Source organism: Triticum dicoccoides, chromosome 6A, assembly GCF_002162155.2.
Source record: "Triticum dicoccoides isolate Atlit2015 ecotype Zavitan chromosome 6A, WEW_v2.0, whole genome shotgun sequence".
Classification (NCBI taxonomy): Eukaryota; Viridiplantae; Streptophyta; class Magnoliopsida; order Poales; family Poaceae; genus Triticum; species Triticum dicoccoides.
Genome location: NC_041390.1, coordinates 429,959,013 through 430,031,101, shown reverse-complemented (window position 1 = coordinate 430,031,101; position 72,089 = coordinate 429,959,013). Strand labels below are relative to the sequence as shown.

Genomic DNA, 72,089 nt, shown 5'->3' with positions numbered 1-72,089 from the left:
TGTCTGTTGGGTTGGCACGAATCAAGACTGGGATTTGTCACTCCGTGTAAACGGAGAGGTATCTCTGGGCCCACTCAGTAGGACATCATCATAATGTGCACAATGTGATCAAGGATTTGATCACGGGATGATGTGTTACGAAACGAGTAAAGAGACTTGCTGGTAACAAGATTGAACAAGGTATCGAAATACCCACGATCGAATCTCGGGCAAGTATCGTACCGCTAGACAAAGGGAATTGTATACGGGATTGATTAAGTCCTTGACATCGTGGTTCATCCGATGTGATCATCGTGGAACATGTGGGAGCCAACATGGGTATCCAGATCCCGCTGTTGGTTATTGACTGGAGAACGTCTCGGTCATGTCTGCATGTCTCCCGAACCCGTAGGGTCTACACACTTAAGGTTCGATGACGCTAGGGTTATAAAGGAAGTTTGCATGTGGTTACCGAATGTTGTTAGGAGTCCCAGATGAGATCCCGGACATCACGAAGAGTTTCGGAATGGTCCGGAGGTAAAGATTTATATATGGGAAGTCTTGTTTCGGCCATCGGGACAAGTTTCGGGGTCATCGGTATTGTACCGGGACCACCGAAAGGGTCCCGGGGGCCCACCGGGTGGGGCCACCTATCCCAGAGGGTCCCATGGGCTGAATTGGGAAGGGATCCAGCCCAAAGTGGGCTGGGGCGCCACTTCCCCCCAGGGCCCATGCGCCTAGGGTGGGGGGGAACCCTAAGGAAGAGTCCCAAGGGGGTAAGGCACCTCCTTGGTGCCTTGGGGGGAGGGAAACCTCCCTTGGCCGCCACCCCCCTAGGAGATTGGATCTCCTAGGGCTGGCGCCCCCCCCTTGGCCCTCCTATATATAGTGGGGGAAGGAGGGCCCTTTCATCCATGCTTTTGGTTGCCTCCTTCTCCCTTCTCCAACACCTCCTCCTCTCCCGTGGTGCTTGGCGAAGCCCTGCAGGATTGCCACGCTCCTCCATCACCACCACGCCGTTGTGCTGCTGCTGGATGGAGTCTTCCTGAACCTCTCCCTCTCTCCTTGCTGGATCAAGGCATGGGAGACGTCGTCGGGCTGTACGTGTGTTGAACGCGGAGGTGCCGTCCGTTCGGCACTAGGATCATCAGTGATTTGAATCACGACGAGCACGACTCCATCAACCGCGTTCTCTTGAACGCTTCCGCTTAGCGATCTACAAGGGTATGTAGATGCACTCTCCTTCCCCTCGTTGCTGGTCTCTCCATAGATAGATCTTGGTGACACGTAGGAAATTTTTGAATTTCTGCTACGTTCCCCAACAGTGGCATCATGAGCTAGGTCTATGCGTAGTTTCTATGCACAAGTAGAACACAAAGTAGTTGTGGGCGTTGATTTTGTTCAATATGCTTGCCGTTACTAGTCTTATCTTGATTCGGCGGCATCGTGGGATGAAGCGGCCCGGACCGACCTTACACGTACTCTTACGTGAGACAGGTTCCACCGACTGACATGCACTAGTTGCATAAGGTGGCTAGCGGGTGTCTGTCTCTCCTACTTTAGTCGGATCGGATTCGATGAAAAGGGTCCTTATGAAGGGTAAATAGCAATTGGCATATCACGTTGTGGTCTTTGCGTAGGTAAGAAACGTTCTTGCTAGAAACCCATAGCAGCCACGTAAAACATGCAAACAACAATTAGAGGACGTCTAACTTGTTTTTGCAGGGTATGCTATGTGATGTGATATGGCCAAAAGGATGTGATGAATGATATATGTGATGTATGAGATTGATCATGTTCTTGTAATAGGAATCACGACTTGCATGTCGATGAGTATGACAACCGGCAGGAGCCATAGGAGTTGTCTTAATTTATTTATGACCTGCGCGTCAACATAAACGTCATGTAATTACTTTACTTTATTGCTAAAGCGTTAGCCATAGTAGTAGAAGTAATAGATGACGTGAAAACTTCATGAAGACACGATGATGGAGATCATGATGATGGAGATCATGGTGTCATGCCGGTGACAAGATGATCATGGAGCCCCAAGATGGAGATCAAAGGAGCTATATGATATTGGCCATATCATGTCACTATTATTTGATTGCATGTGATGTTTATCATGTTTTTGCATCTTGTTTACTTAGAACGACGGTAGTAAATAAGATGATCCCTCACTAAAATTTCAAGAAGTGTTCTCCCCTAACTGTGCACCGTTGCTAAAGTTCGTCATTTCGAAGCACCACGTGATGATTGGGTGTGATAGATCCTTACGTTCACATACAACGGGTGTAAGACAGTTTTACACATGCAAAACACTTAGGGTTAACTTGACGAGCCTAGCATGTGTATAGACATGGCCTCGGAACACAGAAGACCGAAAGGTCGAGCATGAGTCGTATAGAAGATACGATCAACATGAAGATGTTCACCGACGTTGGCTAGTCCGTCTCACGTGATGATCGGACACGGCCTAGTTGACTCGGATCATGTAATCACTTAGATGACTAAAGGGATGTCTATCTGAGTGGGAGTTCATAAGATGAACTTAATTATCCTGAACATAGTCAAAAGGTCTTCGCAATTATGTCGTAGCTCGCGCTTCAGTTCTACTGTTTAGATATGTTCCTAGAGAAAATTTAGTTGAAAGTTGATAGTAGCAATTATGCGGACTAGGTCCGTAAACTGAGGATTGTCCTCATTGCTTCATAGAAGGCTTATGTCCTTAATGCACCGCTCAGTGTGCTGAACCTCGAACGTTGTCTGTGGATGTTGCGAACATCTGACATACACGTTTTAATAACTACATGATAGTTCAGTTAAACGGTTTAGAGTTGAGGCATCGAAGACGGTTTTTGAAACTTCGCGAAACATATGAGATGTTTCGAGGACTGAAATTGGGATTTCAGGCTCGTGCCCACGTCAAGAGGTATAAGACCTCCGACGATTTTCTTAGCCTGCAAACTAAGGGAGAAAAGCTCAATTGTTGAGCTTGTGCTCAGATTGTCTGAGTACAACAATCATTTGAATCAAGTGGGAGTTGATCTTCCAGATGAGATAGTGATGTTTCTCCGAAGTCATTACCACCAAGCTGCTAGAGCTTCGTGTTGAACTATAATATATCAGGGATATATATGATGATCCTTGAGATATTCGCAATGTTTGACACCGCGAAAGTAGAAATCAAGAAGGAGCATCAATTGTTGATGGTTGGTGAAACCACTAGTTTCAAGAAGGGCAAGGGAACAAAGGGATACTTCATGAAACGGCAATTCAGCTGCTGCTCTAGTGAAGAAACCCAAGGTTGAACCCAAACCCGAGACAAAGTGCTTCTGTAATAAGGGGAATAACCACTGGAGCAGAATTACCCTAGATACTTGGTAGATGAGAAGGCTGGCAAGGTCGATAGAAGTATATTGGATATACATTGTGTTGATGTGTACTTTACTAGTACTCCTAGTAGCACCAGGGTATTAGATACCGGTTCGGTTGCTAAGGGTTAGTAACGCGAAATAAAAGCTATGGAATAAACGGAGACTAGCTAAAGGTGAGCTGACGATATGTGTTGGAAGTGTTTCCAATGTTGATATGATCAAGCATCGCACGCTCCCTCTACCATCGAGATTGGTGTTAAACCTAAATAATTGTTATTTGGTGTTTGCGTTGAGCGTAGACATGATTGGATTATGACTATCGCAATATGGTTATTCATTTAAAGAGAATAATAGTTACTCTGTTTATTTGAATAATACCTTCAATGGTCTTGCACCTAAAATGAATGGTTTATTGAATTCCGATCATAGTGATACACATTTTCATGCCAAAGGTATAAGATAGTAATGATAGTACCACACAAATGTGGCACTGCCACATAAGTCATATCGGTATAAAACGCATGAAGAAGCTCCATGTTGATGGATCTTTGGGCTCACTCGTTTTTGAAAAGTTTGAGACATGCGAACTATGTCTATTGGTATATATGCATGAAGAAACTCCATGCAAATGGACCGTTTGGACTCGCTTGATTTTGAATCACTTGAGACATGCAAATCATACCACATGGGCAAGATGACTGAAAGCCTCGTTTTTCAATAAAATGGAACTAGAAAGCAACTTGTTGGAAGTAATACATTTTGATGTGTGCAGTCCAATGAGTGCTGAGGCGTGTAGTGGACATCGTTATGTTCTTACTTCACAGATGGTTTGAGTAGATGTTGAGTACATTTACTTGATGAATCACGAGTCTGAATTATTGAAAGGTTCAAGTAATTTCAGGGTGAAGTTGAAAGATCGTCGTGACAAGAGGATAAAAGATCTATGATATGATCATAGAGATGAATATCTGAATTACGAGTTTGGCATAGAATTAAGACATTGTGGAAATTGTTTCACAATTAATACTGCCTGGAACACCATAGTGTGATGGTGTGTCCGAACATCATAACTGCACCCTATTGGATATGATGCATACCATGATGTCTCTCATCGAATTACCACAATAGTTTATGGGTTAGGCATTAGAGACAACCACATTCACTTTAAAAGGGGCACCACGTAATTCTGATGAGATGACACCGTATGAACTATGGTTTAGAGAAACCTAAGCTGTCATTTCTTAAAAGTTTGGGGCTGCGACGCTTATGTGAAAAAGTTTCAGGCTGATAAGCTCGAACCCAAAGCGGATAAATGCATCTTCATAGGACACCCAAAACAGTTGGGGTATACCTCCTATCTCAGATCCGAAAGCAATAAGGGATTGTTTCTAGAATCGGGTCCTTTCTCGAGGAAAAGTTTCTCTCGAAAGAATTGAGTGGGAGGATGGTGGAGACTTGATGAGGTTATTGAACCGTCACTACAACTAGTGTATAGCAGGGCACAAAGAGTTGTTCCTGTGGCACCTACACCAATTGAAGTGGAAGCTTATGATATTGATCATGAAACTTCAGATCAAGTCACTACCAAACCTCGTAGGATGACAAGGATGCGTACTACTTCAGAGTGGTACATAATCCTGTCTTGGAAGTCATGTTGCTAGACAACAATGAACCTACGAGCTATGGAGAAGCGATGGTGGGCCTGGATTCCGATAAATGGCTCGAGGCCATAAAATCCGAGAGAGGATCCATGTATGAAAACAAAGTGTAGACTTTGGCAGAACGACTCGGTCGTAATGCTATTGAGTACAGATGGATTTTAAAAGGAAGACGGTCAATAGATGGTAAGTATTACCATTAAGAAAGCTCGAGTTGTCGTTAAGATGTTTTCCGACAAGTTCAAGGAGTTGACTACGATGAGACTTTCTCACTCGTAGCGATGCTAAGAGTCTGTTGGAATTATGTTAGCGATTACTGCATTATTTATGAAATCTTGCAGATAGGATGCCAAAACATTGTTTCCTCGACGATTTTTGAGGAAAGGTTGTATGTGATACAACCGGAAGGTTTTGTCAATCCTGAAAGATGCTAATAAGTATGCAAAGCTCCAGCAATCCTTCTAAGGACCGGAGTAAGCATCTCGGAGTTGGAATGTATGCTTTGATGAGATGATCAAAGATTTTGGGTTTATACAAAGTTTATGAGAAACTTGTATTTCCAAAGAAGTGAGTGGGAGCACTATAGAATTTCTGATGAGTATATGTTATGGATCAGAAATGATGTAGAATTTCTGGAAAGCATATAGGGTTATTTGGAAAGTGTTTTTCAATGGAAAGCCTGGATTAAGCTATTTGAGTATTGAGCATCAAGATCTATAAGGATAGATCAAAACGCTTAATGGTACTTTCAAATGAGCACATACCTTGACATGATCTTGAAGGTGTTCAAGTTGGATCAGTCAAAGAAGGAGTTCTTGCCTGAGTTGTAAGGTATGAAGTTAAGACTTAAAGCTTGACCACGGCAGAATAGAGAGAAAGGACGAAGGTCGTCCCCTATGCTTAAGACGTAGGCTCTATAGTATGCTATGCTGTGTACCGCACCTGAAGTGTGCCTTGCCATGAATCAGTCAAGGGGTACAAGAGTGATCCAAGAATGGATCACAGGACAGCGGTCAAAGTTATCCTTAGTAACTAGTGGACTAAGGAAGTTTCTCGGTTATGAAGGTGGTAAAAGAGTTCGTCGTAAAGGGTTACGTCGATGCAAGCTTAACACCTATCCAGATAGCTTTGAGTAGAGATACCAGATACGTATAATGGAGCAGCAATTTAGAATAGCTCCAAGTAGAACAGTTATTTGGAATAGCTCCAAATAGAACGTGGTAGCTACATCTAGGAGATGACATAGAGATTTGCGAAGTACATATGGATCTGAATGTTGCAGACCCGTTGACTAAAACCTCTCTCACAAGCAACATGATCAAACCTAGAACACATTGAGTGTTAATCACATAGTGTTGTGAACTAGATTATTGACTCTAGTAAACTCTTTGGATGTTGGTTACATGGCGATGTGACCTGTGAGTGTTAATCACATGGCGATGTGAACTGGATTATTGACTCTAGTGCAAGTGGGAGACTGTTGGAAATATGCCCTAGAGGCAATAATAAATTGATTATTATTATATTTCCTTGTTCATGATAATCGTTTATTATCCATGCTATAATTGTATTGATAGGAAACTCAGATACATGTGTGGATACATAGACAACACCATGTCCCTAGTAAGCCTCTAGTTGACTAGCTCGTTGATCAATAGATGGTTACGGTTTCCTGACCATGGACATTGGATGTCATTGATAACGGGATCACATCATTAGGAGAATGATGTGATGGACAAGACCCAATCCTAAGCCTAGCACAAAGATCGTGTAGTTCGTTTGCTAAAGCTTTTCTAATGTCAAGTATCATTTCCTTAGACCATGAGATTGTGCAACTCCCGGATACCGTAGGAGTGCTTTGGGTGTGCCAAACGTCACAACGTAACTGGGTGGCTATAAAGGTACATTACAGGTATCTCCGAAAGTGTCTGTTGGGTTGGCACGAATCGAGACTGGGATTTGTCACTCCGTGTAAACGGAGAGGTATCTCTTGGCCCACTCGGTAGGACATCATCATAATGTGCACAATGTGATCAAGGAGTTGATCACGAGATGATGTGTTACGAAACAAGTAAAGATACTTGCCGGTAACGAGATTGAACAAGGTATCGGGATACCGACGATCGAATCTCGGGCAAGTATCGTACCGCTAGACAAAGGGAATTGTATACGGGATTGATTAAGTCCTTGACATCGTGGTTCATTCGATGTGTGGAACATGTGGGAGCCAACATGGGTATCCAGATCCCGCTATTGGTTATTGACCGGAGAACGTCTCGGTCATGTCTGCATGTCTCCCGAACCCGTAGGGTCTACACACTTAAGGTTCGATGACGCTAGGGTTATAAAGGAAGTTTGTATGTGGTTACCGAATGTTGTTCGGAGTCCCAGATGAGATCCCGGACGTCACGAGGAGTTTCGGAATGGTCCAGCGGTAAAGATTTATATATGGGAAGTCCTGTTTCGGCCATCGGGACAAGTTTTGGGGTCATCGGTATTGTATCGGGACCACCGGAAGGGTCCCGGGGGCCCACCGGGTGGGGCCACCTATCCCGAAGGGTCCCATGGGCTGAATTGGGAAGGGATCCAGCCCAAAGTGGGCTGGGGCGCCACTTCCCCCTAGGGCCCATGCGCCTAGGGTGGGGGGAACCCTAAGGAAGAGTCCCAAGGGGGTAAGGCACCTCCTAGGTGCCTTGGGGGGGAGGGAAACCTCCCTTGGCCGCCACCCCCCTAGGAGATTGGATCTCCTAGGGCCGGCGCCCCCCCCCCTTGGCCTCCTATATATAGTGGGGGAAGGAGGGCTCTTTCATCCATGCTTTTGGTGGCCTCCTTCTCCCTTCTCCAACACCTCCTCCTCTCCCGTGGTGCTTGGCGAAGCCCTGCAGGATTGCCACGCTCCTCCATCACCACCACGCCGTTGTACTGCTGCTGGATGGAGTCTTCCTCAACCTCTCCCTCTCTCCTTGCTGGATCAAGGCATGGGAGACGTCGTCGGGCTGTACGTGTGTTGAACGCGGAGGTGCCGTCCGTTCGGCACTAGGATCATCGGTGATTTGAATCACGACGAGCACGACTCCATCAACCCCGTTCTCTTGAACGCTTCCGCTTAGCGATCTACAAGGGTATGTAGATGCACTCTCCTTCCCCTCGTTGCTGGTCTCTCCATAAATAGATCTTGGTGACATGTAGGAAAATTTTGAATTTCTGCTACGTTCCTCAACAGTTTTAGGTCGTGGTTCTATACTCAGTGGTGCCGTTGGAGTTGATGGACTCACTTATCTTCCAAGCCTTCCGCTGTTATCGTTATTAGATGGCCTTAAGCCATATTTATTGTAATAAGTTCTCTTTTGAGACACTCGATGTAATAAGTGTGTGATTGCTACTCTGCTATAAATCCTCCGAGTACTGTGTGGTGTTAGCATTACTGACCCAGGGATGACACCGGGGCACAGAGATCAGACTGTTTGAGGTCTGGTCGCTACAGAGATGGTATCAGAGCACACGCTGACTGTAGGACACGACCACTAAGCTAAAGACCTAGATCACTCTCTTCTCTTCTGACTTCTCATCTTTTCTACTCTTTAGGATGGCGGATGCAATGAACAAGTTCACACAACCGGATGAAGATACACCCTTTGGACGCCACTTGAAGGAAGTCACTAGATACCTGAACATAGGAATACCAAGCTTCACGGGAACCTACAACGCCACTTTACCTGAAGAAGAGCGCTGGATGATTCAAGTTCAAGTTCCAGGAAGGACGTTCATGCCAGTCACTGAGCCCATAGAGTTTTCTTTTGATGCACCCACTTGGAGTCTAGGAAAGAGTATGGCAGCTCACATCATCATGGGACGCATCGGAGAAGTCTACCGCAAGGATCTTAAGGATACTATCTACCAGATTTGTGGACACCGAGATGAACACTGGGAGATGATCAGCACCAGGAAAGATAGATCAATTGCAGCTTTTATCCAGGAGTTAAACCAGCACATTCGACGACAGGAGAATTAGATGTGCGCCGACATGATAGATCTGAAGAAGGCTAAGACTAGAATCAAGGAACTGGAGGAAGAACTCAAGGCTACACGCGAAGGTTATGAAGAAGAAATTGAAGTATTGGTGGATAAGAATGCCGACCTAACTATGAAGCTAGCAGTATTTATTGGAGGCCCGACACTAGTAGATGAAGACGAAGAACCCAAGGAGATTAGCCCGGAAGACTACATCATCATTGACGGCACCGACTCGGAACAAGATAGTAGTGATGATGACTATGTTGATGAAGCAGGAGCAGATATCATGGAGTCTACAACCGTAGAATATTTCTAGTAGACCACCTTATCAGTAGTAGTAGTCCACCATGTAAATATAGTAGTCCGAACACTTTTGCGATAGTTAGATCGATTGTATGCCTTGTTTGATTGATTGAAGTGAATTGTGTACTTTTGCCTCATGTGCATATGGGTAGTGTTTTCCCTTTAGACCCCCTCTATTCTTATATCTCATCTTTTCTAAACCCTCAGATGCCTCCGAGACGTGACCCCGGATTTGCCTTTCCGCCGGAGCTCACCCAGTTGATCCAGCAGCAGAACACCTTGATGCAGTTGCTACTTCAGAATCAGAATCAGGGGAACAACAACAACAACCCACCACCACCACCACCACCCGTTGACCACTTAGCCCGTTTTCTTAGGCTAAATCCGCCAATGTTTTCCAGTAGCACCGAGCCGATTGTAGCAGATGATTGGCTCCGCAAGATAGCTAGGGAGTTGACCACAGCAGGATGCACAGATGCGGAGAAGGTGAAGTTTGCCGCACATCAGTTAGAAGGACCCGCAGCAACTTGGTGGGAGAATTTCACAGCCACCTTCCCAGTCGACACTGTCACATGGGACCAGTTTCAGCAAGCTTTTCGTACCGCCCATGTTTCAGCAGGAGCAATGGCCATGAAGAAGCGTGAGTTTCGTAACTTGCGCCAAGGAGGACGGACAGTTGGCCAGTATGTGGAGGAGTTTAGTAAGCTAGCACGTTATGCACCAGATGACGTTGCTACAGATGCAGCTAAGCAGGAGAAATTCCTGGAAGGATTGAATGATGAATTGAGCATGCAGTTGATGGTAGCCACCTTCAACAACTACCAGGAGTTGGTAGATCGTGCTCTCATGATTGAAGGGAAGCAACAGCAAATTGAGAACCGCAAGAGGAAGTATGGACAAGGAAAGTATAATTCAGGAGCTCAGCAGAAGCCTCGCTTTACCCCTAGACCAGGAGGACATTTTCAGCATACCCATGGAGTAGGTAGCTCGCACAATCACAATGGCACCAAGAATGGTAATGGGAATGGAGGAAGTAATGGACAGAACCGCAGCACCCCATCAACCCCAGCCAAGAAGGACTTGAGCCATGTCACTTGCTATAAGTGTTCAAAGCCAGGACATTTTGCAAATGAATGTCCTGAAGGCCAAAATGGCAATGGAAGTTCTGGAAAGAAGCCGAACCCTTTCAACAGGGGAAAGGTGAACCACGTTAGCGTGGAGGAGGTTGAAGCTCAGCCCGATGCAGTAATAGGTAAGTTTTTGGTTAAGTCATTTACTGCACTCGTTCTTTTTGATACTGGTGCATCGCATTCATACATCTCAAGGGGATTTGTGGATAAGTATAACCTATCAACCCAAGCCCTTAGGTCACCCATGTTAGTAACCTCGCCAGGAGCAGAGTATGTGGCAAGTTTATGGTGTGATCGGTTACCATTAAGGATTGGTAACTATGTTTTTCCCTCAGACCTAATATTATTGGAATCTCAAGGATTGGATGTGATATTAGGCATGGATTGGTTATCAAAGTATAAAGGGAATATTGAGTGTGCTAGTAAGTCAATCTTGCTTACCACACCAGAAGGGAGAAGGATCAAGTATGTATCCCGGCATGTACCAAAAAGGACACAAGTGAATTGCCTAACAGGAGTTGTGCAAGAGGAAGTACCAGTGGTAAAGGATTTTCCTGATGTATTTTCCGAAGAGTTGCCAGGCATGCCACCGGATAGAGACAATGAGTTTTCGATTAAGCTATTGCCAGGCACTGGGCCAATATCAAAGAGACCATATAGGATGCCCGCAAAAGATTTGGTGGAAATTAAGAAGCAGATTAAGGAGTTACTGGTTAAGGGATATATTCGCCCAAGTTCTTCGCCTTGGGGATCACCAGTACTTCTAGTGGAGAAGAAGGATGGATCATTAAGGATGGTTGTTGACTATCGAGGATTGAATGAAGTAACGATCAAGAACAAGTACCCACTACCAATGATCAACGATCTGTTTGATCGATTGCAAGGAGCTAAAGTGTTTTCCAAGATCGATTTGCGATCAGGATACCACCAGTTGAAGATTCGAGAACAGGATATTCCTAAGACAGCTTTCACCACCAGGTATGGGCTGTATGAGTATACCGTTATGTCATTTGGACTGACTAACGCGCCTGCCTATTTTATGAACATGATGAACAAAGTGTTTATGGAGTTTTTGGATAAGTTCGTCGTAGTGTTCATTGATGATATCCTGGTTTATTCGAAGAATGAAGAGGAACATAAGGAGCATTTGCGTTTGGTACTTGGAAAGCTCAGAGAACATCAGTTATATGCCAAATTTAGCAAATGTGAGTTTTGGTTGAAGGAAGTAGGATTCCTCGGACACGTTATATCCGGAGAAGGTATAGCAGTAGATCCCGCTAAAGTTGAAACCGTGACCAAGTGGGAAGCACCAACAACAGTTGGAGAGATTCGAGTTTTCTTGGACTCGCAGGATACTACCGGAGATTTATTGAGAATTTCTCAAAGATTGCAAAGCCTATGACGGAGTTGCTGAAGAAGGATACTAAGTTCAAATGGACTGAGGAGTGTGAGGCAAGTTTCCAGGAGTTGAAGAAACGTTTGGTTACCTCACCAGTGTTGATTTTGCCTGATCAAACCAAGGATTATGAGGTGTATTGCGACGCTTCACGTCGAGGACTTGGAGCACTGCTTATGCAGGAAGGGAGAGTTGTTTTGTATGCTTCACGACAACTGAAGCCCCACGAATTGAATTATGCTACGCATGATTTGGAGTTAGCAGCCGTAGTGCATGAATTGAAGACATGGAGACATTTCCTCATTGGAAATCATTATGAGGTGTACACGGATCATAAGAGTTTGAAGTACATTTTCACGCAGAAGGAGTTGAATCTCAGACAAAGGAGATGGTTGGAGCTTATCAAGGATTATGATATGAGATTGTATTATCATCCCGGGAAGGCTAATGTAATAGCTGATGCATTAAGCCGCAAGAGCCATGTCAATACACCGATGACGGGAGAAATACCCAAGGAGTTAGCAGAAAACCTTCGTGAATTATGTGTGGAAATAGTTCCGAGAGGCTATGTAGCAGCATTGGAAATTCAGTCAACTTTGATGGATAGAATCAGAGAAGCTCATAAATCTGACAAAGGGATTGCCGCTATAAAGGAGAAACTAAGCAAAGGAAAAGCTAAAGGATTTCGTAAGGATGAGCACGACACCCTATGGTTTGAAGATCGTGTTTACGTGCCCAATGACCCGGAGATCAGGAAGTTGATTCTGCAAGAGGCACATGACCCACCGTATTCGATTCACCCAGGAAATACCAAGATGTATTTGGATTTGAAGGATATTTTCTGGTGGACTGGAATGAAGAAGGATATTGCGGAGTATGTAGCAGTTTGTGACGTATGTCAGAGAGTAAAGGCAGAACATCAGAAGCCAGCAGGATTGTTGCAACCATTGCCGATACCCGAATGGAAGTGGGATAAGCTAGGCATGGATTTTATCACGGGATTACCAAGGACTCGTTCAGGCTATGACTCGATTTGGGTTGTAGTTGACCGATTGACGAAAGTAGCACATTTCATCCCAGTAAAGACCACTTACACCAGTGCTAAGTTGGCAAAGATATACATGACCAGGATCGTTTGTCTACATGGAGTTCCGAGGAGTATTGTATCAGATAGAGGAACCCAGTTTACCTCAAAGTTCTGGAAGCAGTTGCATGAGACTTTGGATACTAGGCTAGAGTTTAGTACAGCTTTTCACCCGCAGACAGATGGACAGACTGAGAGAGTCAATCAGATTTTGGAAGATATGCTGAGAGCTTGTGCGCTAGATTATGGATCTAGTTGGGACGATAATTTGCCATATGCAGAGTTTTCTTACAATAATAGCTATTAGACCAGTTTGAAGATGGCCCCTTTCGAGGCTTTGTACGGAAGGAGGTGCAGGACACCGTTGTCATGGGACGAAGTTGGAGACCGCCAGTTGTTTGGACCAGATTTGATTAAAGAGTCTGAACAGAAGGTGAAGTTGATTCGCGATAGGCTCAAGGTAGCCCAGTCCAGCCAGAAGAGCTACGCAGATTCTAAACGCAAGGAGACAGTTTACGAAGTTGGAGATAGAGCTTATCTTCGAGTATCCCCACTTCGAGGGATTAAGCGCTTTGGAGTTAAGGGGAAGTTAGCGCCACGATTTGTAGGACCATATCGAGTTTTGGAGCGTATGGGAGAAGTGGCTTACAAGTTGGAATTGCCAGAAGGATTGGCCGGAGTGCATGATGTGTTCCATGTTTCTCTGTTAAAGAAGTGTCATGCAGAGATGGCTGATATACCTTTGAGAGACACAGTACCATTAGAAGCAATTCAGTTGGATAACAATTTGACCTATGAGGAGAAACCAGTCAAGATCCTTGAGTTTGCCAACCGAGTTACTCGCAGCAAGGTTATCAAGTTTTGCAAAGTTCAGTGGAGCCACCACATGGAGGATGAAGCCACCTGGGAGCGAGAGAAAGATTTGCTCAAGGACCACCCTCACCTATTTTCTAGCCAACCCGAATCTCGAGGGCGAGATTCATCTTAAGGGGGTAGGTTTGTAACATCCCAAATTTTTAATTTGGAATGTTATACACTAGGTCATCATGCATATCATATTTTATTTTGCTTTTGGTTTTGATCCTAGAAAATCCTAAGCAACTCAAGGCCCCACGGAGAGAGTTGGGGATTTCGTTATTTACATATTTGAGTTTTCTCACATTATGTAAACAGGATCATTTGATTTTATTTATTTTATCATCAATTATTTCTATTACAAAAATATGAGAGAGGGAATAAAATGACTTTCTCAAAATATAGAAATATTGAAGATTTAATAAAAAAATCAAATAAGATTTATTTCGGAGTTTTTCGGTATTTTTATTTGAATTTAGGAAAAATGCGCGTTTTTCAAAGTTGTAGTTTAGGCCTAGATAAATGTTCACTTTATCGGGCTTGATTTTAGAAACCCGGCAAAATTTATTTCGTGATTTTTGGAGTCCGTTTAGTATTTCTTTTTATTTATTTTTTCCGAGCGGATTTATATATAAAAAAAACGCAAACCGACTTTGGGCCGTACCCGGCCAGGACTCCCTGGCCCGGCGCCTTTATATAGCGCCCGAGGCCCGGCCGAGAGCCCCAGCCCAGCCGAAACCCTAGCCGCCGCCTCCCAGCCGCCGCCGCCGCCACCGTCGCCGCCGCCGCCGCCCGCCGCCGCCGTCGCCAAAGTGCGCCGCCCGAGGTTCGCCTCCGCCGCCTCGTTTTCCGTGCAGTTTTTTTTTAAAAAAAATCTATTCGTCGTTTGTCTTTTTCGTCGGATTTTCCGCGGTTATTTTCTGATCGTGATTTGTGATTCGATTTTCGTTTTAGTATAACTTTTCGCTCGTTTATCGGAATCAGGCGATTCAAGCCCCTGGAGTTTCGTCTGGAAACCCTCTTTCCGAATAATCAACTTAAACATGTTTTTGTTACTGTAAAATTTGCCCTAGATCCAGATTACTAGAACGGAGTTGTTTTCTTTCGCCGTTTGATTTCTTTTGCTTCGTTCGATTTGATTTTTTTGCCAACCAGGGTTCTTAAGTTGAACTTTCTGGTTAGATCTTCTATTTGAGTTTTACCTGTGCATTAGATGAGTACTTATTGTATGCTTGTTGTTTGTCTGCGATAGAATACCCGGAGTGCGCCGCCTGTTACGTTGAATCTCTAGGTTACGCGGATCATCAGCAAGGCAAGTAACACTTTGATCATACCTTTTTCTACAACCCAGTTTTATTGCATTAGATCAATCCTCACACATTTCATTATTAGGATCTAATTAAACTGTGGGATGGGAAGTAGATGAGGTAGTACCTATTACCTGTTTATTATCAAACCTTTGGGAGTTACTTCTACGTTTGCTTATTATGCCATGCTATGCTAGTAGACGTGGATTGGGTGAGTGATATCCATGACAGATGTGAGATTGTTAATTAATGGTTTATCTAAGGTGGCAACCTAACACACATCTGGGTGGATTAAGGCACTTGGGGTTTCCAGGACTTGCCTGTTTTTATTGGACCGCCACCCAGGCCCAAAGGGATCATGAGATTATTCATACTAGAAACTTCCGTGTGCAGCCACAAGCCATTATGGGCTCTGGCATAGTTGACTAAGTTGTGCGAACTCTTACAGTGGTAGACTAGCAGATGTAGGGATTGTAGGTGGTACGGTCTACCCGATCGTAAGGTGCTAGCGCTTCTGAAAGACTATGTCTCGGTCATCCGTCTTCTCAAACACCCTGTAGTGCAAGAAACCAAACGGAGGCGATCGAGTCTTGTGGGGAAAAGTGCGCAAACCTCTGTAGAGTGTAACAAACTAATCATGGTTAGCCGTGTCCCCGGTTATGGACAAATCTTGAGTATCTAGTACTTGGATTATCATGTGAATCTCAACATGTTACTCTAAATTAATTTTGATGGGTTTTAATGATGTTACTTAATTGGGATTGAGGATGCTGTCAACCATTCTTAATGTTTCACAACCACCATGATAGTAATTAATTTTATTCCTTTGAAGTAGGGGAAAATTGGCTTTATGCAAAAACAGTAACCATAGAGCTTTCCACCAGCCAAATATGCATATAGTATAGTTGTTGCATTCCATTACTCTCTATGTGTTACCTTGCCAGCATATTCCATGTGCTGACCCGTTTTCGGGCTGCAATGTTAATATTGCAGACTTTTCAGACGATGATTAAGGAGTTTTAGGTCGTGGTTCTATACTCCGTGATGCCGTTGGAGTTGATGGACTCACTTATCTTCCAAGCCTTCCGCTGTTATCGTTATTAGATGGCCTTAAGCCATATTTATTGTAATAAGTTCTCTTTTGAGACACTCGATGTAATAAGTGTGTGATTGCTACTCTGCTATAAATCCTCCGAGTACTGTGTGGTGTCAGCATTACTGATCCAGGGATGACACCGGAGCACAGAGATCAGACTGTTTGAGGTCTGGTCGCTACAGTTCCGCCCATGAACATATGCATAGGGGTTGGCACACGTTTTCATCATGATTCTCCGGTAGAAACTTTGGGGCACTCTTTGAGGTCCTATGTGTTGGTTGAATAGATGAATCTGAGATTGTGTGATGCATATCGTATAATCATGCCCATGGATACTTGAGGTAACATTGGAGTTCTAGGTGACATTAGGGTTTTGGTTGATTTGTGTCTTAAGGTGTTATTCTAGTACGAACTCTAGGGCTGTTTGTGACACTTATAGGAATAGCCCAACAGATTGATTTGAAAGAATAACTTTGAGGTGGTTTCATACCCTATCATAATCTCTTCGGTTGCTCTATGCTATTAGTGACTTTGGAGTGACTCTTTGTTGCATGTTGAGGGATAGTTATGTGATCCGATTATGTTATTATTGTTGAGAGGACTTGCACTAGTGAAAGTATGAACCCTAGGCCTTGTTTCCTAGCATTGCAATACCGTTTACGCTCACTTTTATCATTAGTTACCTTGCTGTTTTTTATTTTTTCAGATTACAAAAACCTTTATCTACCATTGATATTGCACTTGTATCACCATCTCTTCGCCGAACTAGTGCACCTATACAATTTACCATTGTATTGGGTGTGTTGGGGACACAAGAGACTCTTTGTTATTTGGTTGCAAGGTTGCTTGAGAGAGACCATCTTCATCCTACTCCTCCCACGGATTGATAAAACTTAGGTCATCCACTTGAGGGAAATTTGCTACTGTCCTACAAACCTCTGTACTTGGAGGCCCAACAACGTCTACAAGAAGAAGGTTGTGTAGTAGACATCAATTGTCGACCACCGGGACCGAAGTGATCGGTCGGAGTGGTCAATTCCACTCACGTTGCGAACATCAAAGTGTTCCTTCATCCGAAGCCAACAAGCATCTCTACTTTGATCACCTCCAACGGATGGATCTCTCGACACTTGCAACCAAGTATTGCATAGTAAGATGTCATCGGCGTTGGTGTAATTGCCCGCTCTCCCTTTCGGTGCGTGGACAATGCCCTCACCCTCCTCGTCCACTTCGAACTCATGGTTTTCGAAATGCATGTCATTGGTTTGAGACCAATGCGAATTGTTGGAGCCAACACCCATCGTTGACATGTATGCATCATCATTGAGACTACAAAGTTTTTTGAACAATGCAAATAAGCTATCTATATGTGAATGCATTCAAAAAATAACAAAAAAATGAAAAGTTAGAATTTTTTTACCTTGGGGGCATTTCGTTGAACATGTTGTGCGCGTCGGCCGCCGGCTCAACGAGTGAGCTCGCCGGCGCTTCGGTAGCCGCCACGCCCGTCGCACGCCCCGCAAGCTTCTTCCTCCTCGCCTTGGAGGTGCCGGAGCCGTCCGCCGCTTTGTTTTTCTTCGCCGATGTCTTGCCCTTCTTTGGCCGCGCCGCATTGGGGAGCTTTGAGGAGGAGGGGGCGGCGGCTCGGGCCGACGCCGGCGCGACGCCACCCGCCGCCGAGGTCATCCGCGGCGGCATGAAGAGGCCGCACGCGAGGCCTATGGTCGGAGGAGTTTCAGCGGAGGCGAGGCCAACGCCACCCGGGCTAGGGTTTGCAACGGCGGCGGCAGGGGGGGTCGCGACTATAGGACGGGGTGAGCGGGGTGCAGGCGTGTGCGTCCATGGGGTGCGGGTCGCCGGCGCCGGCGCGCGCGGGGCGTTGGAGGCGGAGAAGACAGAGTGCACCGCGAGCGCTCGAGTGTGCCGCGCGCGAAAGCGGACGCCGCAAATACACTGCGCGAGATAGCGATTCCTGCTGCGCGCCCAACTCCTTATACCGCGCGCACGGTTATTACGCGTCTGCTGGAGCCACTTGCCGGGTTGCGCGCGCTAAACTGGATATATTTGCGGCGTGGTGTCTGTTGAGCGTGTCTGTTGGAGATGCTCTAATACCTTTAGTTCATTGGCTGCATGCAAAAGGGAGAGAGATGACGCTGGGTATGGGTTGCATGCGTTACTTGAGTGCCTCGTTTCTATTGGCTGCATGTAGGAGAGAGATTGAATTAATGGACTGCTAACCAACGATTCAGCCACAAGTCCCACTGTACCTTCCTAGAGAACCTGTCTTTGGGACTTTTAATCCCAGACGGAGGTAGTAATTCTTTACATACAAACTTAAATATGCAGGATGAATCAAGAAATTATGTTGAACCGTAATAATAAAATGTGCCCCGTTGCAATGCACATGTACTTAGCGAGTACCACTAAAATAGCAGCTTTTCCAATTTTTTTAAAAAGTAGCGGCTTTTTCCTCACTTCCCATGAATTTGTAAAAAGAAAAATAGCAGTTTTTCTCAAAACAATCTCCTGATCGAGGCGATTAGACATACAGATGGACTTTGGCGGCGCCCGTGGATAAAATCAGCGGTATTTGAAAATGGTTCAACGTGTATCTAGAAAATGTTCAACCTATATGCATAAAATGGTCAATGTGTATTTAAAATAAGTCAACATGTATGAAAAATAAATGAAAATAAACTAAATGAAAATAAAAATGGACGAAGCCTAATAAAACTAAACGGATGGTTCGTAAAACCGACCATGGAAGGATTTCAAAACAGTCCGTAGAAGATTCACAAAACCATTTGGGTATGTTGTTGGGCTGGACCACTTCGCCGGACACTGTAGGCGAGCTATGCTTTTGTCTCGCAATAAGCAAGACATAGCATTTGCTTCCGCAAGCACTGGACCCAGAAAAAAAATTGTTAGCCGTTTTTTTAGTGTACTTTGCTTTGGACGTTATGATGTGCATGTTATATGGATGTTGTTCTAGTAGGATTTGCTGAACAATTTTCAAACATGCATTCTTTCTTCCCATACAAACTTAAAACATGCATTTCATTCAGCCATACAAAATTCAATTTTAATACTACATTGATTATGCTTATTTCGAGGTTGCATAGATATCTATTACAAAGCAACAGTGCACATGCACATTCCTAAAAAAAACATTGCACGTGGGCACATTATATCTTAACTAAGCCTGCAAGCACAATCATTACATGTTTCAGTTCTCTTTTTTATTCAACAAGAGCACTCTCATTGCTCCCCTGCCTACCATTGTTTTCCTCTTGGTCCTTCTTGTCACCCATCTTCATCTTGCTCTCCTTCTCATCCTTGCTCAAATGCCTAAGTTCAACAATGTTGTCTAGCTAACATTGCAATGTGCTCAAGCTCCTCATGTGCCAACATCATTTCAACGTACTCTTAAATGCAAATTACATCCAACATTTTTTTCTAGTCCACTCTAGCCAAATTGACAAAGACAACCTCGCACCAACAATAGAAAACAATAACTTCGATTTCACAGGATAAGAGGCAAATCTCAGATTGATTTAGGGCTTACTATGTGATATGTGTTAAATGTAATCGAGAGACAAGTGATAGAGAGAATCAAGTCAGTCTTTATTGATAGATGATATGAGTTTATATACAATCTCAACAGGTTTCTCTAAAGGAGGCGACTATTCCTAAAAGGTTGGCTCCAAAGGTTGCAACGCTTCAAGGAGAAAGCCGCTCCATCGGTTGGAACTGCCTGTGCGGGAAGAGTGGGGATTATCCCATATTTAATGATGGGTTAATTATTCTTAACACTCCCCCTAATCACCGCTTGACTGCATAAGGATCCATCATCTTGATTAAGTTCTCCTCCAAAAACCCTGTGGGAAAAATGTGAGGAGTATAGTGTTTGATATGTTGCTAAAACTCCTTCAAACCCAGTGGGAAAAATAAGGAGAAATGATGCAACATATAATGGTTATTGTCTCTTAGAACTCAATATGAGAAAACCCATAGAATTTAGAGAACAATAAATATGTCATATGTACTTTCCTAAAAAACCCAGTGAGGAAAACCGAAAGTATGACATGTAATCTTGTGTTGATATTACCTCATTTAAAACCTTTATGAGAACTTGTATAGTAACTCATGAAGGGAAAAAGAGCATAATATGATGCATTGAACAGGAACAACTTAGGAAGATACTCCCCCTGATTCTTGCAAATTCCAAAGTCGGCATATACACATTCCTGGAATGTAAAAGTTGGTAGAGACTTGGTGAACAAATCAGTTGCATGATTTGACTTGCAAGATATGCAATATAGTGATATTGCTTATTATGTAGCCTGTTTGCATCCGGGCAACACAAACATTATCGTTAAGATAATGGTTGGTGGATGTAGCCATGAGGTTTGTTTCGAAGACTCTTCATGAGAGGGCTTCCACATCTAGTAGGAACACTAAGCTTGTCTATGATCTGACATAGTGGGGATCTGATTGATGTATCCAATGATATCGGTGTTCACATTTCTGTGAAATTGAAAAACCAGGACAAGATGTTTGATGCCTTGGAGATATCGAAAGATATTTTTGAGTACCAACCAATTGTGTTTGGTGGATCCAATGGCATTATGGAACGTTGAGTCCCAATATCTCATCGCCATCATCTCTTAGTCTAAATAGATCTTTCTCTACGTCTAGAGAATGAACTACCATGAGAGTTATGGATGGATAAGATTTGTCCACAATGAATTTCTCCAATATATTATGGATGTAGACAACATAGTTACCATAATGTATGAATGAAGGTGCTCAATTTATAGCAACGAGCGGTATTTTGGTTTACCCAAATCCCTCATTTTAAACTCCATCATTTAGATGATTACATGTGTTGTCATTGCAGACACACAAACATGGATAATCATCATTGTAGGAGTAATCCTTGTGTATAAGGATCTCACTACGTCGGCTGTACCATATGTACTGAGAAAAATAAGTCGTATGGTGACTTACTGAATTTACACAATGTATGTTGCATTTTGTATTTCGATTCAGAATTGAGACTCCATCGGGAATCAATCATATATGTCTGAATCTAGTGATCGACATGGATATGTAATCACTACATCTATCAACTGCAGAGATAGATGATTTTGAACTGCCAATGATATAAGTTATCGGAAAGAGATTCCACCTCTGGAGAATAGTTGGGTATCTGCGTGAACCCTTGTGCTACAATACTTGCTCTATGTTTCACCACCTTGTTGTTCTCAATTCTGTTTCCAGAAAAAAACTGGTCTAGGTATTGCTTATGAATACCCTCTCATTATTGAGCAAGATCATTCCTACCTAGATTATACCCTTTGCTTGAGTTCAGTCCGAGTGTTGTTCACACTTTGCCATGGCCATGGTCTTTGGATCTGAATCACTTGAAAGGTTTTTTCAATCTAGTTGAGAAATGTATGTCGACAATTGTAGATTTCCGGTTATATGTTTCTCCAGATTCTATATATCAATATCTAGTTGATGGAAATATCATTACCCGTAGTGATTGCTCGCGATTTCCCAATGCGACTGAGTTGGGTATTCCGATGTCCCGGTCATTGTGTGCACTATGACCTGGGTTGGTGGAGGTTTCCTGTCCACTGGGTGTATACTACCCATTAGGTGTGTGCCAACGTGAAGTTGACTTGCATTCACTGATTCACAGGCTTTGATATCCTTGCTTGCGAGAAGCTGAATCCTGATGTACTTCTGCCATACATCTCCCCCTATTACTTTGAACGGAGAGTGGAGTGGATTTTGTTGGTACCCCCAGTCTTTTAGGCGTACTTTTGCAGGATTGTAGGATTGTGTGACACCTTTATAGTCAGTAAATGAATCTGGCAGGTTATTTGCAATATGTTGCAAATCTTCTGAACACATGGTTCAACTCTTTGAGTACATGGATATGAGGCAGAAATGTGTTGAAAATTCCACTAATTTCCTGGCATTCTTTATGGTACTTGAATTCTCCCCCTAATGCCTGGAAATATTCCTCATTGAATCAACATACTGGCCTTGAATAACTCCCCATGTGAGGGGCTTGAGGTATTGATGGTAATACAATTATTCCTCACATAGATCCCAACTATATGTTGAGGGGCCAATGATGTATGTCGGGGTGGTGATATCGGTGTGTAATCGAATTACCGCAGATAGGAAATACTTGGTAGATTTCCATGTACCAAAGACAAAGGGGAATAATATTATGCAGTTTGGTCATGAGCGTGTAAAACTACATGACTCCAACGTAAAGTTGGTAATTTGCAATTCCAGAGTAAAGATAATGCAATGAGCTTAACTCTTTGGATAAAGGGTTCTACCAAACCATTTTGTGTCTAAACATTAGGACAAATTGCTAAACTTCAATTCGAGGGCCATAGAGAAAGACACTCAAGGAGAATTCTGCAATGTTATCCATACGATTTTCTTGAAATCGATGTCAGGATAATGAGCCAATAGTTTTGTGTGAATAAAACACACATTTAAGACCATCATGTAGATATGTCTTTTAGAACCATGGAATACCTTAATAGTCTAGTCAATGGACGGGAAGAGCCACTTACCTCAACTTGATGCATTCAAGGAGTCTGAGTGGTTCAACGTAGACTTAGCTTCCCTGTGTCACTTGTAGTGCACATAAAATCCAAATGCTGTTAGAATTTAGCATCATAATAATCATAAACTATTGGAATTGCTGACAGTTTGGGTTTCAACCCAATGTCTCGATGACCAAGGCGAGAATGCCAAATTCGTCATGTACAAGACATTTTGGAAAACTATCTTGTAAGCAACATGTGCTACGAGTTTTGTAGTATGTGTAGTACAATCCTGATGATACATAGGGAATGTGCTTGACATATCCATTACATATCGTAAAGAGGAGATATTCCTCTTTGTTGTCATCATAAGTTTCACTATGGAAACTATTTTGATGGATATCTCTATAGTTTAGTATGGTACGAGTTGATCCAGACACGATAAAGCATCCTCGATTCTAGTCAAGTACCCATAGGGATGGTAAATATGACTCGAGTTGAGCCAACAATTACATCATCGCGTCTAGGCGATTTTAAAATATCTCCTTTCTCTCAATGAGAGTGGAAACATTGGACTTCCCTGAGTATAGAGTTTGTGGTGCATATGTCCACAAGGCACATATCATTTTTCATCGGATTGACCACTGTAGAAATCTATATATAGACTTGAAGATTTTCAAAAATGAAAATCAAAGTCAGATATATAGAATACATACAAATGTATTTGTACCAAAGTGCTGATACAATATATTGTGATATACAATATATGATGACAACAATACTGTTGAGGAACGTAGCAGAAATTCAAAATTTTCCTACGTGTCACCAAGATCTATCTATGGAGAGACCAGCTACGAGTAGAAGGAGAGTGCATCTACATACCCTTGTAGATCGCTAAGCGGAAGCGTTCAAGTGAACGGGGTTGATGGAGTCGTACTCGTCGTGATTCAGATCACCGATGATCCTAGTGCCGAACGGACGGCACCTCCGCGTTCAACACACGTACAGCTCGACGATGTCTCCCACGCCTTGATCCAGCAAGGAGAGAGGGAGAGGTTGAGGAAGACTCCATCCAGCAGCAGCACAACGACGTGGTGGTGATGGAGGAGCGTGGCAATCCTGCAGGGCTTCGCCAAGCACCATGGGAGAGGAGGAGGAGGAGAGGCAGGGCTGCACCAACGAGAGGAGAAGTTCTCATACCTCAAGTATATATAGGGGGAAGGGGGGCTGCGCCCCCTTTAGGGTTTCCCACCCCAAGGGGTGCGGCCAAGGGGGGGAGGAGTGCCTCCCAAGCCAAGTGGAGGCCCTCCCCCTTAGGGTTTCCCCCTCCCATGCGCATGGGCCTTGGGGGGGCTGGTGCCCTTGGCCCATTAAGGCTAGGGCGCCCCCTACAGCCCATGCTGCTGTATTGGACGTGGTGGAACAGTTTCCGGACCTCCGGACCCCTCCGGAATCCTCCGGAACCTTCTGGAAGCTTCCCGGTACAATACCGAAAAAACCCGAACTTTTTCCGGAACCCGAACAACAACTTTCCATATATAAATCTTTACCTCCGGACCATTCCGGAACTCCTCGTGACGTCCGGGATCTCATCCGGGACTCCGAACAACATTCGGTAACCACATACAAGCTTCCTTTATAACCCTAGCGTCATCGAACCTTAAGTGTGTAGACCCTACGGGTTCGGGAGACAAGCAGACATGACCGAGACGTTCTCCGGTCAATAACCAACAGCGGGATCTGGATACCCATGTTGGCTCCCACATGTTCCACGATGATCTCATCGGATGAACCACGATGTCAAGGACTTAATCAATCCCGTATTCAATTCCCTTTGTCTATCGGTATGTTACTTACCCGAGACTCGATCGTCGGTATCCAATACCTTGTTCAATCTCGTTACCGGCAAATCACTTTACTCGTTCCGTAACACATCATCCCGTGATCAACTCCTTGTTCACATTGCGCATATGATGATGTCCTACCGAGTGGGCCCAGAGATACCTCTCCGTTTACACGAAGTGACAAATCCCAGTCTCGATCCGCATAAAACAATAGATACTTTCGGAGATACCTGTAGTGCACCTTTATAGTCACCCAGTTACGTTGTGACGTTTGATACACCCAAAGCACACCTACGGTATCCAGGAGTTACACGCTCTCATGGTCGAAGGAAGAGATACTTGACATTGGCAAAGCTCTAGCAAACGAACTACACGATCTTTGTGTTAGGCTTAGGATTGGGTCTTGTCCATCACATCATTCTCCTAATGATGTGATCCCGTTATCAACGACATCCAATGTCCATAGCCAGGAAACCATGACTATCTGTTGATCACAACGAGCTAGTCAACTAGAGGCTCACTAGGGACATATTGTGGTCTATGTATTCACATGTGTATTACGATTTCCGGATAATACAGTTATAGCATGAATAAAAGACAATTATCATGAACAAGGAAATATAATAATAACACTTTTATTATTGTCTCTAGGGCATATTTCCAACAGTCTCCCACTTGCACTAGAGTCAATAATCTAGTTCACATCACCATGTGATTAACACTCACAGGTCACATCGCCATGTGACTAATACCCAAGAGTTTTAGGTTTGATCATGTTGCTTGTGAGAGAGGTTTCAGTCAACGGGTCCGAACCTTTCAGATCCGTGTGTGCTTTACAAATCTCTATGTCATCTCCTAGATGTAGCTACCACGCTCTATTTGGAGCTATTCCAAATAACTGTTCTACTTGGAGCTATTCTAAAATGGTGCTCCATTATATGTATCCGGTATCTCTACTCAGAGCTATCCAGATAGGTGTTAAGCTTGCATCGAAGTAACCTTTACGACGAACTCTTTTACCACCTCCATAATCGAGAAAATTCCTTAGTCCACTAGTTACTAAGGATAACTTTGACCGCTGTCCTGTGATCCATTCATGGATCACTCTTGTACCCCTTGACTGACTCATGGCAAGGCACACTTCAGGTGCGGTACACAGCATAGCATACTGCAGAGCCTACGTCTAAAGCATAGGGGACGACCTTCGTCCTTTCTCTCTTTTCTGCCGAGGTCGAGCTTTAAGTCTTAACTTCGTACCTTACAACTCAGGCAAGAACTTCTTCTTTGACTGATCCATCTTGAACACCTTCAAGATCATGTCAAGGTATGTGCTCATTTGAAAGTATTATTAAGCATTTTGATCTATCCTTATAGATCTTGATGCTCAATGTTCAAATAGCTTAATCCAGGTTTTCTATTGAAAAACACCTTTCAAAATAACCCTATATGCTTTCCAGAAATTCTACATCATTTCTGATCAACAATATGTCAACAACATATACTCATCAGAAATTCTATAGTGCTCCCACTCACTTCTTTGGAAACACAAGTTTCTCATAAATTTGTATAAACCCAAAATCTTTGATCATCTTATCAAAGTACATATTCCAACTCCGAGATGCTTACTCCGGTCCTTAGAAGGATCGCTGGAGCTAGCATACCTTTTAGCATCCTTAGGATCGACAAAACCTTTCTGATTGTATCACATACAACCTTTCCTTACGAAACTGGTAAGGAAACTCGTTTTGACATCCATCTGCCAGATTTCATAAATGCAGCTAATGCTAACATGATTCCGACGGACTTAAGCATCGCTAGGATGAGAAAATCTCATCGTAGTCAACTCCTTGAACTTGTGAAAAAACTCTTCACCACAAGTCGAGCTTCATAGACGGTGACATTACCGTCCACGTCCGTCTTCTTCTTAAAGATCCATTTATCTCAATGGCTTGCCGATCATCGGGCAAGTCCACCAAAGTTCATGCTTTGTTCTGATACATGGATCCTATCTCGGATTTCATGGCTTCTAACCATTTGTCGGAATATGGGCCCACCATCGCTTCTCCATAGCTCGTAGGTTCATTGTTGTCTAGCAACATGACCTTCAAGACAGGATTACTGTACCACTCTAAAGTAGTACGCATCCTTGTCACCCTACGAGGTACGGTATTGACTTGATCCAAAAACTTCATGATCACTATCATAAGCTTCTACTTCAATTGGTGTAGGAGTCACAGGAACAACTTCCTGTGCCCTGCTACATACTTGTTGAAGTGACGGTTCAATAACCTCATCAAGTCTCCACCATCTTCCCACTCAATTTTCGAGACAAACCTTTCCTTGAGAAAGGACCCGATTCAAGAAACAATCCCTATTGCTTTCAGGTCTGAATTAGGAGGTATACCCAACTGTTTTTGGGTGTCCTATGAAGATGCATTTTATCCGCTTTGGGTTCGAGCTTATCATCCTGAAACTTTTTCACATAAGCGTCGCAGCCCCAAACTTTCAAGAAATGACAGCTTAGGTTTCTCTAAACCATAGTTCATACGGTGTCATCTCAACGGAAATACGTGGTGCCCTATTTAAAGTGAATGTGGTTGTCTCTAATGCCTAACCCATGAACGATAGTGGTAATTCGATAAGAGACATCATGGTACGCACCATATCCAATAGGGTGCAACTATGATGTTCGGACACACCATCACACTATGGTGTTCCAGGCAGTATTAATTGCGAAACAATTTCCACAATGTCTTAATTGTGTGCCAAAACTCGTAACTCAGATATTCATCTCTATGATCATATCATAGACATTTTATCCTCTTGTCACAATGATCTTCTACTTCACTCTGAAATTACTTGAACCATTCAATAATTCAGACTTGTGTTTCATCAAGTAAATATTCTCAACATCTACTCGAATCATCTGTGAAGTAAGAACATAACGATATTCACTGCATGCCTCAGCACTCATTGGACTGCACACATCAAAATGTGTTACTTCCAACAAGTTGCTATCTTGTTCCATCTTACTGAAAACGAGGCTTTTCAGTCATCTTGCCCATGTGGTATGATTTGCATATCTCAAGTGATTCAAAATCAAGTGAGTCCAAAGGATCCATCTGCATGGAGTTTCTTCATGCGTATACACCAATAGACATGGTTCGCATGTCTCAAACTTTTCAAAAACGAGTGAGTCCAAAGATCCATCAACATGGAGCTTCTTCATGCGTTTTATACCATTATGACTTACATGGCAGTGCCACAAGTAAGTGGTACTATCATTACTATCTTATATCTTTTGGCATGAAAATGTGTATCACTACGATCGAGATTCAATAAACCATTCAGGTTTAATACTAATCTTGATGGTAGAGGGAGCGTGCGATGTTTGATCACATCAAACTTGGAAACACTTCCAACATATATCGTCAGCTCACCTTTAGCTAGTCTCCGTTTATTCCGTAGCTTTTATTTCGAGTTACTAACACTTAGCAACGGAACCGGTATCTAATACCCTGGTGCTACTAGGAGTACTAGTAAAGTACACATCAACACAATGTATATCCAATATACTTTTATCGACCTTGCCAGCCTTCTCATCTACCAAGTATCTAGGGTAATGCTGCTCCAGTGGTTGTTCCCCTTATTACAGAAGCACTTAGTCTCGGGTTTGGGTTCAACCTTGGGTTTCTTCACTTGAGCAGCAGCTAAATTGCCGTTTCATGAAGTATCCCTTTGTTCCCTTTCCCTTCTTGAAACTAGTGGTTTCATCAACCATCAACAATTGATGCTCCTTCTTGATTTCTACTTTCGCGGTGTCAAACATCGTGAATACCTCAAGGATCATCTTATCTATCCCTGATATGTTATAGTTCATCACGAAGCTCTAGCAGCTTGGTGGCAATGACTTTGGAGAAACATCACTATCTCATTTGGAAGATTAACTCCCACTCGATTCAAGTGATTGTTGCACTCAGACAATCTGAGCACAAGCTCAACGATTGAGCTTTTCTCCCTTAGTTTGCAGGCTAAGAAAATCGTCGAAGGTCTCATACCTCTTGACGTGGGCACGGGCCTGAAATCCCAATTTCAGCCCTCGAAACATCTCATATGTTCCGCGACGTTTTGAAAACGTCTTTGGTGCCTCTACTTAAACCATTTAACTGAACTATCACGTAGTTATCAAGACGTGTATGTCCGATGTTCGCAACATCCACAGACGATGTTTGGGGTTCGGCACACTGAGCAGTGCAATAAGGACATAAGCTTTCTACTGTCCGCATAATTGCTACTATCAACTTTCAACTATATTTTCTCTAGGAACATATCTAAACAGTAGAACTATAGCGCGAGCTACGACATAATTTGCAAAAGGTCTTTTGACTATGTTCAGGATAATTAAGTTCATCTTATGAACTCCCACTTAGATAGACATCCCTCTGGTCATCTAAGTGATTACATGATCCGAGTCAACTAGGCCGTGTCCGATCATCACGTGAGACGGACTAGTCATCATCGGTGAACATCTTCATGTTGATCGTATCTACTATACGACTCATGCTCGACCTTTCGGTCTCCGTGTTCCGAGGCCATGTCTGTACATGCTAGGCTCGTCAAGTTAACCCTAAGTGTTTTCGCTGTGTAAAACTGTCTTACACCCGTTGTATGTGAACGTAAGAATCCATCACACCCGATCATCACGTGGTGCTTAGAAGCGACAAACTGTAGCAACAGTGCACAGTTAGGGGAGAACACTTCTTGAAATTTTGTAAGGGATCATCTTATTTACTACCGTCGTCCTAAGTAAACAAGATGCATAATCATAATAAACATCACATGCAATTATATAGTTGTGACATGATATGGCCAATATCATATAGCTCCATTGATCTCCATCTTCGGGGCTCCATGATCATCTTGTCACCGGCTTGACACCATGATCTCCATCATCGTGTCTTCATGAAGTTGTCACGCCAATGACTACTTCTACTTCTATGACTAACGCGTTTAGCAATAAAGTAAAGTAGTTTACATGGCGTTCTTCAATGACACGCAGGTCATACAATAAATTAAGACAACTCCTATGGCTCCTGCCGGTTGTCATACTCATCGACATGCAAGTCGTGAATCCTATTACAAGAACATGATCAATCTCATACATCACATATCATTCATCACATTCTTCTTGACCATATCACATCACAAAACATACCCTGCAAAAACAAGTTAGACGTCCTCTAATTGTTGTTGCATGTTTTACGTGGCTGCTATGGGCTTCTAGCAAGAACGTTTCTTACCTACGCAAAACCACAACGTGATATGCCAATTGCTATTTACCCTTCATAAGGACCCTTTTCATCGAATCCGTTCCGACTAAAGTGGGAGAGACTGGCACCCGCTAGCCACCTTATGCACCAAGTGCATGTCAATCGGTGGAACCTGTCTCACGTAAGAGTACGTGTAAGGTCGGTCCGGGGCGCTTCATCCCACAATACCGTCGAAACAAGATTGGACTAGTAACGGTAAGCATATTGAACAACATCAACGCCCACAACTACTTTGTGTTCTACTCGTGCAAAGAATCTACGCAATAAACCTGGCTCTGATACCACTGTTGAGGAACGTAGCAGAAATTCAAAATTTTCCTACGTGTCACCAAGATCTATCTATGGAGAGACCAGCTACGAGTAGAAGGAGAGTGCATCTACATACCCTTGTAGATCGCTAAGCGGAAGCGTTCAAGTGAACGGGGTTGATGGAGTCGTACTCGTCGTGATTCAGATCACCGATGATCCTAGTGCCGAACGGACGGCACCTCCGCGTTCAACACACGTACAGCTCGACGATGTCTCCCACGCCTTGATCCAGCAAGGAGAGAGGGAGAGGTTGAGGAAGACTCCATCCAGCAGCAGCACAACGGCGTGGTGGTGATGGAGGAGCGTGGCAATCCTGCAGGGCTTCGCCAAGCACCATGGGAGAGGAGGAGGAGGAGAGGCAGGGCTGCACCAACGAGAGGAGAAGTTCTCATACCTCAAGTATATATAGGGGGAAGGGGGGCTGCGCCCCCTTTAGGGTTTCCCACCCCAAGGGGTGCGGCCAAGGGGGGGAGGAGTGCCTCCCAAGCCAAGTGGAGGCCCTCCCCCTTAGGGTTTCCCCCTCCCATGCGCATGGGCCTTGGGGGGGCTGGTGCCCTTGGCCCATTAAGGCTAGGGCGCCCCCCTACAGCCCATGCTGCTGTATTGGACGTGGTGGAACAGTTTCCGGACCTCCGGACCCCTCCGGAATCCTCCGGAACCTTCTGGAAGCTTCCCGGTACAATACCGAAAAAACCCGAACTTTTTCCGGAACCCGAACAACAACTTTCCATATATAAATCTTTACCTCCGGACCATTCCGGAACTCCTCGTGACGTCCGGGATCTCATCCGGGACTCCGAACAACATTCGGTAACCACATACAAGCTTCCTTTATAACCCTAGCGTCATCGAACCTTAAGTGTGTAGACCCTACGGGTTCGGGAGACAAGCAGACATGACCGAGACGTTCTCCGGTCAATAACCAACAGCGGGATCTGGATACCCATGTTGGCTCCCACATGTTCCACGATGATCTCATCGGATGAACCACGATGTCAAGGACTTAATCAATCCCGTATTCAATTCCCTTTGTCTATCGGTATGTTACTTACCCGAGACTCGATCGTCGGTATCCAATACCTTGTTCAATCTCATTACCGGCAAGTCACTTTACTCGTTCCGTAACACATCATCCCGTGATCAACTCCTTGTTCACATTGCGCATATGATGATGTCCTACCGAGTGGGCCCAGAGATACCTCTCCGTTTACACGAAGTGACAAATCCCAGTCTCGATCCGCATAAAACAATAGATACTTTCGGAGATACCTGTAGTGCACCTTTATAGTCACCCAGTTACGTTGTGACGTTTGATACACCCAAAGCACACCTACGGTATCCAGGAGTTACACGCTCTCATGGTCGAAGGAAGAGATACTTGACATTGGCAAAGCTCTAGCAAACGAACTACACGATCTTTGTGTTAGGCTTAGGATTGGGTCTTGTCCATCACATCATTCTCCTAATGATGTGATCCCGTTATCAACGACATCCAATGTCCATAGCCAGGAAACCATGACTATCTGTTGATCACAACGAGCTAGTCAACTAGAGGCTCACTAGGGACATATTGTGGTCTATGTATTCACACGTGTATTACGATTTCCGGATAATACAGTTATAGCATGAATAAAAGACAATTATCATGAACAAGGAAATATAATAATAACACTTTTATTATTGTCTCTAGGGCATATTTCCAACAAATACTTATGTTGTTGTTACAACATCGTAAATGGACATTAATTATATTGACCACTTAGGAGATAAAAAGACTATTCATAGTCTCCAAACATGTCGGTTGATACATATTCAACCATCACATTCTCTGTGCCCATAGGGTCCCCGTCATAGCTAGTGATGTCCGCTTGAAGGTTGAAGTAAGATTCAAACCTTTGCCCTCGAGGTTCATTCCTAGGAATTGCTAATCCAGAATAACTAGATGCTGAGATCTGAATCTAATGTCTTGTGATATATAAGACATCATTTTTCTGTTAGCGGTGTGATCCTGATCAGAGTGAATCCAGGATTGCACACATTATCCCATGAGACACAAGAGCGATCATGATGTCCATGGCCCAGATAGTGCAGTGGTGGCCACTGAGGGTGAATGCCTCAAATTATATAGCCATATGTTACCGCTATGGGTAAGCCAGACATAATCAATTTACATTCAGTAAATTAAATACCATCATGGTTGATGTTGTAATGAACTTAGCAAAATCAATGGGTATTTCAAGAAGTTATCTTGAAATCATTAGTGTGAATCTCAAATTGCTAAATATGACACATTGAAGATAATCTCCAAAATGGAGTAGATCACGCAGCACTTTGTAAAGCAATTATAATGTCATAATGACAAAATATAGGCTTTAACAGTAGTCATCGATAATCTGCGTAGGCAGTAGATCCATATGACTACCTTATGATGTCAAGCATCAATTTGAAGAAATCACCTTGAATTTTGCATTCTTATTTGCAAGAAATTGAAAATCTCAATTGCAAATAGACGTATTAATCTCGACATGTGTTTAACATGGAGATAGGTACATCATAGAAAAATTCCGGAATACCTCGTACTCAACGGAGAAACAGTACTGCAGATAGGTACTGGATTTATCTTTGCAAGAGATTAAAAATCTCTATTGCAAATGGACATAATTAGTCTCAACACGTGATAAACGTGGGAATGTATTACATCAACTTAAAATTTGGAATACATCTCAATACTCAACAGAAAAATACTTCTAATGTAGTGAATAATAATGATGTTGCAAACTTGATGTTCAAGTGAAAATCTTGAATTGTATAGACCTCAAATTAAAATGAGATGATGTTGTATCAAGTTGCAAGATAATTCAACAAGGTGAATTAATAATATTCGAGAGAAAATTGATCTCAATCGCAATGAGATTGTTTTGCGAGAAAATAATAATTCTCAATCGCAAATCTCCATTGTTGTGCGAGAAAACTTAATATCAATCGCGAAAAACATGTTCTATAGAATTTGATATGTGGTAAACACATTGAACATGTCAAGTATCAACATACACATATTTCTGGAATTATAAAATTCAACAGAAAATAGGCTAAATGCAGATCTATAGTCTTATTTGCAATTTATTGTAAGCCTACCAGCTTAACAGATAAGTGCAAGGACTTACTGGAAAATTTGCGGAGCATTTCGTAAATAACATAAAAGGTAAGGGTTAAGACGAAACATGATGAAGAGATAAGGTTCTCTATCGCTTCATGTGGTCTTGCATACGAATCAATGGATTCGTCTAGCTTTGCTCTAGCAGCCACGCCGTCGAATCCGCTGTGGGAGAGGCTGTGACGGCGAGCAGCCACGCCAGAGGACACCCCTGTGGTTGTGCTCTGCGTGTCGCGCTCGGACCTGGCAACCGCGGAGGGCGCCGTTGGCCACCGGGCCTTGTGCGAGCAGCACTTACAGGGGTGCCCCGCTCGGGCCGGCCGCTGTGGTTGTGTGCAGAGGCTCCGACAGTCGGTCGCCGCGGACGCGCGTTCGAGGGCCGGGGAGCCTTGCCTGACGTCACCGCCTTGCTTCAGCACCGGGCTGAACCATGCACCGCGCAGCCGCCGTGCGGAGGGGTGCCGACCGCTGCGCTATGAGCGGCCATGGCGTGTGGAGATGGGCCGGGCGCTGCCGCAAGCTGGGCATCGTTGGCTGTAAGCCACCGCCGTCGCCTCTGCCGTTGGCGAGAAATCGCGATTCTGGCCCGGGGGAAGCAGCGATGGAACGCCGTGCGACGCCGCACTGCTGCTACTGTGCGTAGGCACACCGTAACTGAGGGCCATGACGGCGTTGAGACTCAAGGCCGGCCGTCGCAGAGGAGGGCACCGTGCGCCGGGGCTATTTCGCCGGCTCTGTTCAAAGAGAAGAAGGGAAGAAGGGGGCTGACGCGGCTCGCCGCGGTCGGAGAAACCGGGCCGTGGTCACATCCATCACGCCGCCCGCCTCCCGTGATGCAGTCGTGTCCAGCCGCTGCCACCACATCAGGGAGCGAGGCCGCGACGCCACGCGCGTGCCTGCGCTCGCTGCCGGTCGAGAAGACCATGCACACCGCCGTGTCGCTACACGCGCCTTGCCGGCAGGAGGGAGCGCTTTTGCCCGTTCGTTCTCTCCTTCTCGTCGGAATTGCTCTCGCCGGAGAGCAGTGCTGATAACGTGTTAAATGTAATCGAGAGACAAATGATAGAGAGAATCAAGTCAGTCTTTATTGATAGATGATATGAGTTTATATACAATCTCAACATGTGTCTCTAAAGGAGGCGACTATTCCGGAAAGGTTGGCTTCAAAGGTTGCAACGCTTCAGGGAGAAAGCCGCTCCATCGGTTGGAACTGCCGGTACGGGAAGAGTGGGGATTATCCCATATTTAATGATGGGTTAATTATTCTTAACAATATGAGCATTTAAAGAACACACATGGCTAGGATTTCATGTGTGACTAAGACATGTCGATAACGGTGTCGCCATGGACAACCACGAGCTCCCAACCGCACTCGACCTTCCGACCATGGCGAAGAGACAAATAAGAGAGAGCAATTGATGAGATCAAGGGGATTGACAACCCTCTTATCTTTGTTGGGTGCAAGCATTTGCTTTTTGTGTGTATTGAAACCGTTCACGTTGTTTGTGTGGCGTCCCTTTCTGATTAGATAAACCTTAGTTCTTAACCGAGGGAAATACCATCTGCTACTATACTACTTCACCCTCCCTCTTCAGTGAAACCCAACAACTCTATAAAGAGTAGCATCGGGATAAGTTGGATACACAAATATTGAACATGACATCACACGAGGGAATCAAATGATTCTAGTTTGTGAAATGGTAGGAAATATGCCATGCAGAAAATCAAGGATACATTTCAATCCAATCGAACTTCCTCTTGATATTTTGATCCAACTTTGTGCCTACTCAACTTCAAGCTTTTTCCTATCATTCTATTGAATTTGGGGCTAGATTACCTGTTGAAGAGTCAGTGGAAGAACGGGTAGCTGCCCTAGGGTTTGTTATGCCTCAATAAGATCCTTGTGAGCTCCGCTATTGCAAAGGATGGAAACGACTTTGGAACCAAATGAATCTTTCGATATGAGAAGAGACCATAAAAGTGGCTTAGTAGCTGCGTTGGAGTGAAAAAGCGGATCGGCCTATCATTCTAAGGTTTGGATTTAATACAAGTCTGTCCTCAAACAAGAGTTGTTTTCAAAGCTTTTTCGAAAAGTGGACACCGTGATCTTCAATCTTCATAGCTGCTGCGCATTGGAGAGGTCGCATGCAAGCTCAAGCTTCCCGAACCGTCATCATTATGAGAGAGTCAGTGGAGACTTTCCTCATCTAATTGGTCTAATACCCTCCACTCAAAACCCGACTTATTCATGCAAGGTACAAATACTGATAGTGCGATATGATTGCGGATCTGGCAGAAAATACGTGTATTCTATTTCTATTCCTTTAGAGAAGCGTCTTTTTTTTCCAGTCATGGTTTCACCAGTCCCGAGCTTGAAGAGAAGTGGATGCCACTAGTTACAGATGCGGCTTTCTCAAAGCACCAACCTCCTTTTGAAGAGCTATAGCTCCTCTACTTCATCCATTGTGGCCCGTAATGTTGTGGAGCTATAGCTCCTCTACTTCATCCGTTGTGCCCCATAATATTGTGGCCCGTAATGTCATAGCTTTCGAGGTTGAGTTATAAACTTATGATACAACTCTATCCCTGGAATTTAAAAAATAAGACCAACCCAAGGGCTAACCCTCGTTGGCATTTTTTATAAGAGAAACTCCGCGGGCACCGCGCGTCCGAGCCGGGATTCGAACTCGGGTGGGCTGGCAGCAACATCAGCTGCCCAGCCAACGGGTCGACGCCCCGTCCTCAAAAAATGAGACCAACCCAAGGACTAACCCTCGTTGGCTCTTCTTTATAGGAGAAACTCCGTGAGCACCGCACGTCCGTGTCAGGACTCGAGCTCAGGTGGGCTGGCAGCAACCTCAGCTGCCCAGCTATCCCTGGAATTTCGACCCAAAGGTCCGCCAACTTACAAAAAGGAAGGGCAATGACTACTGTATCTACTGTACTGTGGTGTTGAGGTGAAGCTTCCTCAAGAATTCAATCAGCAACAAAATTTGGTGAAGGAAGAAGCAGCGCAAAGGGAATAACAATCAGATTTCAAAGTTCAAAAAAAAAATCTCACATTCTCATATGACTGTTGTGTGTAAAGTTTCATATAGAAATACATCGCCAAGCGAGCTAAAAGAAACACAAAATCATGATTTTGAAAACAGTGAACACTGTATGTACTGTTCACTATAAAAAACAATGGTTTTGCTTTGTCTTTTTGTGTAGCTCACACATAAAGTTTACATCATGAATTTTTTTCACATCTAGCATACATTCATATGAATATGTAGATTTTTCAGATTATTTTTTAAACTTTGAAATGCACTTTTTTTTAAAACGGTCTGACTTAACCCAAGCACACAAACGCCACGCTCCGTGGGGATCACCTATATAAGATCCAGTACAAGTATCATGTATGTCAAGCAGATTGTAGCATCACTTGCTTCAGAAATGAACATCACAAATGCTAGAAAAAATGTGAACGCAGAGTAAATCAACATTGGTAAGAAAAAACGAATTTATGCTGAGGCACAAAGTTTGTTATTACGACTAGTCCACACGTAGCAATCTTGACGAGGTTAGATGCTCTGAACACGGGCACCGTAAGAAAACATAATTGCAAAGATGCATTGCATTCTTGTAAAACAAGTAACAACTAGAGCATCTAGAAACATATCAGTTCTTGTTTTCAGTTGAGGAGGCTCCGAGTTCGTCCCTGGCACATTGTGATACATATGGCTTCAACTGCAGTTATTTAAAGAAAGAGGAAACCAATTAGTTACAACACAAAGGCATAAAATGAAGGGAAAGATGATTCTCTCGGCCAAATCACATAGGGAGCTTTTTGCCCAATACACGTGATATCATCCACTTTCAGTTTCTCCACCTTTGCTTATAGGTTAAACAATGCAATCGTACTAAATTTGGAACATTAACTCTTAGCTAAATTTGGAATGGATATCACCCAGTTTCAGTTTCTCCACTCTGGCTTATATAGGTTAAACAATGCAATGGTACTAAATTTGGAACATTAACTCTTCTTAGCTAAATTTGGAATAGTTTCATAGCTTCGCTTAAAATATGTTTGTGATTTTCTGTTTGTAGGTACTGCTAACTATTTTTACTATTTTAGTGCTCTATTTTTCTGAGTAAAAGAGCTAATATTCCAATATTCTACATCTTTTCCCACAAAATTGAGGTTGTAATAAAGTACACATAGGCAACTTTGGTACTTAAACGTAACTGGAAACTGTGCCAAATATTGAAACCCCAAAAATATGAGAGTCACCTTAAAATCAGTCAAGTCAGGGACCACGAATCTTGGTAACTTTGCATCCACCATCACATAGCCACCTACAAAATTACATCAACATTTCAAAAATAGTAAAACTCTTCCCTCTCATGAAAGAAATCCATACAAAAAACATGAAAGTCATATCCTAACATGAAAGTGATTTTTGTAGTTGTACAGTAGCATGAAAGTGATCGCATATGTTTACTTGAACCAAGTAACTTCAAGAATAGAATATCCGAGGAACTTGATCCTTATGTATAACAGTATAGGCATGCAACACATAATCAAATTAATCTATTGCAGCTAAAATATGTAAACAGTTTACAGTTCAAAGAAGCATAGTGTATTAGACTTTCAGTAGATGAGTCACATCTACACAAGGGTACCAGAGACAATGAACCGATCACAAGGTACTTGGAGCTTTCGGGAACTAAAAAAACACTCAATGAAATCAAATGGACAAAAAACTTAAGCATAGTATCTTGAATTTGTTTCATTGAAACCCATGCTAAGTTTTAGCTGACATCAATACAACAATTATCTTATCTAACACATACACAACGCTTCAATGTTCCGAAATCTACCCAGATTCTAAGTTCAGCTAAATACCCACCATCACCAGTACATTATTCCTTGGCATTATCCAGCATGTGGTCTCCACAATGACCGAGCAATATAGCATTATTCATATTAGCTGGATGCACATACAGTTGCATTTCTTAGTGCAAGGTTGTATTACCATTCTTGTACATCATCATCATTATCAACACTCCTATAAATATTGGACTGGTGGTTCATCTAACATCCTACCCTCCCCCCCCCCTTCCAAGGTAACCCACTGACTGGTGGGGCGTTCTCCACGATTTCCACAATCCTGTTCAAGGGTATGCAAAATATGTACAATTCCAGTTTAAAAAAAATGTACAATTCCAAGAAGCTTGAATTATAGTGTTTGGATAGGTCCACTGATTTTTTTTAATTTCTCATCATGTGATCTATGAAAGAGTTTTTTTCCCCTTTGCATCCAATGTCGCCCCTGATATTTCGTTACTCACCGAGCCCATTTTGTTTCCCTCCGAGCCGGTCGTTCAGAATGCTAGTATGAGACATTATGATTTGCAATATTTGCTTCATAATCCTGCTGCAGGTCCAGGACTTCGGCTGATCGCTGACCCTCCAGTGAACAACCCAGGAAATGTCCCTGCTCTGGCTGGCCCTGTACCCCTGGCACCCATCCATGCTGGCGCGTGTTAGACCCGCCCCAAGCTACACGGATCATGCCACCTCGTCGAGCACATCGAGTGTGCTCGACGCGTAGCCATGCAGATGGTGCAACATCTGATGGGCCAGCCCAGCACTCGGCTTCGCCTCACGTTGGCGATCATTCTCCTGCTGGGCTTCCTCCGTCTCCGGCTCATGCTCCTGGACCGCTTACAGCAGCACCGGTGTGGCCTGTGATCACCCGCGGTGGTCGCATCAAGTGGTTCCGACGGATGGCACCATCTGCTATGACCCCAATAGACACACCTTCTCGCCGAGCCTGTCTCATACCGTGCTGCTTGAGGTGATCCGCAGTGGCGCTCAGCTATGGAAGACGAGTTTGCAGCGCTTCGCCACAACTCAACGTGGTCGCTGGTTCCTCGCCCACCTGGTCAGAATCTCATTGGTTGCAAGTGGGTGTTTAAAGTTAACAATGACCCAATGGCTCAATCGACAAGTATAAAGCTCGCCTCATTGCCAAGGGTTTTACGCAGTGACACAGCATTGACTACGTTGGCATTTCGGTCCTGTCGTCAAACCGGCTACCATGCGTCGCTTGTTGTCTCTTGCAGTTAGTCATGGCTGAAATCAATAATGCTCCTTCATGGTGTTCTCCAAGAGGATGCATATATGCAGCAGCAGCCGGGTTTTGAAGATCGTGCTCATCCGACGCATGTATGCAAGTTGCACAAAGCAATCTATGGACTTAAACAGTCTGGTACTCACGTCTGAGTGATTGGCTTCAGTACATCTGTTGGTGGACACATCTTTGTTCATCTTCTCCCATGGCAGTGTCACCATCCATATGCTGGTTTATTATGTCGATGATATTGTCATTGCAAGCTCTTCTGTTGCAGCAACAGATCATCTTCTTTGCCATTTGGCTGCCACCTTCCCGGTTATAAGATCTCAGCCAGCTTCAGTACTTCATGGGCATTAAAGTGGCTCACAGTTCCAGGGCCATTGTCGCCGCGCAAAAGAAGTACACTCTTGATCTGCTTTAGCACACTCAGATGACAAATTGTAAGCCAGTTTCTATGCCCAAGTGTGTTCATGAGAAGTTGTCCCATGACCTTGGCATTCCTCCTCTTGGCGAAGCCGACATTCATACCTACCGGAGCACGGTCAGTGCACTGCAGTACCTTACATTGACTCGGCTGGATATCTCCTCTGCTGAGAACAAGGCGTGTCAGTATCTCTCCCAGCCAACAAATGTTCCTTGGGAAGCAGCCAAGAGGGTTCTCCGTTTCATCAAGGGACAAGGGTACAATAGCTACTGGCCTACATATTTGGAGGTCCAAGAACACATTGCTTAGCGTGTTTACAGACACACAGGGCAGGTTGCACTGATGACCGGAGATCCTCCAGCGGGTTCACAATTTTTTTTTGGTCCTAATCTCATCTCTTGAAGTGCTAGGAAACGGCCTGATATTTCCAGATCGTACACTGAGGCAGAATACAAAGCCCTGGCAAATGGTGCTGCAGAGCTTCTTGGGTTCAGTCGCTTCTACGAGAACCTCATGTCCCTCAGCCAAGACCTCCAGTTCTATGGTGCGATAATCTGGGTGCTAGTTCTTAACTACAAACCCAGTGTTTCATGCACGCACTAAACACATTGAAGTGGATTCCCACTTTGTTTGGGAGAAGGTTTGCATTTGGAGCTTTGGAAGTCTGTTTTGTGTCGTCAGCAGATCAGGTCGCTGACGTCTTCACCAAGCCATCAACGAAGCAGATGTTGGAACGTTTTAGAGCCAATCTCAACCTTGTTCATAGTGGTTGAGATTGCAGGGCATATTAACTCTTGTATATACTAGGCACTAGTTGTTCAGTTCCTAGTTGTTTCGTTTCTGCAACTCATATGGTAACACTAGAATCAGTAACTATATCCATGATCTAGTGATCATGACTGTTTGTATGCCCGCACGGCAGTATACAAATATAAGACAAGCCTACCATCGTAGGCATGACCAAAAACATCTCTTCTCACTTGCCATATAATCACAATACTGTTTTGCTGTTTCTAAGCTGCCTTGTTTTTCCTAACTCCAAGTTTGTGTGGCCATGATAGAGAGACTGATGTGGCACATGATTGGAATGGCTCTTCCTCCATGAAGTGCAAGGCTGTATCAGTATTCTTGTATGTTATCGAAAGAAGCATCTATATTCTTCTTTGGTGAAATTGCTGAATTTGCTCTCCACAGTTGCAGTTCTTTCTAGCCATATGGTGTATGCATGAACAACGATTGAAAATACCTGGTACTAGTTTTTACAAATCCATGGTTAATACTAGTTCCCATGAACCTCCCCAATGGCTATAGACCGCCTACATTGAAATGTTTTGCACCTTGTCCACTCACCAAACTTTACCATATTATTATGATGTCAAATGCCAAGTAAGCATGCACTTGGTTCACATACGGTTTAATGGTTTACTCAGAACAACACACTTCACATTTGACATCCCATATTCGTTCCTAATATGGGGCAAATACTAGTTCCCATACGTCGAACTGAGAGCCAATTTGATCCGCTGTGCCATGTTATTTTAACTATCTGATTCAAAATCGTTTAGATTTCTCAACCGACCAGACCATGGCCTGCATCTTTGAATGTAAAAGACGCATCGAAGCAGAAGGTGATAAGAGCTGTGGTCTCGAACAGCGGGCATAAGATACCGAGAAGACAATTAGGTTCAGATCAGAGTTGCTGTCTAACTTGTCACCTTTGCGGGTGTGGAACCCGGTGGGCTTGCAGTTCTTGCCCTTGTAGTAATCCCGGGGCGCCCTCTTGGAGGAGAGGATGTTGAGCGAGGACGTCCGCTTCCGCCGCATCGACCTCCCGATCGAGCTCAGTATCAGCCCCAGCGGCATCGTTCCTACGAATCCCGACGGCAAAATCAGCGGTCAGAAAGGAGGGGAGGAGAGGCGAGGCGAGGCCAGGAGAGGGCGATATGAAGGGCATACCGGAGGAGCGAGGGGGGCGACGGCGAGGACGGGAGGAGGCGCGGTAGGGTTTTGGGGGGTTTCGAGTCGGAGCTCTTCTTCCCGGCGGCGGCGGCAGGCGATCAGTGCGGGAGAGAGAGAGAGAGAAATGGGGTTTCTTTCGACACGATACGGGCGTCCTGAGCCGTCGGTCGCTCCTCGTACGGTCCAGATCTCGTGAGGGTCGTAAAACTGGAGAAGCTGTGTTCATTTGGCCCACTGACACATGGGTCCAGGATCGACCGCTGCACTGCACGGACCCGTGCCAAGACGGCGAAAGGCCCAACCATTTCGCCTCGTCGCTTAAACCCTAAACCCAGGCCCAAACCCCTCTTCCTCTTGCTGCCGCTCCTCCCAGTCCCCGCGCGCCACCATGTCGATGGCGGTGGCCTCGCTCCGCTTCCTCGCGCGCCGCCGGCACCAGCTCCAGCTCGCCGTCCCGGGCACGCGGGCCGCATTCCTCTCCGACACGGCGGAGGAGGCCCCGCAGGCGGCGCCGCCGCCGCCGGGGCGGAAGGTGCTGGAGAGCTTCCGCGAGGAGTTCGAGATCGGGGGTCGCCTCATCGCCTTCGAGACCGGGAAGATGGCGCGCTTCGCCAACGGCTCCGTGGTCATCTCCATGGAGGAGACCAACGTCCTGTCCACAGTCGCCGCCGCCAAGTCCTCCGACCCCGTCCGGGACTTCCTCCCTCTAACCGTAAGGATCGTTTTCCCCCTTCTGTAGATGTGACGTGTATTTCAGAGCCTGTTAATTCTCCTCCTATGTGGCAATTTAATCTGCATATACACAAACTTCCATTTGACGCAGTTTTAACTGTCTTCCAGCTACAGCATTTGATTTGTGCGACATGTTTTTCCTTTTTTGTTAGCACGATATGGTTCACAAGCACGGTTTGGTTGCAGTACTACTAATTATTATGCGTTCATTTGTGCGAATTACCAGTTTGGCGTAAGAGATTGTTCAAATTAAGGCTGTGTGTGGCATTGCAGTGGATTGTCATAATCCCGGTTGCCCAACCAGCTTTTGCCTATTTCCACGCTTGATTTTGGGCAGGTAGTGTTCAGTGCTACACGGTAATAAAGCGTAATTTTAGTACCCTCAAGCTGTTTCTTACAGCTGCTGATACCCTGCAGTAAAATTTGATAGAGCTAAATACATTGTCGACCCTTAAACTTCACTGAAGCACTTAAATAATCTACAGTTTTCTAGTTTAGGGACCTACTTGACCACCCCGGACAAGCTTAAAGGCCCATTGTGTACTTCACTTCTCTCATTGCCAATTGAACTTACTGGGGATATGCTATGCTTAACCCAAAAGGAAGAATGGAATATGTTTGACTTCACATTTTCAAGGCAACACTATTCATTTGCTATCTGCATCTTTCCCATGATGAGCATGTTGGTTATTTTGTCGGCTGTAGGTTGATTATCAAGAGAAGCAATATGCTCAAGGTGTTATTCCCACAACATATATGCGCAGGGAAGGTGCCCCTAAGGAAAGAGAACTTCTGTGCGGGCGCATAATCGATCGACCAATACGGCCATTGTTTCCTCATGGCTTTTACCATGAAGTCCAGGTGATTTTTCTGTTTAATATTTTATTCCTGAAGTTCGTGAAGTTTGCACAAGCATTATCACTCATTGATGGATTTGCATCCTGCTTTTGTAGATCACGGTAAATGTACTTTCCTCAGATGGAAAGCAGGACCCGGATGTTATGGCTGCTAATGCATCTTCAGCTGCTCTCATGCTTTCTGATGTACCTTGGAATGGGCCAATTGGAGTAATACGTGTTGGAAGGATTGATGGGAATTTCGTGTTGAACCCAACAGTGGATGAGGTAATATCGATCAAGTGCTACAATATGTAATCATTTTTATCTATCCTCCACTGTGCCTCAGTTGTACCCATGATGGTGTACGTCTGCACTCTTTGTGGATATAACATTTCCCAGGAGCGTTTCGTGGCTCATGGTGCCTATTCCATTTCTTTGTTATTTGCACCATAACTAACATCAGTTTATATGTGGTTTTCACATCCATTGTAAATATTGTGGTTTCATTCACTTTACTCATATTTTCTGTATATTTCTCTGTAACTTGCAGTTAGGTTTGAGTGATCTCAACCTAGTTTATGCATGCTCACGGGATAAAACACTAATGATAGATGTACAAGCTCGTGAGATAACTGAAAGGGATCTTCAAGCAGGAATGAAGCTTGCGCACTCTGAGGTATTATTTCTTTCTTATTTTAGTTGATGCATTATAATTATATTCTCATGCAGTTGGCTATGATTCTCAGGCAGTCAAGTATATCGACCCTCAAATTAGATTGGCCAAGCGAGCTGGCAAAGAGAAAAGAGAGTACAAGCTGTCAATGATTTCAGATGAAAACTACGAGAAAATCAGAACATTATCAGAAGCACCAATTGAGGAAGTCTTCACAGATAAATCATACGGCAAGGTATGTTGGGTATTCTCTTTTGACTGCAGGTCTTCCTTTCTAGTTGAAGTTCTTCCTTTCTAGTTTGTGGAGTTAAAAGCGGAAATGTGCGATTGTGAACTTTCTTAACAATTTTTGCCTCCGTCTCTAAGGGTGCATTTGGATCGTGACCAAAGTGAGCCCTGCTAATTTTTTGGTCAGGGCCAAAACATTGGCTTTTGTTTGGAGTATGACCAACCTTTTGACATGTCAATGCTCCAGCACCAACTTTAGTACATTTTTCTAGCCAATGTTGGCCAATCCATTGACAAGCAAATCTTCAACCAATTTTGTGTCTAGCCAACTTTTTGGCATGGCAACTTGCGGCACAAACTAAACATACCCTAAATGTAAGTTGCCCAGCCCTGGGATTTTGTGTGGTCAATCTTTATAAACTTTGAATAATAATATGTTTGGAAGATAAAGATTGACTTCATGGAAGTTGCCCAGCCCTGGGATTTTGTGTGGTCGATATTTATAAACTTTGAATAATAATATGTTTGGAAGATAAAGATTGACTTCATGAAAGTAATGTAATTAGATTTGTCTAGAATATCATTTTCACTTCCTTTTGCAAGTATATTATGATGAAAACTATGTTCAAAGGTTGCCCAAAAAACCATATTTTGACTGCTTCAACTATAAATCATGAAGAATCAAAAACCATGAAAACCATGAAGAATCAAAAACTAACCTCTACCTTTTTGGAGGAGTCATCCAGTAATAAGTTAAATCTGTTCTTGTTTTCTGCTTGCACCATGAATTCATTGGATATTTTCATTTCCTGCAGTTTGAGCGTGGAGAAGCCCTGCAAAAGATCACAGAATCTGTAAAAGAGAAGCTTGAAGAAGAATGTGACGAGGAAAGCTTGAAGTTTCTTCCTAAAGCAGTTGATACTGTGAGAAAGCAGGTAGAGCACATTGATTTCTCTGGAAACTGGAAGATATAGATAAAAGTGTGGTCTTTGTTTGACGCGTAAGTGTGGGCTTTGTCAATAGATGAGCGGAAAATACATTCTTGCTGTTACAAATGCATCTATATCTATACCAATATAAAAAAGACCTGAAGGGGCAGATCCAACTAATCTAGACCATCAAACCATGTCAATCCAACGACCTAGATTCTATGTTTTTAAGGCGACGCCTTACCGCCTTAGGGAGGGGGGGCGCTTTGGCGCCTAGGCGACGCCTAGGCGGGCGCTTTGGACGCCTAGGCGCCCAAAGCGGTCGATTTTCCAAAGCGGAGGGGGAGCGCTTCGACGCCTAGGCGTCGCCTAGGCGTCGCCTTAGGGACGCTTTAAAAACATAGCCTAGATTACTCCGATGGCGAGCGCTCAACATGTTTAACATGCACTTAATGCCGTACCAAATATGAACGGCAGCACTAATCATGTAATTAACATGCAATTAATATCCAACCTAATATGAGCGTGCAATTAATAGACTACGTAATAACAACGTGCATTGCACGTACACATTTACTAGTAGCTCATGGGTATCCTGTTTCAGTATGAGGAATGTTAACTCCAATGATTAATGTTTTAATCATATTTTTTGCCGTGCCTAAATGAATGATTCTGTCATATCTCATTTTACACACTGAAATCTGGAACTTTATGTAACATCTGCTGATCTTATCTGTTCAATGCACAAATGTATGTGCAATAGAAACAACCGAGCACATTGATCTCTTTATAATAGCGAATTCTTAACATTTGGCAAACTTGCAGCCATTGTACCAAACCTCTGTTTTCAGTCATATGCATGAGTAATTTATAATTGGTAAAGAAAGATCTGGTCCCTATGCATTCACCTGACCTATTGTTTGCTCTATCCTTCTATACCTCTATTTCTGAATTCAGGATAAATTTTCTGTTCCAGTAGTACACGGAAAACTCTGAGAACTTGTGCAAATTATATTGAGTTATTGGGCTTATTAGCTTTTAATATCAAGATGAAAGTTGTGAGGAGCTACCATCTATCATTGGCATCACTTGATAGCATTTCATTCAGTGCAATTTTGTGTGTAGAATCACTTATATTATTTCAGTTCATAAAGAGTTGTGCCCTTCTTTTGTGCAGGTCATACGCAAGAGAATAATTAAAGAAGGCCTTAGAGTCGATGGTAGACGACTTGATGAGGTGCGGCCGTTGTACTGCGAATCAAGCACATACCCGATATTGCATGGTTCTGCACTGTTTTCACGTGGAGATACTCAGGTTCTCTCTCTCTCTCTCTCTCTCTAGCACAATGGCACACCAGAAAATCTGAATACGTATACACCACATGAATAATCCGAATTTTGCTTGTAGGTTTTATGTACAGTTACCCTTGGTGCTCCTGGTGATGCCCAGCGATTGGATTCAATTGTTGGCCCACCAACAAAGCGTTTCATGCTTCATTATAGTTTTCCACCATTTTCAATAAACGAAGTTGCCAAACGTGGGGGTTTGAATCGACGTGAAGTTGGACATGGTACGTATTTTCATTGTTGGTGCAGAGCTGCAGTTTAAAGAACTTATCTGTCCGTAAAGAGATATGTGTAGTACCATGTTTTAAAGAATACATAGCCTAGGGAACTTCTGCAAACTGCGCGGTTCAAAGCGTAGACTTTTGGTTTGTTGTGTGCATACTTGGGTTTCTACTATATGCTGAACGGCATCTGTTGCAATATTTAAGTTCTTGATCTGTGATTGTGTTTTCCTTTGTTTTTCTCCTGTTCAGCTTTTCTAATTTCAGCCTTAGTTTGTGTTGAAAGTTTTATGAGGGAAAATGAATACCACCAATTTCGCAATTTTGTTTTTCTATTGTGCAGGCACTCTTGCCGAGAAAGCACTACTTGCTGTGCTTCCTCCAGAAGGTGACTTTCCATATACTGTTCGGGTAAATTCAGAAGTCATGGCCTCTGATGGTTCAACATCAATGGCATCAGTATGTGGAGGTACGCATCTTTATTTAGTGTTACTATTATACACAAAATGGAACTCTTGGAGATGTTATTTTATTAGAACTAAATGCCATTTTATCTGATTGACCTTCATCCGTAGTTTGGTGATGGAATGCCATTCACTTGCAAACGCGTTAGTTTTGCAACATCATGTCCTGCACTATGTAAAATGAATCAAGGGTCTGTGCTTCGCTCTGTAGCAAAGCCATGAGAGGCATTACAATTGCCTTTATCATGTCTATAATGCAGAAATATCTTAAATGATTAGCAAGTGTAACACTTCCAAGAGACCTCTAAAATGACTTTATCTTGTATTGAGTTTAATAGGTTTCTAGGGTTCATCTGTTAATCTGGGTATAAAAATGCCTTTCCAGCGTCAATGTGATGTCCTTGAACTGCTCTGAAGTTTATTTTTATTTTTTGATATTATAAATTCTGCTTTTCATGCATTTCAAAATGGTGACTGACAGGAAGCATGGCTTTAATGGATGCTGGGATACCTGTAAGGGAGCATGTTGCTGGTGTTTCAGTGGGTCTTGTCAGTGAAACAGACCCAACTACTGGAGATATTTCTAGTTACCGTATATTAACGGATATTTTAGTAAGTCTTAGACACTCTTCATTTTCCTTGTCAGATTTTGACTAACTGTATATGTTGCTAGAGCAAAAAATTCCTTTCTGAACTAATCACGGCCATCGATGTACTCAGGGTCTTGAGGATCACCTGGGTGACATGGACTTCAAAATTGCAGGAACAAGGAGAGGTATTACTGCTATTCAGCTGGATATAAAACCTGCTGGAATACCATTGGACATAGTATGTGAAAGTTTGGAGCCTGCACGAAAGGCTCGTAATCAAATCCTTGATCGCATGGATCAGGAAATAAGTTCTGCTCGTGCTATCAATGATGGAAGTTCTCCTCGATTAGGTTTGTTGATGCACTTTCACTGTTCCCTTTTAGGTTAGGTTGATTTGTTGATGTCACAATTGCCTCTCTATTTGCAGCCACACTGAGCTTCAGCAGTGATTCTCTTAGGAAATTGCTTTTCCACAGGAAAAAAATTGAGCAAGATACAGGTATAAAGCTAGGTTTTACCTGATTTTTGTTCATGCCGTTTCTTAAGCTCTTCTTTAAGACATTATTCATGTCACATTTGACGCGAGGGTTAAATATTGCTACCTCTGTCTCATAATATAAGACGTTTTTTGAGACTGACAGTGTCAAAAAACGTCTTATATTATGACAGTGGGAGTACTAGTTTGTGGAATTTTGTAATTGTCTGCTGTGCCACAAATTATTTTGATGATTGATAACATGTGTTTCAGTTTTTGGCAACTTATTTTGGATCCTGTTTGCACTTTTCTTTTTCGTTGTAGAAAAACTGAATTGATTTTTTGAAGGCAACACTAAGAACCATCATCGACTCTGCCTAGATGAAATGAAATGAATAAAAAAGGGCAGCCTGGTGCACGTGGCTCCCGCTTGCGCAGGGTCCGGGGAAGGGTCCGGCCGCTTTGGATCTATAGTACGCAGCCTTTCCCTACATTTCTGCAAGAGGCCGTTTCCAGGACTCGAACCCGTGACCTCATGGTCACAAGGCAACAGCTTTACCGCTTGCGCCAAGGCTCCCCTTCATGAAATGAAATGAATACTTTTTGATATTTGTAAAGACTAAAAGATTAATCTCAGCTGAGCATTGACTGATTGCAGGGTTGCATTCTTTGAAATTTGAAGTTTTTCTTTATGGTTGCAGAACCTGGACTAATAATAAGAATAAAATACTGATACAGATTGTTTCATTTGATGATAGGAACATATGTTGCTACATACCACCTGTAGATCCCACGTGAGTTCGTGCTTGGAGATTCACATATTTTTATCTTTTCACTGTAGCGCATACACATTTTTTTTCCAAAACGGAGCGCATCCACATTTCACACCCTAATAAAAAAACAAGTGTACGCTACTGTCATGTGTAAAACATGGGCGATACAACCTTTATTCTGTCATCACGAAATGGCTTATTCATTTCAAGTCCTGATATATGGTCAAGTAGCTTGGGGTGGCGTCATCATCATCTGCTCGGTAGCAGTAGGGGTGTAAAAATAAAACCACGCTCTTTGATGTTAATACTCCTTGGGCTGTGTTTCTACAGACTTGCTTTTGGGCTGTTACTATTAGCTGTCACTCTGTGTGGAGGTCTAGATCTGCATGTCTGTGATAAGCCAAAGTCAGAAATTCAAGTTCCCTTCAGGATTAACTGGATATGGACGTATTCTAAAAGAAACTCAATATGGGCATATTTTGTCACCATTCTGTTTCGTAACTTGTATATTTGAATCCATGTATGTAGTTCATTTAGCTATCCCTTCTGTATTTTGTAAGAATTTTAGGCAGCTAACTTTGTAACTAATTTCCATTTTCTCAAGGTGCACGGGTATCTGTTAGTGATGGTACAGTCACTATTATTGCTAAAACTCAGCCAATTATGGATAAGGCTATTGAGAAGGTATGTATCAGTTATTCAATGGCAGGTCGCTTAAGCCAGATATGACATCACCTTCTTTTATCATTCCTTGCAAGTGTTTGGGAGGAAGAATCTTTACATGAGAAAGTTTAACCTGTTCTATGTCTTTGCAGGTTGAATTTCTTGTGGGTCGTGAAATTGAAGTTGGCAAGACATACAAAGGAATTGTTTCCTCAATAAAGGAGTATGGCGCTTTTGTGGATTTCAATGGCGGACAGCAAGGTCTTCTTCACATTTCTGAGCTATCACATGAACCGGTATTTCTCTTGAAATTCTGCTTCACATTTCTGAGTTGTTTCATGGACCAGTTTTTATCATGAAATTTTGTAGAAGGTTGATAGGACTGACTATCTCGATTCTTTTACTTTGCCTTGAATAATTCAGTGCCATTCCTTCAGAATATACTCCCTCTGTTCACAAATATAAGATGCTCTAACTTTTTTCTGAATCGGATGTATATAGACACGTTTTAGTGTGTTGGTTCATTCATTTCAGTCCGTATGTAGTCTATATTAAAATAACCAAAACATCTTACATTTGTTAACGGAGGGTGCATGAATATTTTTGGGTATGTGGTACTCAAGTTGAAAAGTGTTTGCTGATACCGTTTGAATTTTTTAAAGAATATTTGGTTCCAGGATTGGATTGGTCTCTTTGGTTCAAGCCTTTCTTACTTGGTTTGAAGAACAGATTGGGTTGGTCCACCACCAATCCTAGTTTAGACTCCTGCTTTTTTCTTTCTGTTAATAGAGATTCCTCTTTGCTCTCCTTTTGAATGAAAGTGGTGCTTGCGATGCCCCTCCTTTTACTGCCTTGACTCACTATAACTATAATAGACAAGGAGCAATGACACTGTGCCACAAAAAACCATGAACCAGAGTTTTTGTTACCTTCTACACCGCATTTATAAGTTCTCCATTGTATTCTATATACTGGCAAAGCAGCTTTTAATTAGTTCTAACTATTATTTGTTTATTTTGTTTTATTTCCTTTCTTCCATCAGGTTTCAAAAGTCACGGATATTATATCTGTTGGTCAAGCGCTCTCATTGACATGCATTGGACAGGACGTGAGGGGTAATATTAAACTTTCACTCAAAGCAAACCTACCCCATTCCCATCAGCCTGAAAAGGAGTTAGCAAGTGAGGATGCTACTCTTTTGCCAAATCAAGACCTTGTTGGTTGGGCCGCCGTGGAGAACATGCCCAGCAAGGATGCTGATGTCAATTCATCCAATAGCAAAGATGAAGATGACACAACTGAGGAAACGCCTGCATTTTCTACTCCTACAGTTATAATTCGCAGTGCTGCTGACTGTGATGCTCAAGATGTTGCAAATGGTCCTACTAAGAAACGTTCAAAGGCGGCAAGTTCTAAGGTTGCAAAGCCATCCCCTAGAGCATCTAAACCAACCAAAGAACAGCAGGAGGCTAGGAAAGCTACCCCTAAGAAAGCGTCAACTACGTCAACTGCCAAGAAAAGTAAGAAAGAAAAGGCTGATGATTCTGCAAGTAATGGGCTCGATAAAGGGAAGGCTGATGATTCTGCAAGTAATGGGCTCAATGCCATTCCAGAACAGGAAATAAGCAATACCCTGAAGCATTCGAGTCCCAAGAACTTCCGCTCAGGTTCTATAAAGCTGGGCGATGTAGTTACTGCAAAGGTCTACCAAATACGGGCCTATGGATTAGTACTTGAGCTGAGTGATGGAGTTCGTGGAATGCACAAGTTTGTGGTAATTTCCTACCCATCTCTCTGGTGTTCTCTATTGGTTAATGCTGCCGCACGCAGTATTTCGTACATTGTTCAATTTTTTGAACCCGTTGTGGTTATGTCATCTTTTGGTCGTTGGTACTGAAATTCGGGTGAATGTTTTTGCAGGAAAATAGCCAGAACAACTTTGAGGTTGGAGAGGAAGTGCTTGTGAAATGCGACACTTTCAGTGCCAAGGGTGTCCCAGTCTTCTCAGTGCTTGATTAGTAAAATTTTGATGGGGCTAATTTGCTCTACTCTAGAGCTCTACAGAGATACACTTGTAAATGTGTACTCCCTCCGTTCCTAAATACTTGTCTTTCTAGGCATTTCAACAAGTGACTACATACGGAGCAAAATGAGTGAATCTACACTATAAAATATGTCTACATACATCTGTATGTAGTAGTCATTTGAAATGTCTAGAAAGACAAATATTTAGGAACGGAGGGAGTAGTAGTTAATCCACTGACTTAATAAACATGGGAAGCAGCGAAGTAGCCTCAAATTTCGTCGGAATGCTGCACGAGTTTGTGCTTTTGCAGCCGTCGTGAGCATTTTGCTCCTGCATTTTTACTCTTCTAGCATGCAACCATGCATAGGAGGATGGGAAAATTGATCATGTGACTCAGCTGAAACATCGGACAATATGCAGCTTGTCCCAACTTTTGTATATTGTTAATTTTGATGGCCACAATGTTGCTCATTTATTGTATTAAACAATTGTTAAAGTCAAATTTCATTTATATGTACCATGTTCATCCCATCAGTTCACTCCGTTCTTAGCAGTTTTCTAGGACGTGCATCAATATAATCATCTGTTTTTTGTGTGGACAAAGCTGAATTCACTTCAAAGAAGATTTGGTTATTTTCTTCAGAAAGGAATCAGGTATAAACTTAATTCAGTAACAAGTATCCTTCACGTCGTGACCATCGAGATAGAATGTTCACTCATGACCTTTTCTTTTGGACAGAAACTTGCACGCAGAACAGAAAAATAGCACTGAATGCATTATTTTGACTGTTGCATCATATCCGTGTCATTTGTACGCAGTACAAAAAGGCACTGAAACATTATGCTCTTACTTGGCCAGCTATCTTTTTTAAACACAGCACATACACAAATACACTGGCTCCTGTAAACGCACATGCACACACCCTGCCCTAGGAGCAAACTACTTCTAGCCAAGTACACGTGACATCGATCGATCAGGAGGATTAATAATACATAGCAGTGGTAATTAGCTAAAGAGAACCCGCCTGCAGCTGGTCCATGGCGAGTATGGTGCTGAGGTTCATGGGGTGCATGTAGTCGGTGGACCCATGCATGAACTGGCCGACGATGATCCGGTTGGCCCGCTCTGTGGGGTGGAAGGCGTCCCAGAAGGCGAACACCTCCCGGTTGGCGCACACGTTGGACGCCGCCGTGCACAGACCGATCCCGTTGTACGGCCCCTGCCCACAGCACGCCACCTTCACGTTCGTGAACCCTGCACGCACGCACGAAGGCAACCACAAGAACCAATCAGTATCAACGATCACACGGCGGCGTTCTGCGGGATGTCGCTCTGGGCGGCGGCAGGCAAGCACGTGTTTACCGTAGCTCTGCGGGTTGGTGAGGTAGTCGAAGTTGGCGCGGTAGGCGTTGGCGGAGACGAAGACGTCGGCGCCGGCGTCGCGGTTGAGGCCGCGCACCATGTCCACCAGCTGCGGGTTGAAGAGGTCCACGGCGCGGTTCAGCTCCGCCGCGCACTCGCCGTTGCTGCTGTGCTGCGCCAGCTCCGCCGGCACGCACCCCAGCGGCCCTGTCCCCGTCACGATCACGCGCCGCGCCCCCAGCTCGTACAGCCTCTGCACGCACACGCGGTGTCAGTTCATCGGTCTCATTCGGAATGGAGGGCGAGTGAATTCGAGAAGCTGCTGCACTGCACTGCACATGCACCGTACGTGCTGCAGCGCGCCAGGAGTGAATGCTGCAACTTCCGTCGGTCGCCAAGTCGCCATGTGTATACGGTCACTACAACAAAATAGGTATGTAGGGACGTTTTTGTGTCGACGCTTTTATCAACGTCTCATTATTTAAAATCACTTGATGCATAGGGACGATTTCTGAGGCGCAAAGGACATCGTCCTTGGTTCCCATAGAAAAAAAGGATTCTGGTGGTTGAAAATATCTTGCGCCACAAGCCCACCACCACCACCCTAATCCCCCATCGTGCGAGATGGCCCAAGAAAGTAACTACCATGGAAAAAGGGTGCGATCTCTGGCCTCTAAAACTAGCGCCGCCATGCCACACCGCCGCTCTCTGCCAAGATCCTGCTCCTCCTCACCCCAGACTCGCTGTAGCAGGTCCACCCCCTCGCCCGTCGGCCGCCAACAGTAGGCTCGGGGACCCCGGCCTCCAGGCGGTGGCCCAGCCCCACTCCGGCGGCCTCGACCTGCGCTCCGGCACACGATGCACTCCGGCTGAAAGGGAAGATGGCGGGTGGCGGAGTGGGCAACGGAACTGGACATCGCCATCTCCTCCTAGTGAGATCGTAGCGAGATACGACCCGACAGGAAGGTAGAAGAGGAACAAGATCGACGAGGAGGACGAAAGGTATTGATCAGTTAGGCGCTCGTTTATTTGTATGTTCGCTGTCCTTCTCTTCAGACTTTGATTCAGATCCACCTTTCTGTATGTAGCTGTTTTATTTGTTCGCCCACGGCAACAATGCTATCAGAGACTTAATTAGTTTATATAATCTTCGGGGGGAAATTGTATGCCCCGGTGACGACTCCTACCCGGCCCTCCATTTGCTCGCCCGGCATCCTCTATCTCTAAGAACCCGATGTCTTGCGACCAAAAAAATCCAACAAGCGTCCTCGCCATGTGAAGCTCGTTTCCATCAGGTAGGCTGACCTCGTGCTTGACACTGTCGACCAGCAGCAAGGGGGCAAATTCATTTATATGTGAGTCGATCTACTTTTTTGTTTTAGTTTTTCTATCAATTCATTCCAAATAAAAAATTGGAGCCGCTCCCTTGATGCGTACTTAGTTGTGGAGGAGAAACTTGACATTGTACATTAGATTATCCTATTAAGATAGGACAACACTGCTTTGCCGGGTTTTTTTTTTCTGAACTCTCGTCTGTTTACTAATTAAACATGTAGACTTCCACTTCAATTTAAACTACTACTTCAATTTACATATAGCTTTTTTCGTTGTTTACTCCCAAATTATTGGCACTCACATATGCAGGTGCTTGATAAAAAGCCTCTGATAATATCCTGATTGAATAGGATGGTCAGTGTTCTTAACACATTTTTCTTTTTCATGTAGTTAATAATAGTTGTGTATCAACTGTCAAATCACCTTCACCCCCTCCACTCCCATAACTAAAATTAAGAGCTTTGCGCCCACGTTCTAACATTTCTTAGAATTAACATGGCTTCTACTCTAAACAGAGAGATCAACTCACACATGCAGTTTCTCACCTGTAGAAACTTTTCTCAAGTTGTCAGATAAAGAGCACCGTGGATGGATATATTATCATGTTTGGTAAGATTTAATCATATCTGATAATGTAAAACATCTGGGTAACATGTGTTGCACTATGTCTAGAGCAGCTAAATGGTATCATTCTCGCTTATAATTATGTAGATATTGTGTTAGACTGAAGATTATTAATATGAACTACCATGAGAATTCAGTATTTTTATGGTAACCCGTTCCCTTAATAAGTAGAGCTAGTATTAAGGCTTAGAGACTATTAGTGTCAACAACCATTAGAATTCAGTCCATGTATGTTAAACTGCTGCTATTTCTTTACATATATACACTTTGTATGGTGAATACTTAGTTAGTTGTTATTTTTTCTAAGAAATACACTTGAAGCATTCTCACCTTAGCCAATCTATCGATGACATAATGATTTTTCTTCTTTTTACAGTATGTATCTATACTTCATATGGGCACATGAAATCTACATGGCAAGATTGAACTTCTGCAGTGCATGTTTACTCGATGTGGTATATGTAATACCGTTCTTCTCTGTTCTTATAGCTGTATGTTCAGCAAACAAAAACTTACTGATAGAAGTTTGAATAAATTTATTTATATCTCATTGGGCTTTCTTCGCAGAAAATCTTCTATGTGCGGGATTTGAAGGCAGTTGCCACAAGGATAAGCTAGAGAAGCAGAGAAAACAAGGAGCCATTGTTCCATTATCAACATGTAGAAACTAAAAATCATATAGATATGTTTCACCTAGTTTGCGCATGTAATTGTTAATAGGAGATGTGTACAATTGAGTTTGTAAACTACTACTACTCTGAGTAATACAATGTTATTATCTCGTGCCATGCCATACAAGTTTTGAATATTTTATGATATGTAAAAGAGAGTCGAATTATTTCATATGAGCAAGTAATTCTATTAAGTGCAATTGATTAAAAAACACTTTATACAATAGGAAGAGAATATATGCAGTTGCATCTAGCATGAATTTACCAAAGCGTCCCTAGGGGTATAAAGATGCTCTCAAAATGTCTCGTATCTATGTTGACACGCTTTGTTAGGACGTCTTAAAACGTCTCATATCCATGTTGACACGCTCTATAAGGACGCTCTTAAACCGTCTCATTTCCATGTAGACACGCTACCTCCGCGTCTCAATGGTCTTTGAGACGGTGCGTGAGGAGACGCTCGTAGGACGCTTTAATGAGCGACTCTAAAATCTGCTAGAGATAATTTAGTGCGTCTTTAACACCTACATTTAGCGCCTCTACATGGCATTTTTGTTGTAGTGGGTTGTCTTTACCCTGCACCTACGGTACCCTTTGCTGGCTCCATTTACACTTGTCTTTACAGCTTGGGCAAAATGTGTGTGGATTCATGCTGCACCAGTTGATTTGATTGGTAGGTCATCAAGTGCTGCTGGCTGGTCTATGTTTTTTCATGTGCTCAAACTTAATTCATGAGCAGTACTCGATCGTTGGAACTGTAGTCGCAAATCTGGCATCCATTTATGTGGAGATCTTCCTTCTTGCTTCAATTCGGTCATAATTCTATTGCAGCGTGCATGCACGAATCGGCCATGTCAGGCTGCAGCTAGAGCAACAACTTGAATATACGATAAAAATACCAGATCTGTCACTCTCTTCTTCGTGCCACATGCCCTTACTTCTTATGGCCATGTCAGTTTGCAGTTAAGCAACAAACAGTTGAACGTACTAGTACGTTCTAATTACTAATTACCTACTCGCAAAAAAAATCCTAATTACCTAGCGCACTGTGCACAAATTTGGGAGGAACATCAACTGTAAATTCACCGGAAGACTTACCGCGAGGATTTTCCTGTACTCGGAGATGATGAAGCTTACGTAGTCCGGGAGAGCGTACTGGCGAGACCTCATGGACATGGGCACCAGGTAGTAGTTGTTGACGAAGTCGTTGCCTCCCAGCGTGATGAGCACGAGCGCGCCGTTGACGAGCCTCGCCGCCTGCTCCTCGCCGGCGAAGGCCCTCAGCTTGCGCTGGTACTCCCCGAAGTAACGCAGCTGATCCCCCATCCTAATTATGTTCACCTGCTCGACCAATCATGCATGCATTATACATAAGCCGTCAATGCATGTTAATATGTCAGGGAAATGGAGCACGTACAAACTGCACTCCCGTGTCGTTGAGGATCCCGACGCCGGCCGACGCGAAGTTGGCGCCCACGAGCAGCTTCGCCCCTCGGAGCTCCGGGCTCAGGTACGGCAGCGCAGGCTCCGCCCCGAGGTGCTCACCTGAAACGACGGCGTCACCGCGTCAGTGCCTGACATTGTGTGCTCGAGTTCGAGCTCAACATAGCAGCATTCTCCTATCTGAAATTGAGATGCATGCATGGCGAATGGAGGCATGGAATGTACTGCATTACTGATGATGTCGGGGATGTTGAGGCCGTTGGAGAAGCGGCCCGTGGCGCGGTGCGACGGGAAGTCGATGCCGTAGGGCGGCGCGTCGGCGCGCGCGGTGGTGAGGAGGTAGTTGTTGTTGCCGTTGTCGACGAGGGAGTCGCCGAAGACGAAGAAGGCCCGCGGCGCCGCGGACGCCGCCGGGGCACGCGCCGCCGCCACCACCACGAGCACTACGTAGACGAGGAGAGGAACGAGAGCGGCGCCCATCTGCTCGCGACTTACGTACGCTTGAGACTTGGAGAGAATATAGATGCACGGGCGGCCAGGCTACGCGCGCGCGCTTTATACAGGCCGTCCGGGCAGCTTGGCGCCCGGGTGGCAAGTGCGTAGATGCGAGGTGGTTGGGGGATGGGTAGGTAGGTGGTGCCTCGGGGGACGTACGCAGTACGCTCGACCGGCTTGGATCATGTGCCCAGCAACGACCCAAGCAGCGTGTGATCGACACAGGTTGGAGAAGCCTTTTTGTGTTCGTCAAAGGAGGGGGGTTGCACGGCCGGTGCGTGCCGGTATTTAGGGTTCGTACGGAAGGAAATAATGCTTTGCTTCACGGCTGTCTCGTTTGCTGGTTGGAGGGGAGAGAATTTCAGTTATGATGAGTAGGAGTAAGATTTAAAGTTGGAATTGCATGTTTAGTTTGGCATCACGACAGTTTGTTAATTCAGTTGAAATTGCCGTGGATTTTTATTTTTTTGACCTACTCACTGATACATGCTTCTCAGTAAATTCAGTAGTATGTTGCTACAGTACTATTTCCCAAAATATAAGGTGCGGTTCATTTTTTCTGGTCTTTGTTGCGTGACTTTGACTACGATTTTCACTTATTGTATGTCTATGTCTGTAAAATTAGTGTAAAGACTTATAAAATAAAATTGTTTTGCAAGACAAATACGATGATGATGTCATTTATGCATGTGTTAATCCATGTACTCTGGTATATATTAACAGTTTTTTTTTTTGAGGATCCGTATATATTAACAGTTAAAGTCATGTATCAATAACCATGCAAAGTCAAGAGCCCGTGCGTCTACATGCCCAATAGAAATAACAGGCCTTGCAAGCCCAATAGAAAATAACTTGCAACCATGATAGGAAATAATGTGCAACCACGTACGGTTAGAAACATTTGCCCTTTATTTATTTACTAGCAAAAGATCCATACGTCTACAGGCCCAATAGAAATAACGGGCCTTGCAAGCCCAATATAAAATAACTTGCAAGCACGATAGGAAATAACGTGCAACGACGTACATGTAGAAACATTTGCCTTTTATTTTTTTGCTAGCAAAAGGGCCCGTGCGTCTACAGGCCCAATAGAAATAACGGGTCTTGCAAGCCTAATAGAAAACAACGTGCGACCATGATAGAAAATAACGTTCAACGATGTACGGGTAGAAACATTTGCCCTTTATTTATTTACTAGCAAAAGGGATCATACATTGCAACGGAAGAAAAATACCACAGACTCTTTAATTATAATCAACACTATTTACTTCTTGCCATAACACCCCATCTTTATTTCTTTATGGTGCACATCCCATATTTATGGGGTCTTTATTTTATTTCTTGTTGTGTCTTTATTTTTTCTTATAAAACACATTGATGAAAATATGCCCTAGAGGCAATAATAAAGTTGTTATTATTATATTTCCTTATTCATGATAAAAGTTTATTATTCATGCTAGAATTGTATTGATCGGAAACTTAAATACATGTGTGTATACATAAACAAATACCGTGTCCCTAGTGAGCCTCTACTAGACTAGCTCGTTGATCAAAGATGGTTAAGATTTCCTAATCATGGACATGTGTTGTCACTTGATAGCGGGATCACATCATTAGGAGAATGATGTGATGGACAAGACCCATCCGTTAGCTTAACATATGATCGTTCATTTTGTTGCTACTGATTTCTTAATGTCAAATACATATTCCTTCGACCATGAGATCATGCAACTTCCAGACACCTGAGGAATGCCTTGTGTGCTATCAAACATCACAACATAACTGAGTGATCATAAAGATGCTCTACATGTATCTTCGAATGTATCTGTTGAGTTGGCATGGATCGAGATTGAGATTTGTCACTCTGTGTTTCAGAGAGGTATCTCTGGGTCCTCTCGGTAAAACACATCACAAGAAGCTTGAAAGAAAAGTGACTAAGGAGTTAGTTACAAGATGATGTATTACGGAACGAGTAAAGAGACTTGCCGGTAACGAGATTGAACTAGGTATGAAGATACCGACGATCGAATCTCGGGCAAGTAACATACCGACAGACAAAGAGAATTACGTGTTGTCATAAGGTTCGACCGATAAAGATCTTCGTAAAATATTTAGGAACCAATATGGGCATCCAGGTTCCGCTATTGGTTATTGACCAGAGAGGCGTCTCGGTCATGTCTACATCATTCTCGAACCTGTAGGGTCCGCATGCTTAACGTTCGTTGACGATATAGTATTATACGAGTTATGTGATTTGGTGACCGAATGTTGTTCGGATTCCCAAATGAGATCACAGACATGACGATGAGCTCCGAAATGGTCCAGAGGTAAAAGATTGATATGTATATATAGGACGATGATATTTGGTCACCGGAAATGTTTCAAAGTGTATCGGATAGTCATCAGATCATCGGAAGGGGTTCCGAGAAGCCCCGGGAGGTTAATGGGCCTTATGGGCCAAGAGGGGGAACACACCAGCCTACAAGGGGCTGGCGCACCCCTTCCCTTGGCCGCCGGCCCTAGGGATAGAAAGGGGGAGGGCTAGCCCCTCTTTCCTTCCCTCCACCTAGGAGGAAGGAAGGGGGGGGGGGTGTGCCACCTCCTCCTGCCTTCCCCCTACCCCCGCATGCATACAAGGAAGGGGGGGGGGCTGATGAGGACACCACAACCATCGACAAATCTCCAACAATTATAGGTCCAATCACAAGAAGCCGCGCCAAACTAATAAGTGACCAGGTGAACGATAACTTAAGTTTACCTTGTAACCTTGATGACACAACTATGCTTTCATCCACATTGTTGTTGGTTGAATTTAGGTATCACATGGAAGAAATCCAACAAGCTATGAGCTCTTGAAGCAACCGGTTTGGAGAAAACAAGTTTCAAGTGAAGCCGATGCTATCAATTTTTAGCTCAGATGTTTCGTTGTGCCACACTCATGTGGTGAAAATACGGGGCCATAGGGTTACACCAACATAAGCTACATCAAATTATCTTTCCAATGCAAAAAACCTCACCTCATTTGGAGTTGTGAGTCAAAAGCTGTAGTCATTCTCGTGGAAGGTGTCCAGGTTGTCAAGGCTTCGCGAATTTTCGAGGAGCTCTCCAACAACTCTCAAAGCTGACTGCTTATTCCCCCAAGAAAGCCATGCAAACCTGTTTACTTTTGAAACCATTTTCACACCTAACTAAGGGGAGGTTGTCCCTACTATAAGATCCCGTCTTCCCCATCCTCTTAGGAACCTTTTGTCAAACCATTTAGCTATAAGCTTATGCAGCAAGACTGCTAGAGAGATCCGAGAGATCTTGCTACCTTTACTCTTGTGAGTTCATTCGGATTCGTGAGAAGGAGCCTTTGGTTCCCCCTAGTTTGTGCTCTACGGTTCCGGCCGTTTTGTGTGAATTAGTCCCGGTTTGTGGTTCTATGATTGTCCGGACAACGGGTTGGAGTTCTTGAGTTTCAGCCAGCCATCCCCAACGTACGGGTTGCATCCAACCTTGGCAGGTATAAAGCTAGTTATCTCGGCTGCTTGCAGCTAGTTATCCCTTCCGATTTGATCCTACAATGTGGGGATCGAGCCACCCTCGGGCGTGAACTCATTCAGCGGGTTCCCACCTATCATCTAGTATCAGAGCCTTCGTTGACACGGTAGGATCTGTTATCCAAGTTTATCTTGCTATAATCCCTTTAGATCGAGTGTTTTCATGCTACATTTTCTATCCTAGAAGTCCAAAGCCCCACCAAAAATAAATCCAAACCTTGTTGGTGCTGAGATCTTGTTGTTGCATACCTTGCATGTTCTTCATCTTTTAGATCTGCACCATGTTCATCTTCGTAATTGCTTTCAGATTTGGTTGTTGTGCTTTGGAAAAAGAGAGAAAAAAATTGACGAAAAATCAAAGAGAAAAAAAGAGTGGAAAAAAGTCAAGAGAGAAAAAGAAAGTGTTGTGTAAGATCCAAAAGTTTCAGCTTGGTAGAAAAATTTCAGAAGCTTGTGTGTTGTGTGTTTTTCAATCTTGATGCAAAGGTGCAACAGATCTATTCCCATATTTTCTTGGTTTGCATCAACTTGATTTCAGCACAAGCCCCTTTTTGTTTACCTCAACGAGCTCCACCAAAAACCTAAGCTAATTCTTTTATTCCTGTCTTCTAATCGCTTTAACACATCCGGGAGAAGCACAATCTGATGTGAACTCATAAGAACTTTGATGAGTAAGAGGTGAGGTTGTGTGATTCCACAGAATTACCCTATTCCACTTTTGGCCTTACTAACATGGCAGGATCTAGATCGAGTGTTCATGGAGAAAACCATGGGGAAGAAGATGCCCCAGTCACACATGCTGATTTTCAGGAATTACGAAACATGGTTCGAGAACTTGGAAGGATGTTTCATGAGTGACCTCCAGCAGGTGGCGATAGGGTTCGACACCGACAACACCCTATTGACCCACTTTAGGAAGTTGGGGATGAGAATTCCGTGCATGCTGCTGTCGACGGTGCCTTGGAGGATGATAACAACAAGTATGGTGGACGTGTGGCTGCTGCTCATGGAGGGCAGTGAGGAGGGCAACTTCGAGGGTGAGGCCATGGTCCTTGTGGGCACTACTATGACCCTCATGAGCGTGTTGCTCGTGGTCATGGAGATGATTTTGATGATTATGATGGTGTCCCATAGCGTCGTGCTGCTGAAGATGGGCGTCGTGCAGAACATCGTGTCTGAGTTGGTCGAGATGACATAGCAATAATCAAGTTGCACATCCCCAAGTTCATAGGAAAGGAAGACCACGATGCATATTTTTATTGGGAAGAGCAGTGTGATCAGATTTTTCGTATCCATAACCTTGCTGATCCGAAGAGAGTAAACCTTGCTTGTGTTGAGTTTTCTGGTTACACACTCACTTGGTGGAACCAACTACAAGAAAATCAACTGCTGCTAGTCCGTGACCACATTGACACTTGGGAAGAGATGAAACTGAAGGAAATATGCCCTAGAGGCAATAATAAAGTTATTATTTATTTCCTTATTTCATGATAAATGTTTATTATTCATGCTAGAATTGTATTAACCGGAAACATAATACATGTGTGAATACATAGACAAACAGAGTGTCACTAGTATGCCTCTACTTGACTAGCTCGTTAATCAAAGATGGTTATGTTTCCTAACCATAGACAAAGAGTTGTTATTTGATTAACAGGATCACATCATTAGGAGAATGATGTGATTGACTTGACCCATTCCGTTAGCTTAGCACTCGATCGTTTAGTATGTTGCTATTGCTTTCTTCATGACTTGTACATGTTCCTATGACTATGAGATTATGCAACTCCCGTTTACCGGAGGAACACTTTGTGTGCTACCAAACGTCACAACGTAACTGGGTGATTATAAAGGAGCTCTACAGGTGTCTCCAAAGGTACATGTTGGGTTGGCGTATTTCGAGATTAGGATTTGTCACTCCGATTGTCGGAGAGGTATCTCTGGGCCCTCTCGGTAATGCATATCACATAAGCCTTGCAAGTATTGCAACTAATGAGTTAGTTGCGAGATGATGTATTACAGAACGAGTAAAGAGACTTGCCGGTAACGAGATTGAACTAGGTATTGAGATACCGACGATCGAATCTCGGGCAAGTAACATACCGATGACAAAGGGAACAACGTATGTTGTTATGCGGTCTGACCGATAAAGATCTTCGTAGAATATGTAGGAGCCAATATGAGCATCCAGGTTCCTCTATTGGTTATTGACCGGAGACGTGTCTCGGTCATGTCTACATTGTTCTCGAACCCGTAGGGTCCGCACGCTTAAGGTTTCGATGACAGTTATATTATGAGTTTATGAGTTTTGATGTACCGAAGGAGTTCGGAGTCCCGGATGAGATCGGGGACATGACGAGGAGTCTCGAAATGGTCGAGGCGTAAAGATCGATATATTGGACGACTATATTCGGACATTGTAAAGGTTCCGAGTGGTTCGGGTATTTTTTGGAGTACCGGGGAGTTTTGGGAATACAGGGGAAGAAGTATATGGGCCTTATTGGGCTTTAGGGGAGAGGGAGAGGCAGGCCGCGCGCCCCCCCATTGACTAGTCCGAATTGGACTAGGGGGAGGGGCGGCGCCCCCTGCTTCCTTCTCTTCCCTCTTCCCCTTCCTTGTCTCCTACTCCCACTACATGGAAGGACTCCTAGTTGGACTAGGAAAGGGGGAATCCTACTCCCGGTGGGAGTAGGACTCCCCTAGGGCGCGCCATAGAGAGGACCGGCCCTCCCCTCCTCCACTCCTTTATATACGGGGGCAGGGGCACCCCATAGACACACAAGTTGATCTTCATGATCGTTCTCTTAGCCGTGTGCGGTGCCCCCCTCCACCATACTCCTCGATAATATTGTAGCGGTGCTTAGGCGAAGCCCTGCGACGGTAGAACATCAAGATCGTCACCACGTCGTCGTGCTGACGGAACTCTTCCCCGACACTTTGCTGGATCGGAGTTCGGGGATCGTCATCGAGCTGAACGTGTGCTAGAACTCGGAGGTGCCGTAGTTTCGGTGCTTGATCGGTCGGGCCGTGAAGACGTACGACTACATCAACCACGTTGATATAACGCTTCCGCTGTCGGTCTACAAGGGTACGTAGATCACACTCTCCCCTCGTTGCTATGCATCACCATGATCTTGCATGTGCGTAGGATTTTTTTTGAAATTACTACGTTCCCCAATAGTGGCATCCGAGCCTAGGTTTTATGTGTTCATGTTATATGCACGAGTAGGACATAAGTGAGTTGTGGGCGATATAAGTCATACTGCTTACCAGCATGTCATACTTTGGTTCAGCGGTATTGTTGGATGAAGCGGCCCGGACCGACATTACGCGTACGCTTACGCGAAATTGGTTCTACCGACGTGCTTTGCACACATGTGGCTGGCGGGTGTCAGTTTCTCCAACTTTAGTTGAACCGAGTGTGGCTACGCCTGGTCCTTGCGAAGGTGAAAACAACACCAACTTGACAAACTATCGTTGTGGTTTTGATGCGTAGGTAAGATTGGTTCTTGCTTAAGCCCGTAGCAGCCACGTAAAACTTGCAACAAACAAAGTAGAGGACGTCTAACTTGTTTTTGCAGGACGTGTTGTGATGTGATATGGTCAAGACATGATGCTAATTTTTATTGTATGAGATGATCATGTTTTGTAACCGAGTTATCGGCAACTAGCAGGAGCCATATGGTTGTCGCTTTATTGTATGCAATGCAATCGCCCTGTAATGCTTTACTTTATCACTAAGCGGTAGCGATAGTCGTAGAAGCATAAGATTGGCGAGACAACAACGATGCTACGATGGAGATCAAGGTGTCGCGCCGGTGACGATGGTGATCATGACGATGCTTCGGAGATGGAGATCACAAGCACAAGATGATGATGGCCATATCATATCACTTATATTGATTGCATGTGATGTTTATCTTTTATGCATCTTATCTTGCTTTGATTGACGGTAGCATTATAAGATGATCTCTCACTAAATTTCAAGATAAAAGTGTTCTCCCTGAGTATGCACCATTGCCAAAGTTCGTCATGCCCAGACACCACGTGATGATCGGGTGTGATAAGCTCTACGTCCATCTACAACGGGTGCAAGCCAGTTTTGCACATGCAGAATACTCAGGTTAAACTCGACGAGCCTAGCATATACAGATATGGCCTCGGAACACTGGAGACCGAAAGGTCGAGCATGATCATATAGTAGATATGATCAACATAGTGATGTTCACCATTGAAAACTACTCCATCTCACGTGATGATCGGACATGGTTTAGTTGATTTGGATCACGTGATCACTTAAATGATTAGAGGGATGTCTATCTAAGTGGGAGTTCTTAAGTAATATGATTAATTGAACTTAAATTTATTATGAACTTAGTCCTGGTAGTATTTTGCAAATTATATTGTAGATCAATAGCTCACGTTGTTGCTTTCATATGTTTATTTTGATATGTTCCTAGAGAAAATTGTGTTGAAAGATATTAGTAGCAATGATGCGGATTGGATCCGTGATCTGAGGTTTATCCTCATTGCTGCACAGAAGAATTATGTCCTTGATGCACCGCTAGGTGACAGACCTATTGCAGGAGCAGATGCAGACGTTATGAACGTTTGGCTAGCTCAATATGATGACTACTTGATAGTTTAGTGCACCATGCTTAACGGCTTAGAATTGGGACTTCAAAGACATTTTGAACGTCATGGACCATATGAGATGTTCCAGGAGTTGAAGTTAATATTTCAAGCAAATACCCGAGTTGAGAGATATGAAGTCTCCAACAAGTTCTATAGCTAAAAGATGGAGGAGAATCGCTCAACTAGTGAGCATGTGCTCAGATTGTCTGGGTACTACAATCGCTTGAATCAAGTGGGAGTTAATCTTCCAGATAAAATAGTGATTGACAGAATTCTCTAGTCACCATCACCAAGTTAGTAGAACTTTGTGATGAACTATGATATGCAAGGGATAATAGAAACGATTCCCAAGCTCTTCGTAATGCTGAAATTGATGAAGGTAGAAATCAAGAAAAAAATCAAGTGTTGATGGTTGACGAGACCACTAGTTTCAAGAAAAGGGCAAAGGAAAAAAGGGAAACTTCAAGAAGAACAGCAAGCAAGTTGCCGCTCAAGTGAAGAAGCCCAAGTCTGGTCCTAAGCCTGAGACTAAGTGCTTCTACTGCAAAGGGACTGGTCACTGGAAGCGGAACTACCCAAGTATTTGGCGGATAAGAAAGGATGGCAAAGTACACAAAGGTATATTTGATATACATGTTATTGATGTGTACTTTACTAGTGTTCATAGCAACCCCTCAGTATTTGGTACTAGTTCAGTTGCTAAGATTAGTAACTTGAATCGGGAGTTGCAGAATGAACAGAGACTAGTTAAGGGTAAGGTGACGATGTGTGTTTGAAGTAGTTCCAAGATTGATATGATCATCATCGCACACTCCCTATACTTTTGGGATTAGTGTTGAACCTAAATAAGTGTTATTTGGTGTTTGCGTTGAGCATAAATATGATTTGATCGTGTTTATTGCAATACGGTTATTCATTTAAGTAAGAGAATAAATTGTTGTTCTGTTTACATGAATACAACCTTATATGGTTACACACCCAATGAAAATGGTTCATTGGATCTTGATCGTAGTGATACACATATTCATAATATTGAAACCAAAAGATGCAAAGTTAATAATGATAGTGCAACTTATTTGTGGCACTGCCGTTTAGGTCATATTGGTGTAAAGCGCATGAAGAAACTCCATGCTGATGGGTTTTTGGAATCACTTGATGCTTTGGAACCATGCCTCATGGGCAAGATGACTAAAACGCCGTTCTCCGGATGGAGCGAGCAACTGACTTATTGGAAATAAAACATACTGATGTATGCGATCTGATGAGTGTTGAGGCTCGCGGCGGGTATCGTTATTTTCTGACCTTCACAGATGATTTAAATAGATATGGGTATATCTACTTGATGAAACATAAGTCTGAAACATTTGAACAGTTCAAAGAATTTCATAGTGAAGTGGAAAATCATCATGACAAGAAGATAAGGTTTCCATGATCTGATCGCGGAGACAAATATTTGAGTTACGAGTTTGGTCTTCAATTAAAACAATGTGGAATAGTTTCACAAATTCATGCCACCTGGAACACCACAGCATAATGGTGTGTCCGAACGTCATAACCGTACTTTATTGGATATAGTGCAATCTATGATGTTTCTTACCAATTTACCACTATAGTTTTGGGGTTATGCATTAGAGACAGCTGCATTCACGTTAAAAAGGGCACCATCTAAATCCAACGGCACCGTATGAACTGTGGTTTGGCAAGAAACCAAAGTTGTCGTTTCTTAAAGTTTGGGGTTGCGATGCTTATATGAAAAAGTTTCATCCTAATAAGCTCAAACCCAAATCGGATAAGTGCGTGTTCATAGGATACCCAAAAGAAAATGTTGGGTACACCTTCTATCACAGATCCGAAGGCAAGATATTCGTTGCTGAGAATGGATCCTTTCCAGAGAAGGAGTTTCTCTCGAAAGAAGTGAGTGGGAGGAAAGTACAAAACTTGATAAGGTAATTGTACCTTCTCCCTTATTGGAAAGTAGTTCATCACAGAAATCTGTTCTTGTGACTACTACACCAATTAGTGAGGAAGCTAATGATGATGATCATGTAACTTCAGATCAAGTTACTACTGAATCTCGTAGGTAAATCAGAGTGAGATCCGCACCAGAGTGGTACGGTAATCCTGTTCTGGAAGTCATGTTACTAGACCATGACGAACTTGCGAACTATGAGGAAGCGATGATGAGCCCAGATTCCGCGAAATGGTTTGAGGCCATGAAATCTGAGATATGATCCATGTATGAGAACAAAGTATGGACTTTGATGGATTTGCCCGTTGATCGGCAAGCCATAAAAAATAAATGGATCTTCAAGAGGAAGACGGACACTGATAGTAGTGTTACTATCTACAAAGCTAGAATTGTCGCAAAAGGTTTTCGACAAGTTCAAGGTGTTGACTACGATGAGAGTTTCTCACTCGTATCTATGCTTAAGTCTGTCCGAATCATGTTAGCAATTGCCGCATTTTATGAAATCTGGCAAATGGATAAACAAAACTGCATTCCTTAATGGATTTATTAAAGAAGAGTTGTATACGATGCAACTAGAAGGTATTGTCGATCCTAAAGGTGTTAACTAAATATGCAAGCTCCAGCGATCCATCTATGGACTGGTGCAAGCATCTCGGAGTTGGAATATACGCTTTGATAAGTTTATCAAAGCATATAGTTTTATACAGACTTGCGGTGAAGCCTGTATTTACAAGAAAGTGAGTGGGAGCACTACAGCATTCCTGATAAGTATATGTGAATGATATATTGTTGATCGGAAATAATGTAGAATTATCCTGCAAAGCATAAAGGAGTGTTTGAAAGGATTTTTTCAAAGAAAACCTCGGTGAAGCTGCTTACATATTGAACATCAAGATCTATAGAGATAGATCAAGACGCTTGATAAGTTTTTTCAATGAGTACATACCTTGACAAGATTTTGAAGTAGTTCAAAATGGAACAGTCAAAGAAAGAGTTCTTGCCTGTGTTACAAGGTGTGAAATTGAGTAAGACTCAAAACCCGACCACGGCAGAAGATAGAAAGAGAATGAAAGTCATTCCCTATGCCTCAGCCATAGGTTCTATAAAGTATGCCATGCTGTGTACCAGATCTATTGTATACCCTACACTGATGTTGGCAAGGGAGTACAATAGTGATCTAGGAGTAGATCACTGGACAACGGTCAAAATTATCCTTAGTGGAATAAGGATATGTTTCTCGATTATGGAGGTGACAAAAGGTTCGTCGTAAAGGGTTACGTCGATGCAAATTTTGACACTGACCCAGATGATTCTAAGTCTCAATCTGGATACATATTGAAAGTGGGAGCAATTAGCTAGTGTAGGTCCGTGCAGAGCATTGTTGACATAGAAATTTGCAAAATACATACGGATCTGAATATGGCAGAACCGTTGACTAAACTTCTCTCACAGGCAAAACATGATCACACCTTAGTACTCTTTGGGTGTTAATCACATAGCGATGTGAACTAGATTATTGACTCTAGTAAACCCTTTGAGTGTTGGTCACATAATGATGTGAACTATTGGTGTTAAATCACATGGCAATGTGAACTAGATTATTGACTCTAGTGCAAGTGGGAGACTGAAGGAAATATGCCCTAGAGGCAATAATAAAGTTATTATTTATTTCCTTATTTCATGATAAATGTTTATTATTCATGCTAGAATTGTATTAATCGGAAACATAATACATGTGTGAATACATAGACAAACAGAGTGTCACTAGTATGCATGTACTTGACTAGCTCGTTAATCAAAGATGGTTATGTTTTCTAACCATCATGTTGATAGACAAAGATTTGTTATTTGATTAACAAGATCACATCATTAGGAGAATGATGTGATTGACTTGACCCATTCCGTTAGCTTAGCACTCGATCGTTTAGTATGTTGCTATTGCTTTCTTCATGACTTGTACATGTTCCTATGACTATGAGATTATGCAACTCCCGTTTACCGGAGGAACACTTTGTGTGCTACCAAATGTCACAACGTAACTGGGTGATTATAAAGGAGCTCTACAGGTGTCTCCAAAGGTACATGTTGGGTTGGCGTATTTCGAGATTAGGATTTGTCACTCCGATTGTCGGAGAGGTATCTCTGGGCCCTCTCGGTAATGCACATCACATAAGCCTTACAAGCATTGCAACTAATGAGTTAGTTGCGAGATGATGTATTACAGAACGAGTAAAGAGACTTTCCGGTAACGAGATTGAACTAGGTATTGAGATACCGACGATCGAATCTCGGGAAAGTGACATACCGATGACAAAGGGAACAACGTATGTTGTTATGCGGTCTGACCGATAAAGATCTTCATAGAATATGTAGGAGCCAATATGAGCATCCAGGTTCCTCTATTGGTTATTGACCGGAGACATGTCTCGGTCATGTCTACATTGTTCTCGAACCCGTAGGGTCCGCACGCTTAAGGTTTCGATGACAGTTATATTATGAGTTTATGAGTTTTGATGTACCGAAGGAGTTCGGAGTCCCGGATGAGATCGGGGACATGACGAGGAGTCTCGAAATGGTCGAGACGTAAAGATCGATATATTGGACAACTATATTCGGACATCGAAAAGGTTCCGAGTGGTTCGGGTAGTTTTCGGAGTACCGGGGAGTTATGGGAATACGGGGGAAGAAGTATATGGGCCTTATTGGGCTTTAGGGGAGAGGGAGAGGCAGGCCGCGCGCCCCCCCATTGACTAGTCCGAATTGTACTAGGGGGAGGGGTGGCGCCCCCTCCTTCCTTCTCTTCCCTCTTCCCCTTCCTTGTCTCCTACTCCCACTACATGGAAGGACTCCTAGTTGGACTAGGAAAGGGGGAATCCTACTCCCAGTGGGAGTAGGACTCCCCTAGGGCACGCCATAGAGAGGGCCGGCCCTCACCTCCTCCACTCCTTTATATACGGGGGCAGGGGGCACCCCATAGACACACAAGTTGATCTTCGTGATCGTTCTCTTAGCCGTGTGCGGTGCCCCCCTCCACCATACTCCTCGATAATATTGTAGCGGTGCTTAGGCGAAGCCCTGCGACGGTAGAACATCAAGATCGTCACCACGCCGTCGTGCTGACGAAACTCTTCCCCGACACTTTGCTGGATCGGAGTCCGGGGATCGTCATCGAGCTGAACGTGTGCTAGAACTCGGAGGTGCCGTAGTTTCGGTGCTTGATCGATCGGGCCATGAAGACGTACAACTACATCAACCGTGTTGATATAACGCTTCCGCTGTCGGTCTACAAGGGTACATAGATCACACTCTCCCCTCGTTGCTATGCATCACTATGATCTTGCGTGTGCGTAGGAATTTTTTTGAAATTACTATGTTCCCCAACAGAAACAAGCCATGAGGCGAAGGTTTGTTCCTTCACAATATCAAAGAGATCTCCGAAATAGATTGTAGCGCCTCAGCCAAGGTACTCGCACAGTGGATGAGTACTATAAATAGATGGAATTGTTGTTGGTTCGTGCTCATATTCATGAAGGTGAGGAGTCAAAGATGGCAAGATTTCTGCATGGTCTCAACAATGAAATTTCTAATTTTGTGGAGATGGTTCCCTCTAACACTCTACAAGATATTCTGGAGCAAGCAAAGCGCACGGAGAGGAAGGTGCATCGGAGTGATCATGGACGGATATCTCATAACCACACCACCACACCATGGCAAAGGTTGCAGCCAAGTGCCTCTCATGGTGGTTCTCAGTTTCAGTATACTTCACACCCTACTGCCACCAGGCGAACAACAGCTTCATCGGCATCATCACCTGCTCCAAGGAATGTTGATAAGCATGCTCCCTCTGTTGCTGGAAGTACTTCTAACCCCATAGTTGTACCATCATCTCGAAGCCGAGATATTGAGTGTTGAAAATGCAAAGGGCATGGTCACATTTCTGCAGAATTATTGTTGACAATGGCAGCTGCAACAACATTGCAAGTTCAGATTTAGTAGAGAAATTGGGGCTGAAACAAAGAAGGCACCCGATTCCATATAAGATGCAATGGCTCCAATGATTGTGGCACACTTTGAGTACATAGTCACCGTTCAGATTTCCATTGGGAAGTATTGAGGTCAAGTGGAATGTG

At 43.6% G+C, this 72,089-nt stretch overlaps 3 protein-coding genes and 1 long non-coding RNA gene across 6 annotated transcripts; 2 read left to right on the top strand and 2 right to left on the bottom strand.

Moving 5' to 3' along the window:
* Positions 1-36,880: 36,880 nt before the first annotated feature.
* On the bottom strand, positions 36,881-42,055 carry LOC119317130 (39S ribosomal protein L41-A, mitochondrial-like). The gene is made up of 4 exons (XM_037591531.1): positions 41,920-42,055; positions 41,679-41,831; positions 37,691-37,755; positions 36,881-37,146 (listed from the first exon to the last, which is right to left on the bottom strand). Exons 2-4 carry the CDS (start codon positions 41,824-41,826, stop codon positions 37,078-37,080), a joined length of 282 nt encoding a protein of 93 aa, XP_037447428.1. The 5' UTR covers positions 41,827-41,831; positions 41,920-42,055; the 3' UTR covers positions 36,881-37,077.
* A 197-nt stretch (positions 42,056-42,252) lies between these two features.
* Positions 42,253-52,399, top strand: LOC119317129 (polyribonucleotide nucleotidyltransferase 2, mitochondrial-like). Its single transcript, XM_037591530.1, has 16 exons — positions 42,253-42,634; positions 43,360-43,515; positions 43,608-43,778; positions 44,044-44,169; positions 44,240-44,401; positions 45,210-45,329; positions 46,501-46,638; positions 46,732-46,894; positions 47,235-47,360; positions 47,837-47,967; positions 48,076-48,295; positions 48,373-48,444; positions 49,798-49,877; positions 50,009-50,152; positions 50,899-51,630; positions 51,777-52,399. The coding sequence occupies exons 1-16, from the start codon at positions 42,311-42,313 to the stop codon at positions 51,873-51,875; spliced, it is 2,964 nt and encodes a 987-aa protein (XP_037447427.1). The 5' UTR covers positions 42,253-42,310; the 3' UTR covers positions 51,876-52,399.
* A 236-nt stretch (positions 52,400-52,635) lies between these two features.
* On the bottom strand, positions 52,636-57,831 carry LOC119317127 (GDSL esterase/lipase At5g33370-like). The gene is made up of 5 exons (XM_037591529.1): positions 57,552-57,831; positions 57,293-57,420; positions 56,974-57,216; positions 53,246-53,498; positions 52,636-53,137 (listed from the first exon to the last, which is right to left on the bottom strand). Exons 1-5 carry the CDS (start codon positions 57,796-57,798, stop codon positions 52,893-52,895), a joined length of 1,116 nt encoding a protein of 371 aa, XP_037447426.1. The 5' UTR covers positions 57,799-57,831; the 3' UTR covers positions 52,636-52,892.
* On the top strand, positions 53,528-55,992 carry LOC119317128. Of its 3 annotated transcripts, none has more exons than XR_005153528.1 (5): positions 53,528-54,247; positions 54,334-54,540; positions 55,096-55,189; positions 55,581-55,659; positions 55,772-55,992. It is a non-coding gene; the product is annotated as an uncharacterized LOC119317128 (long non-coding RNA). The 3 variants fall into 3 exon arrangements; XR_005153527.1 differs by having other exon boundaries at positions 53,713-54,247; positions 54,334-54,600; positions 55,132-55,189; XR_005153526.1 differs by having other exon boundaries at positions 53,716-54,247; positions 54,334-54,600.
* Positions 57,832-72,089: the final 14,258 nt, after the last annotated feature.

Bases quoted from the DNA above. Each gene is read 5' to 3' on its own strand.
- LOC119317130 (XM_037591531.1), bottom strand. From the start codon at position 41,826: ATGCCGCTGGGGCTGATACTGAGCTCGATCGGGAGGTCGATGCGGCGG. The intron at 37,756-41,678 runs GTGACAAGTTAG...GTAATTTTGTAG, and splicing joins CGGGTTCCACACCCGCAAAG to GTGGCTATGTGATGGTGGAT. The intron at 37,147-37,690 runs GTGACTCTCATA...AAATAACTGCAG, and splicing joins CTGACTTGACTGATTTTAAG to TTGAAGCCATATGTATCACA.
- LOC119317127 (XM_037591529.1), bottom strand. From the start codon at position 57,798: ATGGGCGCCGCTCTCGTTCCTCTCCTCGTCTACGTAGTGCTCGTGGTG. The intron at 57,421-57,551 runs GTAATGCAGTAC...CCGTCGTTTCAG, and splicing joins CAACATCCCCGACATCATCA to GTGAGCACCTCGGGGCGGAG. The intron at 53,138-53,245 runs GTAAACACGTGC...GCGTGCGTGCAG, and splicing joins CACCAACCCGCAGAGCTACG to GGTTCACGAACGTGAAGGTG.
- LOC119317129 (XM_037591530.1), top strand. From the start codon at position 42,311: ATGTCGATGGCGGTGGCCTCGCTCCGCTTCCTCGCGCGCCGCCGGCAC. The intron at 48,296-48,372 runs GTTTGTTGATGC...CTCTATTTGCAG, and splicing joins TGGAAGTTCTCCTCGATTAG to CCACACTGAGCTTCAGCAGT. The intron at 48,445-49,797 runs GTATAAAGCTAG...CATTTTCTCAAG, and splicing joins AAAAATTGAGCAAGATACAG to GTGCACGGGTATCTGTTAGT.